The following is a 72,089-nucleotide window of genomic DNA, read 5'->3' as shown; positions in this document are numbered from 1 at the left end:
CTTAAATCTCAGTTTAATACATGTACAAATTAGCATGATTTGTAACATCAGAATAAGTTTGGAGCCAATCATGGTCATTGCATGGTCAGCATTCTATCAAACATTGTTCTTTACTAGAATCAAAGACAGACATGTCTGCTGCTGGGTCTTTGGAGGGTATAAATGCTGCTTGCTAAGAAATCTTACTTCAATTTTCGAATCTCCCCCTCTGTGGTGTTTAATAAGTGATCGGTAAAGATCAGTTGTCTATTGTGATCTGTCTGACTTGCTGTTTCTGTTTTGTTTTTCATTGTGTATAAGTGACAAAACTACTCTCTTGGGGATTAATACAGTTGTCAATAAAAGTACTAAACATGTTTTACAACACTTGATTTCAGTGTTAAATGAAAAGGACAGCCATGATTTCAATCGATCAACCACTCTACATTAATTCCACATATACTACAAATATAAACATATTTCCTCAGAGTGTACATTGGTCTGGTCTCACTGTACATGATTTTCTCTGTAAGATTAAAGTTCATTCTAGTTTTGTTTACTTGTTGTTGGTGATTCAGGTTTATAATATATAGTAAAACATTCTAAACTAAGTAGTAGACTGTATTTATCTCTGATAGCATGAAATCAACAGCTGCTGCTATTTCGAATGTTCATGTGGTGTGTTTTCAGGCAGAAAAGACAAAAAAAAAAAAAAAAAAAAAAACCTGTACAAGCCCAGCCTTGTTTTCCAGAGAGGCACACACACAAACACACAAATACACACACACACCTGTTCGGCAGGTTAGTTTGGGAATAGGTTAGAGCTCTGGAGATGGGATGAGGACTCAGGGTCCTTCACGGATAGAGGCAGGCCGGCGCCACAGGAGGACACGCGAACCAATAGCAGCGTAACACAAACAGCGCACTTCCTGCATCGGCCATCCCAGAGGATGATTGGTGGAGAAGTCTCTGAGGGTTTAGAACCCACCCACCCACTCGCCTCCACCTCCTCTTCCTCTTTCCCGTGGTGAGCTGGAAGCCTCTATAGGAAAAAAAAGAAAAAAAAAAAAAAGAAACGTGGATGGCGTTGGCCGGGTACTTCTGACAGCGAGTGCCTACCTCGGGGGAGGTCAGAAGTCGGCGATTCATACGAGACAAGCTGGCGATGCAGTGTAACCGAAAATGGAAAGCAGATGTTCGTTAATTAGGGGAAATGTGACTGACAAGACTTGAGCGTCGAGGTACACGAGCTCGCCCGCCATCCAGCAGCTGTTGTTACCCGACTTCATTGTCAGTCTCTTACACAAGTCACAGCTTCCCCGCTGAGCCGGGCCCAGACGCCCAGCACCCACAATTATCAATAAGCTTGATTGAATCGAACAGATTTTCTCCTGAATATTTTTGGGTGTTTTTTTTTTGTCTGTGTGTATTTGTGTGAATGAGCAGCTATACTCACACCACCTTCTGGAATGTTTTTTTTTTTTCTTTCCCTTCCTCCTCCCCCCTTTTCCGCTCCTCTTTTTCTTCAATTCTCCCGTCTCAGCTGTGTGAAAATGCTCCAAAAAAAAAACAAACAAAAAAAAAACAACCAAAAAAGATTTCTCATTTGAGGAAAATCATACATTTCTCTTGATCGCTTTCCTGTCAAATAAAAAGTATATTTTCACCACCCGGAACATTGCTCATATACAAATGTTGAAGAAGAGGAAAGCTGCATCTGCATTTCATTGCTGTCACTGTGTCATTGTAGAAGATCTTTTGATTTGCTATTATAAAAAAAAAAATCCTTAAAATCTTGTAAACAAATGCTGGAATACACCCACTTATCAGTCCATGGTCACCATGATGAAATACAGTGTAGACGCTGAGAGTCCTTCAGTGGAGACGTGAAGATTTCAGAGCTTGGCCCTCGAGGAAAAGGGCATCACACTTGTGAGACCTACTGACTGCAGTGCACATTCTTTTGTTACAAGGTAAGTCAGTGGACAAAAGGTTTTCCTTTCTTTAAGAGGGAATTCATAGGATTGTGTGTATGGCCTCCATATCCACCACAAAACACACTCTGTATGTGTGAGTGTTTGTAATAAGCTGGAAAATGTACCCTGGACCACACACACACACACACACACACACACACACGCATATATATATTCACAAACACCTCTGGTCAACAACATAATCCTGTGAAATTGATGAATGGCTAGACATTAGGCCCATTCAAACAACAGATGTTAATTTGCTTCACATGTGCATTATCAGATCATTTGTGTCAGGCAACGGAATATGAATGACACAGATTATCTCAGATTTGGGGCGTCTGCTGGCAAACCCCACTATCCTGGAGGCCTCTAGGTAACACTCCTGATTACTGTGTGTGTATGCGTGCATGTGTCAGAAGGTGCCATTATGTCTGCATATGTGAGGGATGATGTTTCTGCAGAAGGACATGGAAGCCCCTTCGGACCTGGAGAGGAGAACAGTGCCTGATGGGAAACAGAGCCAGGGCGGGCCGGCGCGATGTTATTTATGCAGAGCGAGCTTGCAGGTGACGTAACTCACCCTCTGGTGGCCATGTTGGAGGCCCTCAGCTCTTGGGCAACAGTAGCAGTGAACAGCTGTTGCATCTCTAAACATACAGCTTGCCGGTCCCACTAGAACTGAATAGATGTGGTAAACTCTTGTTTTTGACTCTAAAATGATCATTTCACCATGGATTCATTTGATGCTTTTGTGTTTCATGACTGCTTGTTTGATTGCTAACTAGTATCTGGTATGCTAACCAACACTGTATAGCTGTTATTACATCAAATGTGATTGTTAGTTATTTTAATTCAATAGATGTTCTAATAAATTTAACAGCTACAGCAAATGAAAGAGAGTAGCTCTGGTGAAAACCACTATTAAAGGGGAACTCCACCAATTGTACACATTAAAGTGTGTTTCCAGATGTTGGGGGGTACTACTGCATATGTTAAAAACTAGTATAAAGCCTTTTGTGTCTCCAGGAAGAGCTGTGTGAAATCTAATAAATTGCCTCGAGTGATGTCACTTGAGTCAGCATCAGTTGGGTCTGAGGAGTACAAGTTTGAAAGGTAAAAAAAATCTGGATGTGTGGAGTAAGAAAGTAGGGAGGTCACCAGACCTCTGGTTCCTCATCTCTGCTAGAGGCTAGCAGCTCCAGGCTACATTAGCCGCTATTAGCACAACACACAGTTGAGTGAATCGAGATGAATTGCATTGTGGGTAATGTACGTCCAAGGTTTTGAGATCTTCTACTGCAGCCATTAAAAAAAAAGTCCAGTTTGACAATATTATAGGAATGGAATGCTAAAATGGAATGCAATGCTAAATGTAAAGAGGGACAGAAACAGAAACAAGCTAGTGAAGCTAGTAGAATCTAGTATTAATTGTGGCTTATAGTCATGCTAACACTGTAACAGCATGGCAAAAGCACTTAGAGATGATTTTGAAATGATTTTTGACATTTTTTTCTTTTGAAACAGGATTTCGGGGCAGGATGGGGTCAATCAAATGTATAAACTATACTAAACACAGAGAGTGGATGAGCCAGCATAACCAGCCCACCCCAGCAAAAACCTTATTTCAAATATTGTATCTATTTATCAAAAAAAAAATCACCAGTCAAACATACTGTATAAAATATTACAGCACAAATACATTGTCTTTAAATGTGTGGGCAATTCCCAGCACTTAAATCTTCCCTAGATTTGTCACTTACACAATACTCATCAAAGTGAATTTGAGCATATGTCATTTCCACCATCAAACCGTTACATCATCGCTTCCACTTTTGCTTCGGTCAAAACTGAATCTTGTTTACTCCACACATAGTAGACTTTCCCAGGACTCAGAGTCTTGTACTGCTCAGTTAAATCATGTCTTCACAGCTGTAGTGAATGAAAGCCTGGCAGGAGTTATTTTTATTCTCTTTACCAAACCAAAGCGAAAGAAGAACAACCCTCTCCCGACTCCTACAACAAGCAGTGTCCCCGGAGGGCTACAACCGAGGCAGCAAAACAAAGAGGAAGATTTCAAAAAAACGCTGCGTTGAGAATAACTCAGGAATATGAAAGCACGTCGGACTCCAAAGGTAAAGAGTTGCACTAGCAGCCACCGAGGTGCTGTAATTAGGTCAGGTGAGAGGCAGGGAAAAAGTTTAACTTTGCGGACCTCTTTATTTTCTTCACTCTCTTTCCAATCGTGTTTCTCCTGTACCATCTGCCAACACACCAACACCCAGTCCTTACTTAGTTCTTACATACAGTCTACACCATGCCTTATGCTGGGAACGCACTACATTCTAAAAAGACAAAGCTCCTCAAAGAGCTTTCAGGGTAATCAGGAGACTTTTACAGGGTTTAAAGGTTCATCAAAGAACCTTTTTATTCCATGAGCTTCCTGGTAGAAATAGGTTTCCTTGGCAATGAGGGTCTTTCAGCAAAACAAGCTGTTGCCTCATAAAGTTGATGAGAAGTGTTAGCATAATCATTCATTGGGATTCTGTCATGTATCTGGTCATCAGGTGATCAGATACTGTTGACAAATACTGTACATTATAAACACTTAAAATGTCCCTATATCTGCTTGTAACTACATTATTGTGTTATAAACCATTTACTAAATGTATAGCCCTCATGAAAATTGGATTCATTCTTCGTGCATTGGCACTGAATGTTGGCACATCATCTGCTGCAGATTTATATGAACATAATTACTACTGGCTTTGAGCTGAAAAGAAGACATTTTACTGTAATGATGCTAATCAATGACAGTGTAGAAATATGTATCCTTAGTCATTTTTCAAATTCACACATCTACATTCTGATACTTTACTGTAAACTGTATTCTCATTTTATCATTGTGGTGTTTTTGGCCCCTAGCGTCTCCACTGACTTTATTGTAAACTGGCCTCTTATTGGTTCACATTAGCAGATCATTTCTACTTATCATTGGTCATTGATCAAAATTAACCCTCAACCCTCGGGTATGGAGCCGCCATCTTCCTGGTGCTGCCTGCCATGATGGACTTTTCAAGTGTCCGAAGGTGCTTTCTGTCCTTACAGTTGCCCTTTGGGGGCTAAGTGCAGCATCAGGCATGTGCTTGGCCTCATTATCCCAGACGCAATGGGATCGGACCAGGGAGCAGCTGGATGGCCGTCATATGACTCTCTGTCCGCGCCTCAGCCACCTCTTTAGCCCTTAGAGTGCTATGCGAGGTGTCAGGCCGCCACTGGTCATTTGGAAAGATTCATCCTCAGTGGGGAAGAGCGGGCAGGCAGGCAACAGCGGTGGTTAGGAGGGGTAGGGGGTGTCCACTCTTCACATCCAGGCAGCTGGACACAACACGATGATCGTCATTACATGGTGTGTAAATGCATTTCTTCATCTCAGACACTGTATGTGTGTGTGTGTCTCTCAGCCTTCCTTGACCACCTCCAGGCAGTCCCCCCACCCCTTCCCCGTCTCCAGACAGGCCTGGCTGTAATGGGACTAATTGGGCTGGACGCCACAGAGGGACAGCAGCGTATCCTCTATGACAGGACCCCCCCCCCCCTTACCCATTCAACATTCGCAAAATATGGTAGCAAAATGCTGGCACTTAATTAGCAAAGAGCTCTGACCGATCAGGACAGCTCGTTTACAAACCGGACAGTAATGGTGTCATGTCTGAGACAGCTAATTGCGTGTGTGGATGGTGATGTTATCTCTCCTGACCATCCTACAGCAGGACGGCGGCTGACCTTAATTGCAGTAATTTAGTTAGTAGCCATACTGAATGACTCGCTGGCCGGACCGCGGCCATCCGTCACCCACGTCGCCTGTCCTCCAATCAGAGGGCCGTGCTTGTTTCGCCGCCCAGGGCCAAGACAAGAGGAACTAATGAACATGGCCAGATAAACGCTTTCATTAAGTAATCAAAACAGACTAACAGCCTGAGCATCCATGCAGTGTCCAGATGATCAGGCCTCATGACAGGAACATGGAGGCTTGATCCCTCCAGAGAGGATAAGCTGCACATGCCGGCCAGTCCAGACCAGTAGACAGAAATCCTGTCCACTTTTAGACCTGTGGTCCTTGTGGAGCCTTTTCAAGTCTAACAGACTAAACAGACAGTGTGTTCAAACTGGAGGTGTGAAGCTTTAAAGATTTTAGAGAGAAATGTAGGATCTGTCTTCTTTTCTTCTTTGTTTTTAAATCTGTCTCTATAAACCCCATCTTTACGGATGTGCAATACTAAATCAATTTAACATGCTTTACTTTAACGGCTGGCTCCAAAATATCTTTGACTACGTCGGACTACATCCAAAAGATCTTAAAAAACCTCATCTTGAAATATAAAGTTACAGTAGTCTGCTACAGGGGAGAGTCAGTGGCTGATTTTGCTTCTTCTAATGTGGTGGTGATTTTGGGAGTCACTCGCCAAATTTGGAGATTTTGGAACCAGCAGCTGATGCCCCTTTATTACGGACAGTAGTAGAGAGATGATGACAAATGGAGAGTGAGACACATTGAAGGTCCTCAGCCAGACTCGAAACGGGGATGTTGCCATTCATTGTTGGCATCTGGACTCTTGAGCTATGGGACCACCTTGCAATTTTGAACTTTACACAATGCCAGGCTAGCTGTTTCCACCTGTTTTCAATCTTTATTCTAAGCTAGGCATGATTTCAGCACTATTCTTAATGTACATATATTCATTAGTAAAGAAAGAAAGCATATTTCCCAGTTTGGACCTATTCCTTTAATGGCGGTGAAATAAAATAAACTACATTTTCCCACTTCTTATCCTGTGTCCCTGTGTTAATTGTACAGTTATCTCTTGTTATATGCCAATATGTCCAAAAAATAGTATTTTTTATATCTTTTCTCCTCCTGTAAAATGTTTTCATATGTTTGATGATGGTTACAAGAATGTATCCAATCAAATGTCATTTTTGGTGACCACACTTGACCACTTGTGGGTCACAGCAGCTAGCAAAGCAATATCACAAGGAGAGTTGTGAACATATCAATGGGCACTGAGAGACACGTCGCATCACTGAAGCTACAAACATGCTAACTTCTGTTTCACTGTGACTTTAAGAAGCCACTGTTGCATGTGAATGCGACATTATGTCAGCTAAAGGCCCCTCTATATACTTCCTCTGTGTACCAGTGTTTGAATAGAAAAGTCATGCGTTGATGACTATTTTCAAAGTCAAATGAACATACTACTTGAAAAATAGTAGCTAAGGTACACTGCGAAGACAAGTCCACACACTCAGACCACTTTCAGAAGAAAGAAAGAAAAAAACAACAGTGGACAGTTTTGAATTCCAGAGTTCAGGTTTCTTTCAGAGCCGCTACACAAACAGGATTTTACAGCCTGTGTAAGGTGATATTGGGTCCTTATTTGGAACACAGTAATAAAACTTAATAATGAGTTGAATTCAAAGACACGCTTTCCATTGTGGCGTTTCTTCTGAATGCAATGCCACCCTAACTGCAGCCAATCAGACGAACAAACAAACAAGCCCGGCACGCAGACCAATAACAAGTTATCCATCCTCAATTTTCACTGTCCCTCTTTCATGAGAATGCCTTTCTTCTCCTCTTTTCTTTTCCTCTGGGCAATCTCCCACTACTCATATACATCTGTACAAATTGATTTCCTCTTTACAAGGGAAGATAATGACTGTGGCAACAGAAATACCTGTAAGTGAGGGATAATTACACTGCGAGACACCACCCGCTGAGTCCCTTTCTCCGTGCCTCCCAACAACATGAATTTTAAGCTTCAATAGCACTCACCGCCGTCACACCAATGAGGCCGAGATTTGATTAAAATTATAGCTCTTTCTGCTCCTACTTCATCTATTAAGATAAGCATCTTGTTCAGGACATTTTTATATACATATAAAGAGGGGCCGGTACAATTTAACATTTCTACCCTGCTGTTAGACATGAAAGGGAACACGGTGGGGTCCACTCGTCTGTTAGCTACCTGTACAAAGCTGCCGCCGACAACTGTGGGTAATGCGGTCTTACCTCTCTCTCTCTCTCTCTCTCTCTTTCTCTCTCCCCTATACTCGCCTCCTCGTTCTCAGCTTCTCTCTCTCTCTCTCTCTAACAAAGGGAAAAAAAAGTCAGGCGAGGGGAAAACATTGTTTACTCCCATTTGTCTTGCACATCGAAAACATCAAGCTCACCAAACTGAAGTAAAGCAATGTTAATGCATGAGCGCAGCTTCCGTCGTGAAAATGTCATTGCCCGCCTGCGCGCGAAAAAAAAGCACTGCTGACGCGTTCGAATGCAGCGAAACTGGGTTGTAACATTTCTCCGTGTTATGCTGTAATCTGAGGAGATCAAGTAGATCAATATTGCAGTTTACATACTGTGCTGCACCCTGCACTGTATGGATGCTCCGTGACAAATTGCATCCAGCATTTCATGAAAAAGGAAGTATTGAGGAAATGTGTTAGTGCTCTGTGGTGATGAACTCAGGAAAATAATTATCAACAGTGATGATAATCGCTTTAGAGAGCATTGTCCTGCTCATTGTGGTTGTTATTGCTGAATCTGCGCTGCCTTTGAAAGATTTCAACTGTCTTTTTATTATTATTATTATTATGTTTGATCACTGATTATCACTGTCACTTATTAAGTTCAATTTGTTATTGCACAAATGATGAAATGAATCCGTTCAAACAACACTTGAATCAGTGACAAAAGCCTCAACTCTTACAATGATTATCTCCTCTCATTAGTAACCATTTCTCAAATCTAAATCAAAGGCCTTAGCTTGCTTCTACTTTTTTTTTTTTTTCCCTTTCCCTGAAAGTCATCAAATGAGCGCTGAGAACCAGCCCCAAACTTCCAAACAAACCTTCTCAGGCAAGCGGAAGGAAGAAGGAAAAAAAAAAAAAAAGGAAAAACACATTAGTCAGAAACAAACGAGAAAGGACAAGTTTCCATATTCTGAAGTAAGAACTAAAAGGTATGCAGATGTCGTCTCATCCCTCTCCTTCCCAGGTGACAGGTATGTCAGGGCCCTGAAAGCCCTCGCAGTATAATTACACGCCATCGTATCTCCCCCCAGCAAAGGAGGTGTTGCTCGAACAGGAGCGTCGTGCTATCAGATCTCTGCGATGCAAGGAGGGGAACCCAGGGGAATCGCATCTTTAACAAAGCCCATCTCCTTTTCCTTTAAATATCTCTAAGTGCAACTCCCCCCCCCGCCCCCCCCCACCTCGCCGCCTCCGCTCCCCCTGTCCCCACCCATCCCTCCGAGCCCTTCTCCATTCTCTTGTTTCTCCACCCAAAGATTTCTGAAGTTGTATTGTTTTTTTTTTCTTCTTTTTTTTTTTTTTTCGAGGCGATGGTTTGGAGTCAGGTGAATGGCACCAAAGTCTAATGATGAACATCCTGAGTGTCCCTCGAGTCCCACTTTCTGTTTCTGAGTGACTGGTCTGATGTCTGCGAGGCCTCTTTAATGGGACATCAAACCTGGAGCTGGTAGAGGGAGGAACGTCTCACACACACACACACACACACACACACACACAAACAGAGAAGAAGAGCGGCGCTGATTCTCAAGAAGACGCTCAGGATTGATCAGAGGCCTTGGCGTGCCGCCCATCACCGCCTTCACACACTGTGACACAACAAGATAGATTCTTATTATAAATGTAGTAAAGGACGCTGAGCGGGGGAACACACACACAACTAAACTTCATGTGTTTCCACTTAAAAAATTAAATGTAGGTAGAAAATGAGGCATCTTGAGCCACCACATGTATTATTTACTCCGTACAGATTTAACACAACAAGAAAAAGAGACAGATTTTTGCCCTTTTCATCATATTAGCTTTAAGTATAGTTTAGTTTATTTGACATTCTAGGAAGGGAGACATTAAATCACACAAGTGTCAAGGCTCAGCACTCATTGTGATGCTTGATATAAAGAGAGTAACATCATACTTGACATTATAAACATAGTAATAAAATAAATACCAAAAAATATCACCAGTGGAATCAGTGAGGTCAAATAGCAAACATCAATTCTACAAAAAAAAAATTCATCCAAATTTTTGATGACACTCATATCTGCTAACAACTACATTATAAGCCATTTATGAACTGTTTATGTACTAATTATAAATACTAAATAGGGGGACAGAAGTATTTTTTAGGTAAATAAAGTGATACCATACATTCAGAATAAGTGTGAGTCTGTGTTATTAGGTAACTCTACAGAGAGCTCACATGCAATTTTAAAATGTGTTCATTAGTTACAGAATATGTTGTAATTTCCAAATACTATTCTCCATCATACAGAAATTTAAATGTAAAATTGTCTCATTTGTTGTCAACTACACTTCAGCTCCAATATCCAAAGTAAAAAGTAAAATAGTAAAAAGTGTATTAGTATGTTCATTAACAACTTTTTCAACTGTTCTTTTTCTAACTGAAACATGAATCGACACAGAAGTTGAAGTGACAACCTTACACCTCTATAAGCATGATAGAAAGAAGAGAGAGATCAGCTGTGACATGTTTGGGTCAAAATAACCTGAGGCAGGCAAATACAAGAAATCAAAATGACTTCAAATTCTCATTTGAAACTCCTTCTTATTAATTAACAGCATCTGTACATCAACTTCTCTTCAGTTTACGCCTCTCTGAAGGAATGTTTTTTTTTTGTTAGGTTAAGACATTAATCCTGCAATTTTTAGACGCTTCATCAAGACGACGTTCTTTTCAAAGTCTGTTACTCGTCCTACAGCTCTATTAAAATGAAACTGGTGTCGACTGGAAGCTGCTTTCTTGTACGTTTTAGATTCAGACTTTAGATTTGATATACTGTGTTCTTATCAAAGTTAATGTCGCTTTAAATTTCTAGTTTTTAACCTCAACACAAACACATGCTGTGCAGACAAACATTTCCAAACAAATGCTTTAATTTTAATCTAGAGAAGCAGTTTCATGAAGAAAATGTGTGTGATTGCTGAGCGTACTGATGCTGAGTGGCATGATTGGATGAAACTCACGGACCTTAATATATATTAGCTCAGTTATAGATGCAATGGAAGTGAATGAGGGCTTTAAAACACTTTTTCTATTAGGCTTTAATAAAAATACATTTTAAAAAGTGCACAGCCCATCATAACAGGCCTATTCACAGTTGATCAGTGTACAATAGAGAGCACATTTTATAATATGACAGAGTTTTTGCTATATGCAGTTAAATTAAATACAGTGGGGCTGAACAGGCGATCATAAACCTTTATGCATGTATGTAACTCATAATAACTCATATTCTATATATGATGACTCATCACGTCATCATAACAAGCTGATACAGAGCAGTACAGAGCATTTGAGACACTGGTGAAGTTTGTGCTGTATACAATGCATCTTTACACTTTTCCACAACTCCACAATCATAAAGTTCTGTGGTTATTAATGAGAATCTATTGAGAATTACACAAGATTGATTAAACCTATAGAAGGAGATCTGTTAAGTGTTTTCAAAAATCATATTTGTTGGAAAATAACTCATTATATGTACATTTTATTGAAGGGAAATGCATTAAACACATATTTATATATGAAGGATATAAATACCATCAATTGTTTATTGGCTAATTCTAGTCATCCCAAAGTTTCCAAAGGCACTAAATATGTCAGATTGAATTTTTGGGGAAACATGTATAAAAAATGTCCATTTGATTGGATGGTGAGGCAATAAAAAACATGACTTTAGGGGTTTGAACATTTCATCCTATGTAAACATCATGGAGCGCCAAGAGCTGGGGCAAGCTAGTACAGAATGTACTGTATATACTGTATTACAGGGTAGTGTGGAATAACATGATACAACCTTAAAGCTATTTGAGGGGAATGGAAAAAAAACAAAAAAACATTAGACACAAGAGATAAAATGTAAAGCAACAAAAGGGAACTTTACAATGAAATCTGTCATATTTGTAGAGCATTAAATATTGGCTCATTCCATGCATTGTTTACCTGAGCTTATGTTTTCAGGATCATCCTCCAAAAGGCTGCAGCTAGAGTGTGGAAGGCGTTCTGTAAGGTGTGCGGCGCTAACCTAAGTAGGTCAAACTATCTGCAAAGAACGCAACTCCACAAACTTTCCATCGACGCCATCACAGCGAGGGTGGGGAGGGAGGGGAAGAAAAAACAATTCACTTGTCACAAACTTGACACCTTTCTCCTTTTCCAGAGGAGGAGGAGGAGGGGGAAGTGAGGGAGAAAAGAATGAAGGAAAAAAAAAAAAAAAAAAACTCCAAAGGGTTGTTTCATTGTTCTGAAGTTTCCGTCCCTTTTTGCTTTGCCTATCGTTGCCACTGAAATCAACACTTACCTTGTCAATGACAACCTGGCAAATTGCCAGACATTAAGGGGAAGTGCACAGGGCCTGCATGTGTATATGGATGCAGGGTTTTTATTTGTGTGTGTGTGTGTGTGTGTGTGTGTGTGTGTATGGTGAGAGGTGACTGTGTAATGCCTGGTCCCAAGAGCAAACAGGCAGGATGCTAAAATAGCTTCTCGCTCTGGCTCCAGCTCCAGCACAGGATGGGGTTTTGGTTAAAAGGTTCCCGTTTTTTCCAGCCCTGCGAAAAACCTGTGAAGACAGGAGCAGGTTTCGTCTTTAGGGACCCCATTACGAGGCATTGTGAAATTATCCGTGCTTGATTAAACCTGCTGCGCTCTCAGACAAAACGTTCACTATAATCACAGCTGGAGAGACAAAAAGCTAAATCCTGTATGGAATAATAAGACTGCACTTCTTACGTTTATTTTAATTACAAAAAAGGGACAGTTTGTGTCCATTGAGTGGAGTTATATAGAATGTAAAAAAATGACAAAATAGCCAAAGCCAACCGCTCTTCTTCAAAAAATTTCCTCACATCTCACAGTGTAGCAGTGACACCAATACAAGAAAAGGAGAATCTCACGCCTGTAACAGAGTGTGAGATTCAGATGCAGGCTTTAACCTGAGGACAGGGTTTTTTTTTTTTTTTGCCATCTTTGGGACTCCTCTGATGCTGTTTGAGTTCCACAGACAGAATAGGAAGCTACCAGATTGCACGCTGCTCGGAGGAGGAATAATCACTGCCAGAGCAAATTCATCTGTTTTGCGATAACGGTAAATTTCAGAGAAGTTGTCCGACATCTTGGCTCTGAAATGTTCTCTTATACACTGATAACTGTGGCACTATGGCCATTTGTCTGTTTGCTCAAAAATCTTTCCCCATATGTATGGAAATTTGTAGAAGGGCCGTGCGTTCAGAAATCCACAAACAAGAGTGAAGAGAAAGTATTAAAATGAAAAAGGTGACCTGTAAGTCCATTGTTTCAGTTTTACAGCAAGATCTTGGACTGCATGTGAAGTCTGTTTTTCTCAATCATTTCTGTACATTAGGGTTGAGGGCTAGTAGCTAACCTCTTTAGCATGCTTCATGACCAAGACTGATGATTGGCTGTGTACACATGAAAGCTATACAGGATAAACAACACAAGTCAATCACGTGTTGGGAGCAGCGGCTCAATATATGCACAAAGGTAGCTGCTTGAAACAGACAACACACAAATTCAGCAAAGCATATGATGCTCAGAGAATCAAGCTGAGTGTAGAATTGCTTCATTTTGAAGAAGAAGAAGACCACAGGGCTCTGATCACAGTAACGCATGGCACATTTATATGCTGTAAACCTGGTGAAAACATTTCCAGAGCTGATGTCCCAAGGAGGCACAAATAATGTTACACCAACTTTGTACAGTGTATGTTACTGGTTATCTAAATTCTTAACAGAATTCGTAAAGCTGTACTAATCAATATTTTTCATCAACTGCATGGCTATTTGTAATGTGAATGAGATCACTCATAGTGACAAACCCACAAAGAAAACTCTGCAGTTCCCTTCAGCTTCATGTAGCATTTTAGTGTCTTTCAGCTCATTGTTTTCTTTATTTATGGCCTGCAGCTTCACTGTTTTGGTTCAGTCTTACTGCTCTCATCAACTTCAGTTGGTAACACATTAGCAAAGAGTCATTTTATGGCCTTTTAATCAACTTCAGAAGGTCATAAAATGATGTCAGACATAAGCGTGATGTTCCAACCCCATGGGAAAACAAAGTGGCTCTTTCACTTAACTGAAGTCACTTGTATTAGCAAGCGTTGCATTAGCAAGCATCACTGACTCATTTATCAGCTGTTTGGCTACCAGATGACTAGTAACATCCAATCATATTCATGTAGGTGTACAGCTCAGCCAGTACAACCTGACACTTATATTACTCTACTGTTACGCTTATGCCAACTGCTGCTGCAGTTCCCTCCACCACCCCAACCTCTTCCTTTTGTGCTAAGCTTTTTTTTTTCTTTTCTCTCTTCTCTTAAAACCTATTTAGACAGCATTCGGGCATGAAACCTCGATTCCATTCACGTTGGACTCATACATATGAGAGAGCTGTCTCATTGAATAATGACCAATAATTACGCCGTCCTTCCATATATTTTCTCTCTGTTCTTGGTGAGTCAGTAAAATGACATTTAAACATCGTAATCCTGTTAGCAACAGTTCACCAAAACTGCGTCCAACCCTGGTCAAGAAGGGGGTTGTGAATGAGGGTTGGCTTCACCCACTCAGATAGACCAGATGCAGGTTTGACTTACGTCACTGTACTAGGAATAACATTTAATGTTCCTGTATATGTTTCTTAGGGAGGGAATCAGTTCTCCAAGCAGAATTCTCATTGCTGAACAGATTCTTTGAGATCTCCTTCAAAGAGCAGAGTCTTTTTCGCCAAATCTAACTGAATAACCATTCGCTATAAACAGTCAGTTCCTTGAACTGGACTTGGACTCGACTTGTTTTGTCTTTAATTCAAAAGGCCGTCCAAACTGGACTCCCAAACAGAACTGAAGAGGTGTTTCAGATGAAAGGCAAAATTGCCTCAGTAAATCTACAAGTCCAGTTGCCATTGACCTAAGGATTCAGTTTGCTTTGAACAAATTGTCATCCAAACAAGTCTGAAGGCAAAAGCCTGCCGTCAAAAAGAGAGATGAGGGAATGGTAATGATGGTACAGTCTTACTTAGAGAACATTCATGGTATTGCGCTCGGCTGTACATATGAAAAGTGACGGAAGTAGTTGTGTGAAGAAAGGAAAGTGCGCATGTTTGTTGGATAATCAGTTCCACAAAAATACAAAAATTGTTGGATTCAAATCTCCTAAATTCCAACAGGTGTGATGATAAGGGGTTTCAGACACTTTGCTCTTCTTTAATTTCTTTCCTTTAAAGCACTCGGTTTTAAGTATACTGACCCCCTTAGCACTCCTGAAGACTTATTTTCATTATGTTCTGCCTTCTTGTACTTTGACCAGACTCAGTGGAACCTTGTTCACATATCAATGTAATAAATGTTACATGCCCCCCCTGCCAGTTAACACAGAACTGCCAGGGGTCGCTATACATATATAAAACCACTGATGGGTAAAATTTACCCGTGCACCTGGCTACCACATTTGTAATACTAAAAAAGGTACTCTGTCATTGTATTAATGCATTGTCTTCACAAAGTAATGTCTAAAGTCACAAAATGAATTTGTGTAATCATCAGCTGTATTTTGGTTTTATGATCTAAGTATCTTTAAGAACACTGATTGCTTTGCATGGCCGTCAGTATAAATCAGTCTAAAATGACACTGAAAATAGGTATTAGAAGGAAATATTTGCCTATTTGGTTGGTGCAGGAGTATAATAAAATGACATTCATCATATAGTGAGATAACCCATATTATTTAAATTACCAAGGCAGCCTAAATACCCCAAATAGACAATAATGAGCCATAATCATAAAAATAAACCACCACTGCACTTATGGGTGACTTAATGTTGCAACAAAATCAATAAGACAAAGTCGACCACACAATTTTACCTAATCAATTCTTATAAATTTAGGCATTTCAACAATGTGTGAATAAGAAAACATCACCAAGAAACTTGAGGCTACCATTAAAGCTTTTTTTAAATTTATAACATCAAAATGCAAATATATATTTTTCTTTTGGTGTTCCTCCATGAAAACAGAGTAAGACAACAGGGAAATTAGGCTAAATAGCCTATAAATAGTAAACGGTAACATGGCAAAACAAAAATGAATGAATAATCAATGAACTAAAAATAAGTTTTACAATGAACGTTTGTGAGGCGACTAAATGATCTTCATTTGAACACAAACACGCTTTGAGCAAACATTCAGCACCTTGACTGTGAATTTTCCACAGACAGCTTTCCCGCAATACAGACACTTGGCGAAGGTTTTTTTTGCAGGTCATTCATTCTCCTCTGCTCATTTCATAATTTAATTATTGACGTAGTTGTCAGGTCACACACATTCCAACAAATGCTGTTGCCTAGCAACTTAGAATGTTTAAACATAAACTGCACGGAAATGAATGCATTTAAAATTTGACACGGTGGCGCTTATAGGTATAAATGCCTGTGTTTTTAATCCAGATTCATCTTCACGATTTTTAACAATAGGGGTGCTACATCATTTTTATTATTTTTAAGTTTGGGTAGGTAAATTATTGTATCTGTTGGCTCTAATATTGTTGTTTATAATAAATCTACACAACACATCCTTATCATGAAACAACCACATAGGTCAATTGTACTGTGCCGTCCAGAACGACCCATAGGAGTGTTTTCAAATACAGTATGCTACCTCTATTGGTGCTTTCCAAAACCGTTACAAATCATTGTTAAGAAATAATTATGTTTTATAATGTGGCATCTCTGTGGTTAAAGTCTGCTTAGGTTTAGACACAAAAAACACTTGGTTAGGGTTAGGAAAAGATCATGGTTTGGGTTAAAATGATCACTTGAAACATTGTGTGGGTTAAAATGACTACTTCTTTAAAGTTAGGCAACCTCTGTTGTCGTGGTAACAGTAAACATCACGACAATTATTGTTACGGTTTTTAAAAAACTGGTCCGACTCACAGTTGGAAACATGACGCTCGTGGTTGGAAACGGGAAGTGAACAGTGGTCTCCTGCAGCTAAGTCCACTGTCTGCCATTTATCTCTATAGCCATACACCCAACCCGCCTCCTCGAAATATGGAAATTTGTCAGGTTATATAGACATCATCTGAACTGCATCACTTCTGCGGGTCATAATTACTACGGCCTCTAGATGGTGTCTGTCACTCAAATGTAACCATAGGTTGTTTTTGCTGACAGAATTAATGACCTATACTGTTGTTTTTCTTGTGAGGATGGGCTGAATCTACAGTGTACCAGAGTGGCTACCAGTCTGTATCATATGGCACTTAGCTTTTCTAATTCATTGACAGTTAAGAGAAAGGTGGCATTTGCAAGAACCAGTCCTTCACGATTCAAACCCAGGATATCCTGGCTACATGACAGCCAAAGCAGCCACCACTGGGAGAGCATACCAATCTATTTCTAATGAAAAAACATAAATAAAACATGCAAATTTCTCATCCAGCTGCTCTTGTCAGTTCCGCAGAGCTAAGTCCCGATCAACAAACCCGACACATCCTCCGTCAGCAGTCTCCAAAGGGCCGGAGCCTGCACTTCCCTCGCTCTGCATTCATTTCCATTCTGCCCTCTTTTGCTTTAAATTCCTCACAATTGTGGCCTCTTTTGCATTTGGCCCCTATCTACCACCACCCCCCACCACCACCACCACCACCACCTCCCCTACCCAGGACTTGGAGATGCTGCTGTCCATGTGCTTATTCAGAGAGAAATGGCCTTTTGTCTCTGCTGCTCCCCGTCACAGAAGGTCACGCAGGCTTACCCCCGCCGAATAAAGCCTCGGCCATTGTTATAATTTGCATTGATGCATAGAGAGGAGAGATAGGGGTGGCAGAGGGTGAGGGTGTGTGTGTGTGTTGGTGTGTGTGTGTGTGTATGAGCAGTGGTGTTGAGAGGGGGGGGGGGAGGTCGGTGTACCATGAGGCAGGGCGGGAGGAGGTTATGCAGAGCGAGGGCGTCTTTGCATGGAAATGTGAGCAATGGACGGACACCGTATTTTTTTTCTTCCCTCCTCGACCCCCCTCCCAACACCACCACCACCACCCTACCAACACACACATCCCCAACACCCTCCTCACCCACCCTGGGGGAAATGAAGGCCTCTTCCTCCCAAGGTCAGTGTCAAGGACAGAGCAGGGCCAATTAGTATGCAGATCAGGGGTGTGATGTCGTTTAAGGGTATTGCTCTGATGCAATCACATTAGTTAGGCCAGGGAAGAATTCCCTGTCTGACCTCAATCATATGCGGGGCTGCGGGAGGAAGTGATGGAAGGAAGGGGAAAGAGAGAGAGAGAGGCCTGGATCACCTGCAGCCAGCTTCTCTCTCTATCACCATCTCACCTTCTCTCGCCTCTTATTTCCTTCTTTTTTTTTTTTTTCTCATTCGCTTCACACTTGAACATTCAAAGGCATGCAGAGCTGACATGGTGTCACATTTGACATATGGACAGATGAACTGACAGAGAATGGAGGGTTTAATGGAAATATGAAGTTCCCTTTACATCTCAATGCTGATTTTAATACATACAAGAGTACATGATTGGGCTTTTAAGCAATAATAACCAAAGTTGGCATGATTATTTCTTGTCTTTGAATTTCAAAATAATGTTAAGAGATTTTTTTTTCAGATTAATAGTGTAATAGTAATTCTATTTTGGGAAATACACTTATTTACTTCCTCTCTGAGAGTGGGAGGACTAGATTCATATCAATCTCATGTCTGCGCCTCTGTGGTGAAACAGCTAACCTCAGTCTCTAAAAAAAATATACCTACCAACATCTCCGAAGCTCAAGAATGAACATGTTGTATTTCATCTGTTATTTGAGAGATACTTATTTTACTTGTTGAGAGTTAGATGCGAAGATAGATAGTAATCTCATTCCTATTTGTTGAGTATGGGGGCTAGAGCCAGGAGATGATTATCCTAGCTTCGCATAAGGCTGGGAGCAAGGGGAATAGTCAGCCAGGGTCTCCTTTGCCTACTAACAACAAAGCTCTTAAAGTTCACTAATTAACATTTTGCATCTTGTTTGTTTGATCCGCGCTGAAACAAAATAGTAAAACTGTGTGATTTTAGGGGAAGTTAGGCTACATGCTAGAATGTATTCTTGGTGAACAGCGATGACTTGGTATCTTGTCACAGTGAAGTTGCCAGGTTTGGTACCACCATGACTGTAAAGATACCAACACCCAAACTTCACTGACTGTATATATGAGATGCTGCACAGTATTGCTAGGCAGATTGACAAGTTGTTGTACTAACTCCTTCTCAGTGATTAAAGAAAAACGGCTTATTACCACTTTGGTTCTGTAGCTCTGGCCATTGGTTGTATTGTGGCAACACTGTACATACAATAGTTGTTCCTGAGATATAAAGATAGGTTGTAAACAAACTGACTATTTAGCCTATGGACGTATTATAGGAGCTAGATACCAGATACCCAAGCGTTCCTGTTTGGGCCATAGACTTTACACTGGGATGACATCATGTTGCAGTTGGAGGTGTCCAATCAACCATGAGTGGCCACTGGGACAAAGTGGTGACAGCACTCTCTTAATCTTAACCACGGTTTCCCAGATTAGCAAACACTTAATCTGGAGGCAAAACCAAATGGGAGCACCACATAATGTTGCTAATAATCCCTCAGAGGAAGAAGGAAGGAGTGCACTACAGCGAGTATTGGAGGTCAAAGCTGACCATGTTACCATTCATCTTTGTTTTCTCTTCCAGATACATTTGCCTAACCAGCTGGTTTGTTTACAACCTTTCTGATCATCTCGCTGCTTGTGTTTCTTTTGCTGTAGGACCTATTTTTAGCTGATGTTGCCGCATTATGAGATCTAAGTAATTATGTTGGTGAGTAGAGTTTTATAACTGATAGAACAGATGGCCAGACCCAAGTTGTGATAAACCATAGTCGGTATCTATGTACTCATCTCACGCTTGGAAAGAAAGCAAATAAGTGTATTTCCCACAATGTTGGACTATTCTTTTACATTCCTGAGAAAAAGTTCTTAACAAATACAATAGTTGATATTTTGTTTTGCCATCCAAAGACTCCTGTTGCTGAGTGGACAGCCGCTCGGTCAGAAAAAAAATCCTCCTCTACAAAGTCGGCTCCGGCCTCAGAGGGGAGAATGTAATTTGCCCCCCCTCCCCCCCCCCCACCCCCCCCCCCCCACCACCTCTCTCTCTCTCTCTCTCTCTCTCTTGCTTTTTTGAGAAATCTATGTCTGGGTTGTAAATTTCTTCCAATTCTTCCTCTTTCACTCCCTCTATCTTTCTCCCCCTTGTCTGAATTAATGAGATGGGGTTTGATCAGGGCAGCCAAGTGTTCAGTGGGAAATCTCACAGCCCGCCTTGTGTCCCGTAATAGAATTTGCATCTAATGCATACATAAATCAAACATCTTTCTGGACATTTTCATATGCATAATGTCATTTCATCCTGTTTCTTTCCAAGTGGGGAGCTGTGCTGGGCTGAGGGTGGGGTGGGGGAGGGAGGAGGGGAGAGGAAAGGGTAGTTATATGTAGGTGGCAGTGGGGGGATTGTAGTTGGTGCAGGGAGGTTATTTTGTTTTTATGTTGTTTTTTTTCTCTCTCTCTTGTTCTGTTTCTCTCACTTTTTTGACTTTCTCTTAATGCTTTCAATTTATTTTGCTGACTGCGTAGCCGTGGTGTGAAGCCATGCATTGGAGATCTTTGGGGGTTTTTTGGTTGTCAGATACTTTCATTGAGAGATAAGAAAAAAGAGAGCATACATGTGGATACGTGTGCACGCGCAACACGCCTCCATCTGTGTTTGTAAGTATGCGTGTGTCTGAGGCATGTTGATGGGTGTTCAGAAGCAGTAGTGGAGGCTGCTTCATCACATCTCTACCTTATTCTTGGGGGGCTTTGTTATGTAAATGCAGGAGAAAAACTAGCAGATTCAAAGTGCTTTCTCTTCACAAGGAGGTAGGAGATAAAAAAAAAGCAAGTGACAAGGTGTCTTGATTGTCCTTAGTGCTTTGCTACTACCGCACTAACAAGGCTTGATATTGTAGAAATTCCATTTGCAACCGTCTCAATTTGCATGTCTCGGACAGTGCTTATGTGCACTATTAACTCTTCCTGCTTCCTTGCAAAGCCACCACGGAGGAGGAAAACACATTTGAATGTGGGACAATTAAATATACCTGACCAAATGTGTTTGTATTGTGCGGTGTATTGTCGAGAGTCGAATCTGTATGATTATAATTGACAGTGATATTTGAAAATCCACCACACCCACAAACAAGACAGTGTTTGTATGCATATTTGCATCTTGGAGATGCAGATACCTCACACCTTTGCATTAGGGTGAGGTTTATACAAGACAGCACATCACCTGATATTATATTTACTTCATTCAGTGCATCACTCATTCCCTGCTGATCCTGTTTTTTTTTTCAAATGAAAAGTAATTAAAAGTCTGTTTTTCACATTGGAAAGGAAAATAATAAATCATTTTTATGTCTAAAGAGCCCACAGAGACCAAAGACACACACACACATACTGTACACATGTACAAGTATGCAAATCCATGGACACTCACACCACACACTGTCAGATGAAAACCTCATGACTCTAGTGTTGTTTTTCAATTTTTCAGAGCTGCTTATAATGTGTGATTAATGTTGTGTTACCTTGTGCATTTATTGTATTGTTTATATGATCCTTTTAACTTATGTAAAGCATGTTTGAGTATCCTGAACATTGCTCCATAAATAAAATGTATTATTGTTATTATTATTATTATTATTATTATTATTATTATTATTATAAGTCTCAAATTCTGAATTTATGAACCTTTTTGAAACTGCTCAGATCAATTAAAAAAATTAATTCGAATCAAACCAAAGGCTGTTTTTCATATTTTATGAGACTTGATATTGTGGAGATACAAGATTTATGTCCAACAAAAGCAAACTGCATACTTTCTGGCTTCCCAGCCTGTCTGTGGCTCTCAATCCACTAGCTCATTCATTCCTGACTGAACTACTGAAAATGTAAATTTTTAATAACAACTTAAAATGCCATAATCATTTCCTAAAACAGCTGGGCACTGTAGTTTTTAGCAAATGTTCTCAAACAGTTGGGAACTATTTTTACTGGTGGATTAATTCACATTTGGTGCTCTAGTGAGTATTTCTTGCAGCAGGACAGTGTGTGTAAATATACAACAGTGTGTGTGTGTTCATGGTAATGAAGGAAAATGTCACCCAGTGCAACAGTGTGGCTCATTAATGTTTTTTTAATAGTTTTTGGACAACAATGGAGCACTATGGCCTAGAGGAATAAGATATATCAGACTTTGACTACACTTGTCAGTAGATCAATTCATTGTTGGTTTGGGTCTATGAATCCAACAGGAAGGCAACTGTTAGATTTACATAATCTGATTGTACTTAATGTTTGTTTAGTTGTAATGGAAAATGCCAGAGGTAAAAGAATTACTGTCATGAGGTTGGAAAAGACCATGGCTGCTCAAAGATGGCAGTTAATATCCACCCATCTGAAGTCAACACCAATTAAAGGTCAACTATTGCTTATTTCAAGTCATGTCTCATTAAAATGGCTTCTTATGTTGGACAAACACCTGGAAAAACTACATTTTCAGGTAAGGTTTGAACACCACCTTCAATGTACAACATTTAGTCCACCACACAACACATCTCTGCTCCAAACCCAGCAGCAGACTTTAAGATATAGAAGTTGTGTTTGAGTCAAGAAGACCAAATCTAAAGCCTGTCCAGACTGTGGCCTGACTAAAAACAGGATTTGGACTTATGAGTGCATATGATTTGAAGCCCCAGAGCTGCTGGAGATGAAATACACAAAAGTGCACCAGGTAGAGAAAACACCTTGAAACTTTTATTTATAAAACAGAAAGTTCTGGTCCTTCATTATGATTGGGTGAGTGTCGTTTGAAGCCGTTGTAATATACTCTATATATATATAAACAAACACCTGTAACTGTATTACATCAGTATTACTGTGCTGAGAAATTGTTTCAAAATGTCAGATTTTTTTTGTTAATTTTGATTTACTGGGTGGGCTAAGCCTGGATGAGTGGGGGAATATGACAGAGATGGACAGGATGGAGGAGGAAGATAAAAACAGAAAGGAGATACACTATAATTAATAAGAGACACTGAAGAGCTGGAAAAATCAAGAAATGAAAACTAGTGATCCGAAACAGACTATGTAGTCCATTTGCTGTCTTCAGACCTGATGTGCCGAGAAAGATCTGGCTATTGATTTTAAATCAGTGACCAAAATGTAGCCAAACCAGGCTCTCCATCAGTTTTATTCCACTGTGAAAAACAGGAATGGTGAACCTTATGGTTTTAGCAGTTATGTTGGCTTACGTGCTCAACGGTACATCAATGATCCATCCAGCAGCCAATCCTGGTGACTGTTGAAAGATCCCAAGTTTATCACTAATAACAAAGTTTTCATTGTAGTAGTGAAAACTTTCTGAGAAGGACGTGACAAAACATCCCACCATCAAATGTTAATGGAGGCAGACTTTTAGAAAATGAAGCACTCTCAGGCACCGAATCCAAACACACCTGAGGGTCTTGTCAACAAAGTCTGGTTTGATGTACAGCTCCATATAGGACGTAGAGCTAAAGAGGGCAACTGCCAACTGAAGCCCGAATCCTGTCTATCTATCTACATTTGTCTGAATCCAGGATGAAAACGGCCAGAAATGTGCAACATTGTCATTGATTGTCATCAAAGATGCCAGCAAAAGAAACAAAGAGAGTCTGTAGGGACTGGCCGCTCAACTATTGAGCAGCCAGGGAACTGTGTCCTGTCACTTCATTGGAGAAATAACTCTCGTTACTGCTGCCCAATCCACTGGCCTTATATCTATTTTTTTCACTTCAATTCAATTTTATTTATATAGCACCAAATCACAACAGAAGTTATCTCAGGGCACTTCTCACATAGAGCAGGTCTAGACCGTACTCTTTATTTTACAGAGACCCAACTTTCCCCCATGAACAAGCACTTGGCGACAGCGGGAAGGAAAAACTCCCCTTTAACGGGAAGAAACCTCAAGCAGAACCGGGCTCTAGGTGGGCGGCCATCTGACTTGACCGGTTGAGTTTAGAGAGAGAGAGGGAGGGGGAGAGAGGAGAGAGAGACACAGAGAAGCACAATAACAATAATAACAATAATAATAGAAACAACAATAATATTAGAAATATGACTAATAATAATAATAATAGCAGGCATGGGCATTAACTGGGACAACAGCAGCATGGGGTCTGCAGCCATGGTCCATGGAAGCCAATCTATAACCAGGGGGTCCACGACCATGATCCATAGGAACCTGTGAGATGAGAAAGCACGCCAAGCTAGAAACATGCATTAATGGTGCAGGAGGAGAAAGGAGCTCAGTGCATCATGGGAAGTCCCCTGGCAATCTAGGCCTATAGCAGCATAACTAAGGGTTGGTCCAAGGAAAGCCTTGCCAGCCCTAACTATAAGCTTTACTGAAAAAGAAAGTTTTAAACCTATCTCTATCCAAAGTGGACAAACTACACTGTCGAGCTATGGTAAGTTAACGATGTAACTTTTTCTATTATTACAGTGTAGCTTGGTTACTCTACACTGTAACAAAAAATTATATGGCTGTAGACAACCAAAGAAAATCTTGGTCAACTGAAATTGTACCTACTGTTCAACCAATCCATTGGTTGATGGGGAAAAAGTGGTGTTCACATAATGTAGTAAAGTTAGCACTCTGAGCTAATGCGTGCTAACTATGCTAACAATGTAGCACAGTGTGTGCAACATTTTTTGCTGACACTAGATATCAAACCAAAGACCATACTGTATTAAGTTGCTGTGAGCTGTAAATTCACCATTTTTAAGCAGAAGGAAGCAGATAACATTATCTCAGAGTCTGACAAGCCCTGGCAAAGCCTTTCTGTCTCCGGGCAGCCCTCCTGCTCCTGCCTCCATCTCAGCCTCACCCTGGTCAGTGGCTGTCTCCTTGGCCTGCTGCTGGGTGCACAACAATTCTTTTTTCTGTTTTATGGCGGGTGGCAACCAGTGTTAAAGTGCATTGCCACCACCTACCATGTTGGAGTGTGAGTTATCTACCCCATACCTCCACAAACAAACACAGTGCTATATTTGGGGGTTGGAAGCCCCGGGCGTGGTGCCCATGGTGGGTCTGAGTGTAACAACAGCGACCAAAGAGAATTTGGTCGGACAAGAGCATATCAACCAACCAATCCACCAATTGACAGGGAGACTACAGCCCCGCTGGCAAGTGACAACAACTATAGGGGGAAAGTGAGGTAGACGCATATGTGGTTATAATGTAACTGCAACATGATAGGAACATTTTTTTTTCTTTCTCCTAACATTAGGTATACTAGAGATCCCATGGGGGTGAATTTCCTTGGCGCCATGTTGCCACTGATTTGTAAAGCAGTCAGCACCAAGACAATCTAAACAAACCACTGCTTGTGAAGCACCACTGTACAGAAACTCTGATGCTGGCCTAGAGACAAGAGAATTCATTTCAGTGATGTGACATGAATGTGAATCGTCCCTGCAATCTTACTGGTGCCCGAACTACAACGAGAGAAGACGCTAGAACAATATCTTTGCTTCTGGCACCACGCAATTAAAATGCACCTGTCCAGAATCAAACATCCCTGTACCAGCAGAGAAGAGTGCTAACATAATTGAATACTACTTCAACAATTGCACAATTAATGACGATAGCCAGATAAATGTTAATAATCACTCCAGTCTTTAAGCATGCTTTCCACTGTGTCTTTGTGTTGCTGCGTCTGTGTTGCTTGGCAACCATTCTGCTAAATGTCGCTGAAGAACTACATTGCTTGGCGGAAGAATGATTATTTGTTATCAATACATTATTGCATTTTTTTTGTTTCTGTGTGTTTATTTTATGAAACCTTGCCAGGTATATGTAATAACTGTTTTTATAAAAGCAATAAGCCCTGCGAGGCTGTGGTTCACAGTGATTTTTCAGCTAAGGGGTGTTGTTAGGCTAACAATGCTGCCTAACAAAGCCCACTGTCCAAAATGCTGCTACCAGGCTCTTAACATGATCCAACAGATTGTCACATATTTTGACCTCACTGCACTGGCTTCCTGTTAATTTAAGAATTCATTTTAAAATTTTGGTGCTCACTTATAGAACCCTTCATGGCCAGGCTCCACAGTATAGTATGGACCTTCTGCACCCCACACCATGAGCCAAGCTCTGAGGTCCTCTACCCAGGGTTTTCTAAGTGTACCTCAGACACGTGTCAAGACTCAGGGAGATTGTGCTTTCCAGTCGGCAGCCCCTAAACTTTTAAATACTCTCCCAATAAGCTTGAGGTCCTTGGACACTGTGGACTCTTTTAAAAAGCAGCTAAAAACCCATCTGTTCAGACAGGCATTTATATAGCATGTGGTATTTTATGTTTTAATTTGTCTCTTATGTCTGTTCCCCTTGTATATTTTATCTGGTGTCTGGTGTTTATTTATTTGATTTGATTTGATTCTATTTGATTTTATTTCTTTGAATGCGAAGCACTTTGTGACTCATGTCTGTGAAAGGTGCTGTATAAATAAACTTTGCTTGCTTGCTTGCAAACAGAAGCAATTTTTACAGTGAGGAGTTCTGTTGTTCCCATTTTACAGGGGGATTGTATAACTCAACAATATTCCTATTGGCAGGTGCAATCACTTAATTTTCATGAATTTGGCAGCTGTAGAGTTTTTGCTGTTCGGTTGGTTGGGTTTGCGGTCTAAGAAGGTGGAAGGCATAGGTTTAAGCACAGTTTAGGCTTATCATTTTACAGATTTTCCCTGACATCACTTGTTTCTTTCAAAGGAGCAGTTTACTGGTCATCTTGTGGCAAGAACAGACTAATGAAAAAACTGAGCCATCACTCATCCAGTAGATATTGTGATCCTCACTGTACCTGCTGGAAGTCCTTTTAGGCTTGAATATCATACTTTTATTCAAAGCACCATTATATGAATTTCTCATCCATCTTAATATGTATACTCTCTTTGCCTTTGTGTTCTTTGTTTGGCTTCATGTCATATATGACACCATAACACACACTAACTGCTCTCCAAAGGCTAAACTGGCAGTGGATGAAGTTGCTTCTCTGCGACGTGTTGAATCGAGTCAGGGTGCCAGCTGTAGTTGGTGTGTCACAAGCTGCAGGATCTTCGTGCTGACCTCGACACGGCCCGCCTCCCTGTTCCCTAATGTAATGTGACGAGGATGTGTCCACTCCCATAAATAAAGAATAGAGCTGGCAGCGCCATCTCTGTGTTTACATGGCGATTAGGTGTCGCCTTCCTTTGCTTTGATATTAATTAAAATGTAATGTGTTTTCATTTATTTTGCTCATCTGAGAGGCTGCCTCACAAATCATCAAATAGTAAACAGGAACTCATGAGCTGAGAGAAACAGCTTCACTGTGTGTGTGTGTGTGTGTGTGTGTGTGTGTGTGTGTGTGTGTGTTAGGAGAGAGACCAGGGAAATGTTTCCATTTACAAATTAATATTCTTTTTTTGATAAATGTGATACATTTTTAGATGTTTCTCTCAAGTAGAAATGTTGGTACATAGTTGGTATGTAGGCATATGTTTGTGGCCACTTTAAAGTCAGTGTAAAGCAATAATAAATATGTGTTCTGAGTTTGTCACACCACAGAAAAATGTGTTATTAACCACCCCAAAATCGCCAAGTGTATAAAGTTAGGTTTCAAAATCGTGGAAAAATAAGCAGTATTCTCTGCTCTGAAACACTGGGGGCGTGTCTACGTAATAGAACCACCATTTCGGACCACCCAAAAAATTCTGAACACCGAAATGGTGAAAAACAGTTTAACGCTCTAACTCCACAATTCAGTACTACATAGTTCACAGTTTCAAATGTTTTCAGCAATTATTTTCTAACATTATAATGTGTTTTTAAAAGAAAAATCAAATTTTCCTTCACATGGACTTTAAGAGGTATAATAATTAGAAAACTGATAAATTTGATGCAGTGGAATCAAACACAATAGCGTACTCAGAAGTTATAATATTCAGTTTTTGACAGTTGACACTGTTGGAGAGGCGTTAATTCAACTATGTCTGTTATTGAGGTTGTAGATAGATGGACAGATCAGTGAGCTAAATGCTAATATCAGCATGCTCACAATGACAATGCTAACATGATGATTAACGTAATTAACTAATTAATTGCATTGGAGTCGGTTTAAAGCCCAGAGTTGCTGCTTATGGTCAGCTCCATCTTTTCTGTTTGGAGCCAGGCGCTTTCAAATAAGAAGTGCAAGGTGTTGCCTTTCATGCTCTGGAAACACACCCCGCTACCTTGGATCCAAGCTAATGCTAGCTTACTGGGAGCACTGAGTGCTGCACACTAGGGCTAACGTTAGCTAGCCCAGGCCCAGGCTAGACTGGCAGGTATCATAATCAAGTAACATTAAACTTAGAGAAATATCACAACAATAGATGGACTCAGTGCAAGTCCCAGAGCCAGGGAGAGCAAGCAGGTGAGCCAACTGTCAATCATTGTTACAATAACTAATAATTTCCAAAATGACCACCAGCACACTTACTAGAGGACCTGAATTTAGTGACTGAGACCATAATGACTTGTTGGAGAAAATGATTGACTTAGTATTTCTAGAGAGAAGTTGACAAAATTTCAGTGGAAGTCAGTTGGAGCATCTAGTGGCCATCAGTAGCATTTTAAAGTACTTCCACATTGGCTTCAGCCTCAAACTACAGTAGTTGCCGCCATGTTCCATCTTAGTTTGCTAGTTAGCACTAAACACAAAGTACAACAGAGACCGGTGGGAATGTCATTAGCTTTGCAGGTACTTGGTCCAAAGTACAAACCAAAATATTGGATAAATCAGAATTTTGACCTGATGATGGTGCTAAATGAAAAGTCAGAGGATCACCACGATTTATCCTAAATGGGGACAAGAATATGTGCACCAAATTTCAGGGCAAGCCATTGAATAGTTGTTGAGATATTTCACTCAAAATCACAAATGTAAACCTCAGGTGGTGCTAGAGGAAAAGTCAGGGGAAAGTCATCAGGATTAATTTGTCTGGGAACCATTAATTCATGTACAAAATTTTGTGCAAATCCGTCTGGTAGATGTTAATGGGTTGAGGCTGAACACTACAAGTTTGAAAAAAAAAAAATCAAAAGTGTAGATTTTGAAAGAAGTGAGATTGCCAGACCTCTGTGGCCTGCTCTGCATCTCTACTAGCCTGTGACATGATCTCAGTGTCCTCGGTGGTAGCGATGGCCCTGAATAGGTAGATAGATAGTACAGTACACATATATGTACTGTATTTATTCATTTACAGTATGTATAGCCTACATATATTTACATAAAAATAAATCACTTAACTTAAGGCCCACTTACTAGATTTCTTTGGGAGTTTTCAGCACAATCGGATGGCCATAATCAACAGCTGGAGTTTGCTCAGTTGTCAAGGAGAGTGTGGTTGCTGTTAAACATGACAACCATGACAATTAAGTAAACTCCACCTGCTATTGAATGCCCCACTAAACCATCATTTCCAAGATCAAGAATGAACCTTCAAACGCATTATGTAAATATCCTCCATTTGTCATTTTTTTCTCTTTCCTGTTTTTTCACAATTTGTGTGTTTGATCTTTTTTCTTGTATCTCTGCTTTGTTTTAATGATGATTTATTCTTCCCTCATTTACCTTAATTTTACTGACTTGTGAAGCAAGAAAGTGCTAGATAAATTTAAAACGTTAATTACTGTGTATGTGTTATTAGATTTAAAAACTGTTAAAAATGACTCACAAAAAAAGCACAATCTTTCATGGATTCCTGGTGACTTGATATTTTTAACGGTGTACCGCACACGCCCAAAGTGTGTAAAAATGAATTACTTGAGCTTGATCAAATCTATCAGGCACTACCCAGGCATTTGCACATTGCCTAAACAGATAGATAGAATGCCCTTAAAAATACAGCCCAAAATCTGGGACTTTGCGGTGTCCTAATTGGTGATATTGGAGGCACTCCTTTCTCCCACATTGGGCAGTTCTCATCTGAGAATTTTTACTATCCATGCAGTTAACATCCTTTACACCCTCCATTTGACAATTTAGGCATTTTAGGAGAACTTTGGGTTAACTTGTGTCATGAAACAAATGACCATACATTTTATATTGCAGATTTTAGATGAACTGTTACACTTCACATCACAATGGAAAATAAAACAATGAAATCACACAAACAAAAGCCAAGATGTTGTTTACTGCTCAATTGTGAAATCAAACACAGAACAGAGTAGCCAGTAAATGACTGTGCAGTCAACCTCTTCCAGTTCCAAAGGCATATTTTCTTAAACATATTTAAAAACCACAAACAGTTGGATGAGTCCAACCAAATGGACCATATCTATCTGTTTGTCAATAGCAGACACCTCCACAACTGCCAACAGGCTTTAACAGCATCCAGCAGCTCCATCACCTACAAGTCATCTTCTCCTCATATCCTGCCAGAACCATATGTGAGCCTGACAACTTCACTGGTGGATGTTGGTGTCCTACAACTTTCATCAAGATGTTTTCATCTTTACAGTAGCCATGTGGATGCAATGAGATGAAACCCGAGGCGGAGCAGCTGTAAAGGCAGGTGTTGGCCAACATGGAGGATGCTGCCTATTTGACTGGACATGCCATACTTTCCTTCAGTCAGCTGTTGGAGAACATCTGGGCCTCGCTGGTTGATTCTTTGCGATGACTTGAGTAGTATGTGCTGGACCGCTGTGACATGTTGGACGGGTGCGCGATGACAGAGGCATCTGTGTGATTGGGAGAACAACAAGCCCCGTTAAATATTCCTACAAGCGTTTGTCCAGCACAGGTTTTGAAGGTTGATACTGCAACTGCTGATTGTTGATGCAGTGTTTTGTACTAATAGCCAGATATTTGAATTCATTTTAAAGCTATGTTTGAATTAAATGAGTGCTAATCTAGCACCTGCAGGACATACTGTAAGGGTTTTATGGGTGAGTTTTGTTTAGTTTAGTTTATCAAGATTAATATCCCACTGGCAGACATTACATTATTTCTGTTTTATTTCTAGATACATTTCTCTGTATTGTATACTATATAGGCTATATGCATCTTTTAAATATTTGTGGTCAAATATATTGATATTAAATGGATTTTTTTTTCCAAAAATCCTTGAACTGGAGCCACATGGCCAAAAGTATGTGGACACTCAAACGTTACAACCACACTAGATTGTTGAGCATGTCATTCTGAATACATGGATTCATCTGCTGCTGTAAGGGTTTTTTTTACCAGAGTTTGGAACCTGGCTGCAGGGATTTGCTCCCATTCAGCCACAACAGCATTAGTGAAGCTGGCCGTGAATGTTGCCAAGGAGTCAGAAGCACGCTATTACTTATTAACATAGTGTATGGTTTAGCATCTTTATTAGAGCTAAGGGAATTTTTCGTTTATGTCATGAAGATTGTGGACAGCATCAAAGCTGAGATAGGTGAAGTCAGGTAGGTTTAACTTCTACTTCATGACTGAATAGGATGAAAATCATGTGTTGACTGGCCATGCCCAATTTGGACTGGCCAAAATTGCTGTCTTTAAAACATTACTGTAGTGTGTCTTTCACTAGCACAGAATTTTGGAGGAGAGAAAGAAAGACCAAAAAGTTTTTATCCAGGCAGATCTCCAATCGAACAGGCTACATATAATGTAATGTGAGGGATAAAAATATCGTGGATAAAATCTTTTATCAAAGTATATGAACATCTGATATTGTAAATATTGTGGAAATTCAGTGGAGACATTTTTTGAATAAGATAACAAAATAGCAAATCCTGTAAATCCAATATTGACATAAAACTGTTTTGCTTATTGCATCATGTGCATACATGCACAAATACAGAATTAAAGGTATCCATCTTGGTACAAATAGTATAGTAAACTCTAACTCTCTTTCTGTTGTATGATCCTCTGTCATCTGATGTTATATATCGTCAGATTGCCTAATCTTATGCAAGAGCGGCAGCACATTACGGCTTCCTGTCTTCCGACTTGTTTAAGCAGAAAGATGAGAGATATGAGTCATCAGTAGGTATGCAGTTATCAGTAATATTACAAGAAATCACCAGTAACAGTATTCCATAATAGTTCCCGTCAAGGCAGAATCACGTGGCCTGTAAAGCAGCATTTAAACCATTATGCAATACTTAATTACATGAGAGAATCACAGAAATGTTTTTCTTCACTGTCTTCTTCAAGGAAGCATTCGAGAAAAACAGTTGAGGCCATATCTGGTTATCAGTCAGTCCACTGTATGGGTCTAGAAGTGCAGACAAAAAAGCATGTATTTCATCATACTTGTAGACTTGATGAATTGTGGATTTGGACCAGCCGAGGCCCTCAGAACTCCACATGTATGTGCCCGTTAAGTCCATTAGTCTGTAAGTGTCGGTCCTCCACACCTACATTTAGATTAAGTCAATGAACGTACCTGAGCAAAGAGCAGCCATGTATGTAAATTTCCTTTGTGTTGCCTTGCGTTTATGTCCTGATGATGATGAATATACAGTAAACATACACTGAAGTGCCCATTACATCTCCTATTGTATTATATAACATTATACACTAATCAGCTAGTGCTTGGATATTTACAGATATGCAGGTTGGACAAAGACAAGGTTTCAAGAGACAATATTGCTCCCTTTTCATTAGACAAAACACCTATTGGAGAAATAAGATAAAGCTTCAGCTTTTAGTGCTTCTCCCCTGATGACAAAGCACGTATCAGAATATGCAGGTAAATTTATCGGGGGCAGCCAGTCGTACAGTCGTCACCCCCGTCGTGTAATGAAGTGAATATACAAGCCGAGTGGTCAGAGAGGCCCGGGCTAGTTAATGACAGCCGATATCTCCGAGCCGAGGTACGAGGAAGGCTTGAAATATTTGCTCAGGAGACTCGCCAGGGGTTTCAATCTCACCACAAATCCATTTATATGTTTGCCCGCTGATTTATGGCCTTATTTTAACTGTCTTCTACATGCAAATTCGCGGCGACCGCTAAAGAAATATACATAATGTGATTCTCAGGGTCATCCCTCCAGCCTGTCAAGTTGAGGAGGTAGGTGGTATGTGTGGAAGCGGGGTTCGGGGAATGGAGGGGGGTGTGGGGGTCGAAGGGATTCAGGGAATTATACTTTCCAGGGGGGGTGAAGGCGCAAGGTGGCCGTGCACGTGGTCCAGCTGCCTGGCCCTCATCTGAATAAAGCACCCATTAGGCCTCAGGCAGATATTCATCATCCCCATCCTCACCACTATCATTACCCACACATACAGACTCCCACCAGTCATAAGGTGTGTGATCCATTGGTGCTGATAGTAAAGCATCAGGGAGACTGTAATTTAATTAAATTTGAAAATGTGCGACGGTTTCTATAAATGTATACTTATCCGAAGCTTAGCGCGGCTAATAAGTAACTATTTGATTATCTCTATTTCTGTTCGATGTAATTAGGAGTCTATCATGTCTAATTTAGAATGAAATTGATTGCAGCTTAAATGCCTGATCCAGACATTTCTCCTTGTCCAGCTGCACACTGGAGGTCTTCCTGTCCCCCCTTGTCTCACACAGGAGATACTGATTTGAAAATGATTCCAGGGCAGGCAATTATTATCATATATTCTGACACGTGAAGAACAACTTTATTAAAGATATCTGTCATGGTGGGTCTCTCCACCAGTCTCTCTGCATGGACATGACAAAGTTTCATCAATTAAGGTGCAGCAATTGCATTAGCCAGGGTATTAGACTGCCTTTACATTTTCTCTCACATTATTTCACACATTTTTCATGTGGCGGTATATGTTAATAAGGACGCTCCAGCGGGGCTACTGTCGCTCTGGTGAAAAGTGCTGAAAGTCTGTCTTCAACATGTCATCTCCCTCTGCAGATGGAAGAGTGGACAGCTGCTATTTAGCACGTGGCACTTGGAGATGTGTTACCTAGATACAATATTAAACTTGATTAAAAACACAATACCTTTTGCATACATCTGTGAATCTGAATTCTTGGTTTCAGCTACAAAAGAATGACTTTTTCTTCTGTTAAACTATTGTATCATAACTTAAATCCACCTTAACTGTATCAACACACCCTCGACAGTATAGCTCTAAAATTCAGGCTGGCAAAAACAACCTATAGTTATGTTTACACCATCTAGCGGCTGTAGTAATGCACTCCGGCTTTCCAAAATTGGTACAAATCACAAACCACGACATAAAAAAAAAATGTCCCGACTTGCGATTGGAAACATGACACTCGCGGCAAACAGTGGTCTCCTTCAGCAAAGTCCACTTTTTGCCTTCTAGCTATCTAGCAATCCACCCAACCCGCCTCCTCCTAACAAGGCAAATATCATCTTATCAAGTCACCTCATACTGACATCATCTGAACTGTGTCACTTCCCCGGGTCATAATTACTACAGCCGCTAGATGGTGTAAACGTAACTAAAGGTCCTTTTTACTGGCCTGAATTTTAGATCTATACTGCTGTTTTTCTTGTGAGGACGGGCTGAACTGTATATGCCACTGTATTCCTATGGACAGTGATGAGGATAAAGGATTGCTTAAACATTACTTACTTCTTGTGGTTAATAGTACTGTGTCTTGTTGTGTCAAAGCTTAAATTTTGGTCACTTTCTCAGCATTGTGTTGTGCTTGTCATATCGCTTTTGAAAACAAATGCAAAAAGTGGAAAATAAGTTAAAAACACAATCTAGCAAGTTTGAATGAGAGTAAGTCTGATTTCCACACTGTACTGTACCCAAATAGTGGAAATAAGTTAATTTATGTACATACTGTCCTGAAGTACAATTTGAGGTACTTCATCTTTACTTGAGTATTTGTATTTGATGCTACTTTATTATTAAGTATATTTTAACTATGCATAGCATAGCATAGCATAAGCATATGTTTCTGACAATACTTCTGTACTTCAGATTTTGAATGCAGGACTTTCCCCTGTAATGTTAACACATCTACTGTGGTATCACTTTTACTAAGGGTAACTAAAAATGTGTCTTCTACCACTGCTTTCAGGTAAAGCAGGTAAAGATCTAAGCCTGGATGGAGGCACGTGCATGGATTCCCAAGTTTTACAAGGACCTTCTCAATAACAGTATTTCATTAGAAGCAACAAAGACGACGGTAAATGATGCATGGGGCCAGTGGGCCAGAGATTTGTCACTGAAAACAACTGATTTCTGTGGCTGGAAATGTGGAGCATTTGTGGAGCAGTGAGACTGAACCAAAACTTTAAAGTTGCATGGGGGGGGGGGAAGTAAAACAATGAGCTGAGAGCTAAAAGCTCATTCCATTGCTCATTACACAAAAAAGTTGAAGAGAGTTGAAAAAGAGTTGGTGATAATTCAAAGTGGTTTGGTCACTATGAGCAGCACCTTTTACATCATACAAAGCAATTTGACCCACTGTTCATAAAAAAATATTAAAGTGCAGCTTTAAGTAAAAATTTGGAATTTAGGCCTCTTATGTGACATATTTTTACATGATGGTTTTATTACTTACTTTAAGGATATGAATACTTCAACCACTGCTGCACCCTTACACTATACTATAAAGTAATGTTTGGTACAAGAAAAAGAGGAAAAGAAGAAAAATAATTGAATTGAAAAGAAATAGAAACAGAAAACTGTATATAGTTTACAGTTTGGACTGTATAATGTAACTAATTACTGTACTGAAAGTAAGGAAGCACATTATTTAAACCATTTCAACAAACATTTTTATGGTATTTTATGGGTCATTTATACAGTATAAACTCAATATATTTGTAATATAGGATCTTGGAATTGCAGTTTAATCCTCAGTATCTGAAGAGGATTTTTCTTTTGTTTATAAGTACAAATAGATTTCTCTATCCATTGCTTTATCCAGCCAAGCCAAGTCATCCAGATATGGCTCATTTACATGCAAAATCTCAAAGCAAATCTCTGTTTTTAGCCCATTCCCATTCCCTTTGAGAAATTAACCATTCTATTCACTGCATAAATTTTCAGGTTTTGCCCGTGCGACACTCAGGGGTGTTGAATTTTTTATAGCAAAAAACGGTCTAATAATTGTTGAACAGATGTAAGTGTTGGAGAGTGGGCTCCGTCAGAGCTCATAAAATGGAATTAGCATGTTAACCCTGGCTATGCCTGGGAATGGAGAGGGAGGGGCAATGGCAGCATGGAGAAAAAGCGGAGGGAGATGTAGTGACTGAAATGGACTCCTTGGCTGGGATTAATAAGGCGGACTGGTGCGCTGGGTGGCCTAGGAGGCGAGCAGTCATGGGAGCCAGGAATTGGAATGGGATCTACATGATATCCCATAAGCGCTGAACATACATGTGCTCTGTATGTATGATAATATTCATCCTTTTCTCCATGCATGTAATGATCTCAGCCTTCCCTGTCACCCACGAGTATCACGGCTAGATTTTGGTGAAAGAAGACCTTCAGAGGAAGTATGTGACACTAGTTCTAACAGGCAAAAAAAGATGACAAAAAATAGAAAACGACAAGACTAATACTGTCATGGTAGATATTGGTCTCCTCTAACATGTACATGAGTAGCCCTGATTTAAGAACATCTTGCAGAATCTGGACATTTCAGTCTCTCAGCAGCTCATGAAATCTATTATGGGAATAATCTGCAAGATACAAACTTCTCAGATTGTAAGTAATCTCAGCAGCAGCAAGGAAACCAAAATATATGGTTTCATCATACCAAGAAAGGTCTCTTCCATTGTAGTCAATACAGACAAAATAATCAAAGATGATGAGGATATCTTTATCACTCACTGACTGTAGTGGTCTCACAACCCAACAGCCTGATAGAAGCATCGATAGTGGATGGTTCTGCAATATTCAATGTTTTTAAAATTGTCACTTTCTAAAAATTCTGTGCATGGCAACATATGGTGTTAAGTTTAAGGAAAGATCTTGGTTATGGCAAATAAACTAAGTTAATGTTGGGGTTAGGTAACGTAAACACGTGGTTGAGGTTGGGGGAAAAGTCATACAGTCAATAAAAAGTCAAATGTTAATTGCAAACTCCAGCTCCTGCACCAAAGTGCTATGTTACATCCATTATAATGGAGGACACCTTTTGGTCAGACTAAATGTTGTTTGTTACTTTGCACCTGCCTGACATAATTTTTTCCAACCTTACAAGTCAATCTAGACCTTTCTTGATCAGACTAATTATGTTTAGCTATCCATATTATTTAACACATGCCTGATATGAGATTTTCCATCTTAAAAGTTGCTATGAAGATTGTCTACTAGCCATTGAGTTTGTATTTTACATTCACAGCAAATTTCACGAGCTGCTGAATGACTAAAACGTCTGGGTTTTAAGTGATGGCCATTCAGAACTGTCATATGCAGAATGATGGTCCTAGATCAGTTTAGCAGATCACGCAACTTTAAATGCATGTCTTGCAACACCATGGTACCCAAAGAACCCCGAAGTACAAAACCACATTCAAAAACAACTGACTAACTGATCAGTGAGATCAAAGTTAACTCTAAGACTTTGGGCATTTCACTTTCTTTCACCCTCGTGTCGAGATGTACTGCGGGAGATATGTTATTTTCTGTTTTTCACAGCATCTGTGCTGGTCGCTGGTACTTAAATAAACAAGTGTCTGTGGCTTGAAAATGGATGGTGTTTACAGCCTTTTGAAGTGGATACTGCTGAGTCTCTGGCGTGTAACTGGCATCACTCGACTTGTTTGATCTGGTCCATCTTGCAGTCCCCGGCTGGCTGAATAATTTAACACTGACCCACGCTAGAGCGGACGGGCCTGAAGTTTGACCTCAAGATTTGTTTTAACTGCGAGGGCTCAAAGTAAATGCTGCGCAGCTCCCGGCATGGCATGGAAACTTGTGTGTCTCTCATGTTTATGTCATGCTGAACATAACCCCCTTTTCAACCCTCTTGCCTCCTCTCACTTGCCCCACAATCTCAGATTCTTGATCTCCTCTGCTGGCCTGTTGTCGGTCTCCTGACGCCTTTCATGCATCATATTTTGCTGCATTTGTTTGATTTCACCTCATTGTTGGGCTAATTGAACATCTTTTGCTAACAGCTCTGGCCTCGCCAAAGGAATACTTCTCCAAATTGATCACATCCATTCACATTCCCACGTACTTCTTCTTCTCTGAACAATTACAGCACCATTTATTCCAGGCCACTGAAAGGCCTCCTGTACCTTGATGAAGCCCTTTAATAAAAGCCCATTAATACTTTGCATAGTCATATGATATAAATTCACTAGCTGTTAATTACATGTGCCTGTGAATAATTTACAGTCTGAAAATAAATTGATAGTACAGCGGTCCGTCGGAGCTGCACAGAGAGACAGGAGGCCTCTTTGATGCAAATGGTGTGTGTGTTGTGTTTGCGCCTCCCACAGAATACACAATCACCTCTGATGAGGCTAATCATCCCCCTTGTGCTGCTGTATTAGAAGAGGGCCATCAAGAGCTAACTGATCCACTGTAACCCGTGTATGCAGCTGCGTAGTGACATCATATCAATATTTAAAATCTTTCTGATGCATGTATTCCGGCTTGTCCGACTTCATTAAGGCCATTCCTCATCCCTCAGGCTGGGACACGTTCCCTCCGGAGCACTAAGATGAAGGCTGGGAAGAGATGCCACCGCTCCTTGCAAGATTCTCATGTCTGTGCTCCCCTGCTAATATCTGTGTCCATTATGAGGAAGAGAGCACCACAAAGTGTACATGTCCTGGGTATAACTGAAGCTTTAACAAACACATGCAAAAACACATGCATGGTACTCCTTTGCAATGGCGTTCACACTGAGGACATGTGTCTGTTCATCTGTCTTCATACTTAAGACCTATTTTTGGACGTAACTTATATTACAACTACCTCGGTTATAACTAAACAGACTTATTTTGTGAAAGAAACAAATTGAGCCATATTACATGTTGTGGATGTTATTCAAGTTTAAGATTATACCATAGTCTAATACTAATACTAATACTAAATACTAATTTCTGATTGGCTGGTAATAAAAATTTTTGGGACAAACTAGAGATAACTTTAAAACTGGCTGTTGAATTGCAAACAGGTAAATTATTACACTTTATATTTTGAATTTTTAGTCCATGAAGGGTTTACAATTATTTATGTACGTATGTTCTTTCATCATAAGGAGTTATACAGCAGCATGTCAGCATAAAGGTGATTTCTTAGGCACTTAATTGTTTCTCCTTATAGCAAGTCAGAAAAGTTAAATCTGCATTTTTTAAAAATTTTTTTAATGTTTGGCCACCTGGAAGTGTAAACACAACATTATCACTTTATAAAGTTGTTATAGCAAATATGTTATGATGTCAGCAAACAGTTGCCTATATTGACATATCCAGCAGACACTGAACAACATTAGCATTTATTCATTTAGAGTCATCCAATGAGTCCAAAGAGTCCAATGTTTGCTCGTCTTTTAGCTTTGTTTTGGTCTTTACCTGCTAAATACTAGGTAGTGTACAGTGAGATTTATCAGAGCTGAAAATAGATGCCTCATGCTGGTGAAAATGAGAATGATTAGAATTGTTTGCTAGCAAGTCAAAATATTGAGCTAAAAGCAGCTAAAAAGCTCTGCAGAACCGTAGAGTTCTTTGATGATTAACAAACTTGCATCTTCTGCATTTCAAATGACTGATTTCACATTACATGTAGAAATTTTATATGCAATTTTGATAAGTGCAGCTATCTGGCTTATGTTATTATCATGGTTAAATTATAACTATTACTATAAGTAACTATAAAGTGTAAATTTGAAGCCTGGTCATCAGGGTTTAAAGTAAATCTATCCATGTGATTTTCTTTACTGCTGTCTCATTAAACAGGACATATTCTGCACATTTTCAGGTCTATATTTATATTCTGGGGCTTACTGGAATATCTTTGCATGATCGACAGTTTAAAAAACTCCTTATTTATCTTATACTGACCCTTTATGCAGCCCCTCAGTTCAGCCTCTGTCTGAAACAGGCCTTTTTAGCTTCTGTCCCTTTAAAGCCCCCCTCCCAATGAGCTCTCTGTTCTGATTGGCCAGCTTCCAGAAGCTGTCCCTCTGCAGATTTCTGGCAGTTCTAGGAACACGTTTAACAAACAGTAGTAGTAGGATTTCACTTCAAAATGTCAACTTCTCAAATATATCTGTACATGTTTAAGCCCTGATTCGAAATATGAGTGTGGACAACGTGAACAACACATTGGAAAAACTTAGCAACAACTTTAGCAACAAAGGCTATGGAATGGATGGCCATTTGTGGGTGTGCAAGAACAATCTGACATCATCATGAGCATGAAGTAGAGGTAACGTTGCAAATGAAGCGCTCAGTGTAGGTTGAAGCCCTGGCTTTTGATATGCAGGGAACATTTTTACAGAAAATCACAAAAAGTCCCCTTTACAACGTCAAATACTGTTTCCAGCCTTGTTTCTTCACCTACACATACACATACAATATGTGTGCCTTAGCTTTCTAAGCTATTATGCTTGCTTTATCACACTTCAAACACACCAGCCACGCAAAATGGCAAAGTTCCCCCTGTCCAAATTATGTCTGACAGTAATACACCTTAGGTCTTATCCTTGCACATTAGAATAATTATTTTGTGTTTTACTTTACTGTTCACTCTGAGTGATAGCTCATGCCAGGCTTTGAGACTTGCTCCATTAGCTGGTCGGAAGCGGACAGAAATGAAACAAAAGCCTTGAATGAAAAAAAGAGCAAAAAAAAGTGCTTGGCTTGGCACTTATTGTGGGAGCTGTGTTGAGTTTTATGCAACACTTACAATCCACTGGCGGACTAACAGCTCCCATTAAATCCATCTACAGTCCTCCATTCAGGTGCTAATTGATACCAAGGCCTGGGTTTGTCAAGGAAATTATTAGTATGCGCTTAAAATGGCTAGTGATGGCCTTTGAGGGAAACTGAAACAGCAGGGGGATATTTCACTTTTAAAGGCATGGCACTGTTAATAATAGGTAAAAAAATGATCACTGTATTACGTTGGCAAAAGATGACATCAATATGGGGATTTTCAATTTCACCATTTATTAGAATCCCAGCTTTAAAAGAAGGGGATATTGTGTAGTTAATTTGAAAAGCATTAGGGTCTGTGTATGTGCTGGTAATTAACGCTACACACACACACAAATGACTTCATGATCCGATCTGAGATTCCATGACACCTCAGCTCCAGCTCTCCATTCCTTAAGTGCTCCAGCTACGTTCCATTGAACACGGCTAAAATGGTCTCTTATTAGCTTCTATTCTCTTCTGGCTATAAAAGGCAAAATAAAAGTATAAATGGCTTGTAAATTTAACCACAGTATCATTTTCACTTTTCAATAATTGTATAAATGGGACGTGATGAACATCAGGTCTTTTAACACAATGGGATACATTTTATACAAGATGTTACAAAGCAAAGAGTGTCTTCCAACTCACAGTGGAAATGTGAATGCTGTCACTCCATTTATAGCCAGTTCATGTTAGTGGGGTTTAGCAATTGTAAATCTATCAGTTATGTCAATCTACTGCCATCTACGCAATGAGTATGAAGTGAAACATACAGTATGACAATAATGCTAAGAGCAAAGAATATGTGGACACCCCTGTCCAAATACATTTTGTGTACTTTTGGTCTGGATGGTTTTTGTCTGTCTTGGATTGTCCGTTTAGTTACAATGAAAGGAAATAACCTGTCTCTTCAATCTGCATACAAATAACTTTCAAATTGCGTGCAATGCATATGCTAAAGTCCAATTTTGCATGCAGGTGATACACCAATCCTTCCCAGGGAAGTGACGTCAATATAATGCAATTTTCTTTTATTTCATAAGGTGATTTTTGGCTTGTTAGTTAGATAGTTAGTTGAGAAAAAGTTGCAAGAACAGCAGGAGAGTTCGAGACCACCAACAGGACATCCTCAATGTCACAACGGGCATTTTAACCATAGATTTTAACTGTCATGTCGGGCATTTTAGCCGCAGATTTTTAGCGTCACTTCAGGACATTTTTACTGTATTTTACTGTTTTAACCCAAACCGTGATTTTTCCCTAACCCTAACCAAATGGTTTTTGTGCCTAAATCTAACCAACAGCATTAAATGAGATGATTAAATGGTTAAAAATGTGATGTTAAATTGACGTATCACCTGTACACAAAATTGAACTTTGGTGTATGCACTGCATGCAATTTGAAAGTGTTAAGTATATTTGAGATTCGAGTTTTCCTCATTTGGTTTGGAAGAACTTCATTGGCCTGCAAAGAGCCCTGGCCTCAAATCCTTCAAACACCTTTGGGATGAACTGGAACACAGACTGCTAGCCAGGTCGTATCACCCAACATCAGTTGCACAAAGCTGTTACGGCTGAATGGGAGCAAATCCCTGCAGCCAGGTTCCAAAATCTGGTGGAAAGACTGAAACCAGAAGAGTGGAGGTTAAAAAATGTATAGTTTTTGTGGGAGTTACGTGCTGTAACTATTTCTTGACGAACAACACTCAGGTACATTGACTGTTTGAAGACTGACTGCAGGCTTTTCATAAAAATCTGGTTGTCTGGTTTGGTATCAACCACCACTTGGTATCAGCCATGAGAGCGTCTCCAAGTCCTAGCAAAGAAAATGAACAGACTAAAATTCAAAATGTCAAAGTAATCCTTTAATACACTTTGACTTCATGCAGTAGGCTATGTGTTTGTGTTTCTTCTTCTACTCTCTTTCTATAGCTGCTGTGAAGCATTTGTCCTACGGTGGAAATGGTCAAAAAAAGTCATTTGAGTGAAAGATGAGGAGTAGCAGGGCTAATCACCGCCTGGAATAGCGGCTGGTTTATAAGCCAACTGATAGGGGAGGCGAGTGAATGGGTGATAGAGAGGTAAGAAGGGAGGGAGAGAGGGATGAGGACCAGGGATGATACCCACATGAAATAGAGCAAAGCCCGTCACAATGCACTAAGAGGCGAGTCAGCACAGCTGCCATCCGCATTTTGTTTAGGATTTGTTTTTTTTTTTCCACCACACGGCGTCTTTTTTTTTTTTTTTTCCTTTCACTCCCTGAAACATATAAAGCACACTCCCACCTGGACCTCATTCACCAGCCAAAGGCATTTATCTATGAGTCTTCACACACATTTGCATCAGAATTACCTCCAGAGGTACTGATGTTAAACTCTCAAACCACTGATTCTGCGGATCACTTAAGCCCCAAGCTTATCTGGGTTATTATAATTTTTTGGAAGGATTTATAAAATCATATTTCACGAGGGAACGTTGAACCACAGACCATTCCCAAGGTGTTATTTCCAACATGCACGCATACACACTGACACACTCGCACACACACACACACCCTTGTTTACCTATTTGGTGGCTTGGCATTGTGGAATGAAGCACGTATCTTTCTGCAAATCCGCTTTGGCTCCGTTTATGGATACTTCCCGTAAATTGCCTCGTTGCAGATCAGGCTCAAAGTTTAGAAAGTTGATCAGTAATTCAACTTTAATTTGCAACGTAGTAACCAAAAACTGAGGTGAACTAATGAAATAGGTCACATAGGCACATAGGACATTTTATTTCAACAAATATGCTTGTTGTGTGATACAGGAAAAACGTATGTGTGAGTTGATATAGTGATGATATAAACCTGAAGATAAATATTTTCATACATGACATGAAATTTCAAATAATTTGACATGTACAATGCACTCAAATCTACAAGAAAAAAAAAAAGCATACATACATTCTGTACTCACTTACTGTAACCCAGAGAAAAGGGACATTTCAGTCTACAGGAAGTGAATAAATGAGATTAGAGAAGTTTTGCGTCACCTTCTCCCACAACCCCCAAACCATGAAGAAGATAAGGAAGCAGGTGCCTCAGTTTGTATTCAGGAAGTTCATATCGTGAATAGGACTTGTTGGCTTGTGGTGACACGGGGAGAAGAAAAAAAAAAAAAAAAACCTCCTTGTAAGCAAGTGTTCCATTTTTCACTTGCCTTGGTGGTTACAATTACCTGTACCAGCACTTCACTTGCGAATTGTGAAGCATTTTCCCATTCTGTACAGATAGGTTCTTACAATCTGATAGATGAATGCTCACACTGTACACTATTGTCTAAGTCCACAATTTGAACTTCCATTCAACTCGGCGCATCAAGGAAAGGGAAGAGGCACTTAAACTGGATGTCTTTTCAAAAAGCACACAATTCTTAATGGCCATCATATGTTTTTCCCGCCTTTTGTGAGGCATCTCGTGTCATTTTCACTTAAGTGTGGATTGCCTATTTGTCTTTTCAGAGTCGGGCAATTTATATCCCTCCAGCTTTTATGCAAACTCACCAAAACTGAGCTTTTTTCTTTCTGAATTGGACATTTTTATGGTTATAATTTAGCCACTTTAAAAGATAGATAAGTTGCCCTGGAGGACTTCCAGGCTCTTTTGTATTCTGTTGTAATGTCCAGGAAAAAAGGAGTGTTGGTGCCCTTGTGGGTAACATGTTGCTAACATGATGTCAGACAGAGCAAGAATAATTTCTTCCCCTCTTCTTTTTGTCCTCTCTAGAAAAATGTCAGCATCAGTTGTTTGTTCAAAAGCCTAATACAACGTGTTTTTTTTTTCATGTTTATCTGACAGGAACCTCTAGTGGCCGTGAGATTGATGACTCTTGGCTGACAGGAGCAAAGGTTAAAGTAGTGTGATGTTGATATAAAGCCTCAAAACTTTGAGGTGGACGGATGGGTCAATGGAGCATGCATTTTAATACGAGAGACTGCTTTCATTTCCTGTTTCCTAACAACAGTCAACAGTGGTTTGTTTTAAACATGATGGCAAAGGTTCATTATCCATAACAAAGTAATTATATTAACTAGGAATGTACCAATCTGAAAACACAAGTTTGGGTTGCTTTTAAAGGCAATGAGAAAGGGTGTATTTGCTCCTGTTTTATAGGAAACACTAGCAGCCAGAAGATCAGTCAGGTTGTAAATCAGCCAACAGTTCAGCCTGATTATTTAAACCACTTTATTTGGAGGTAAAACCAAAAGAGAGCGTGCCTGAGATGTCTATAATAATCCCTCATTGCAGGAAAAATGTGCGAGAAGGTCAGAGTTGCTGTGTGAGTCAGAATGTATGTGTTCTTGTGATGTTGTAGTGTTCTCAGACTTCAGCAATTAACTTGCTGAGTACAATGTTACTATTGAGCAAAACTACAAAACTAAGATCCAGGTTGTAATTTCTCTCTTGCATGAGATCAGTCAAGTTTGACCTTGCCTCAGTTACTCGAAACAACCCTGGTATTGACTGTCATCAAGAATCCAACCTGTGATTTACGCTCTATTTTGTTTTAGGTTTAATTCCCTTTGTGGATGTTCACATCACTGTAAACATCGATAATACATTAATCCTGCCGCATGTGGGCCTCTGTGGCACCCTAACCCCTAACCCCCCACTGTTGGACTACCTGAGTCAACTAAATCTACTATTTGTAATTGACCAAAAATGACAGCTAAGTGAATAAAAAATGACTTCTTCTCCGTCAAAACTCAAAGGGAGCAGTCGTTGTATTTCATCACTTCCACCCTGAGCACCTCATCTGTGTGGGCTGATTTGTCACCAGGCTAACTTCACCGACACGTATGACACATTGGAGGTGAGCCCACCCTCCCCGCTTTGACACCTACTACCCCAGCCCCATCCTATCCCATCCTCCTCTGCTCTCCCGCACAATTAAAAATGCATCAGGGAACGGATTAGATGCACGATCCCCAGCTCTACTGATCCGGAGTGTGAAGCTGTCACGAAAAGGGATTGGGGGGGTTGAAGAGATAGACTGGGGATGGAAAGAGGAAGAGGGATGGATACGTGGGCAGCCCCCCCTCCCAAGTCCTTTTCTTCCACCCCCCCCTCCATCAGCACAGACTCCTCCTCCCTTGGCACACACTCAGTCACCTCTTTTATTTACTGCTCCTCCCTCAGCGGACTCATCCCTCACCTGTCCGATGGCTTGAGCAGCCTTTCCTACCTCCTCCCTTCCTGGCTGTCCCCCTGTCTTCCCTCCATTCTTTCATCCTCTCCCTCACTCTTTCTCTTTTCCCCCCATCCCCTCACTCTTTCTCCTTTCTGTCTTTCACCTCATCTACCACAGATCTGTTCTCATGTAATCCATCTTTACTCCTTCGCTATACTTGCCAGTGGGTCATACGGAGGGAGAACATGGACCCTGAATCTTTTTGTTGAAGCAGTCAGAGAGTTTACAGTAATCCCAAACAATCCAAAAACAACAAGGAGAGAAAAACAAAAGAACATGTGTGGAGCTTTATGATATTAGACTGTAGGTCAAACTGGGGTTTGGCCACTCATAGAACATTTGATTCTTCTGTAAGTGGGATTCTTGTCTGAAAATGAAGCTTACTCTTTATTGTATCCAGTAAATGAAAGGGTTATTAAAAAAAAAAAAAGTATAATACTGAATACTGAAACAAGTAATGCAATTGACTAACATGCCCAAAGTTAGAGTGTCTGTTAAAACCAGCACATCCTTATAAAAAACAACAGTATAGATCTAAATCAGGCTAGCGCTGTAGTAATGCACACCGGATTACCAAAACCATTACAAATTACTGTTAAAAAAAATAATGATGTTCAATGGTGTGACAACACTGTAGTTAAGGTCTGGTTAGGTTTAGGCACAAAAACCACTTGGTTAGGGTTAAGGATTAGGTTTAGTTACGCAACTTTCATTATCATGGCAACAGTAAAAACTACGATGTTATGGTTTTTTTTTAAAAATGTCCCGCTTCACGGTTGAAAAGCTGACACTTGTGGTTGGGAACAGGAAGCAAACAGTGGTCTGCAGCAAGGTCCACCATCTAGCCATCCACCCTCCTCATGACAAGGCAAAAACCATCTTATCAAGTCACCTTATACTGACATCAGGTGAACTGCGCCACTTCCCCGGGTCATAATTACTACGGCTGTTATGTGGAATAAATGTAACTATAGGTCATATTTGTTGGCCTGCAGTTTAGACCTACGGGTGTTCTTCCTGTGAGGACTAGTGGGTTAAAACTGGCATCAACCATTATGTCATAAAACCCCTATGTGTTGAATTTTGTGGGCTTATAGAAGGTTATTTTGATACCACAGGATTTTCCTTTCATTTCATTTTTACCAACAAAGATTGATGCAGTTGATGTGTCTGTTTGGACACTACAAGTAGGAGTCACCAAAGTCACGTATCGTCAGTCCTGCACATGGGGGGTTTAATGTTTGTACATTATACAGTGCATAAGGCCTTCTGCAGGGATTTAGAGGACAAAACTACCTAAACTTTATGTGTGACTTCTTCTTGTAGTAAATTCTTTTTGTAGTAAAAATCGCTTCTGGCAATCAATTATAATTTAAATTTAAATTATAATTATAATATATAATGTATTATTTTTACTGTAGGTGTATAAGACCACCAGAGCTAACTCAGATTCTCACAATTGGTTAAAGTTCAACTCCAGCTCTGTTATTGATGTGATAGCAAACAATCAATTTTTAGCAACAGCTCGAGCAATACTGGGTTTTAAAAAAAAAAGAAGATATTTTTAAAATCAAACGAAAAAGAACACAAACACACAATTGATTATACAGATTTGTTGTTTTTTAATTTTTTTTCCCCGATTGTGACCAAGATACTGTATGCATTGTACTGAATGGGGCATTTACAATTGAAAATCAATTTGTCAGAGCTCTGTGGTATATAATAGTGACACTCAAACCACATTTAGCATTTCCGTACTGCAGTTTCTTATTACTTATCAGCTGACTGATACTGATATATCTACAGGAAGCTAATATATTGGTCTAGTTCTATTGTATGTGTTAAGTTTAATTTATATTTAATCTGATAAAAACAATCTTAGCCTTGCTGTAAACAAAGAAAATAATGGTATCTTACTTAACTAGCTTATGACATTAGCTAAAGTAACTAACTTGTGAAAAGCCTAAAAACAATAAAAAAGTTGCTGCCATCACTTCCTTCAAAATAAAAGTAAAGCAATAGGGTTCACATTTTTAAACCTACAGTGTGTCCTGTGTGATTCACCAGCTACTGGACTGAATGTGAGTATAGATTTTTTTTTTTTCTTTTTAAAGTGAGGAAGTCAAGGGTTAATACTGAATGCAGGTCATATTGAACTCACCACATGTGAAGCATTTAAGATCAAGATATAGTTTAATGATGAATGCCAAACAGTATTTAAATAAATAAGTGTCAGCGCTGCTCCATCCAGTCATCCTGGAGTTGCGGTGTGGCCTGCTGACCTGCTGGCAGGCTTTTCACACCGGCCAGTCTGATCAATGCCTTCTCACCTAATCGGCTGCAGGCCATTCCCAGTTGTCAGCTCCTGTCTGAGGTGATGAGCCAGAAAGGACCTCTCTGACTGTCAGCTCTGCTCCAGGTCTCCTGGCTCTCCTTCATGTCATGAAGCTTCATCCTGCTCTCACCACTCCTCCTCAGCATTCCCTCAGCGCTGAGTTGAGATGAAATTGTAAATGAGTTTTTCCAAAGTGAGAAGACCTAAAACTCTCCTTTTAAAGTAGTTGAACATTTTGTGAAATATGCTTATTTGCTCCATTTCCAAGTGTTAAGTACAAACTAGCTTAGCGTAAAGGATGAAAGCAGGGGAAAACAGCTAACCTGACTGTCAAAAGTTAAAAAAAATATGACTACCAACACCTCCAAATCTCACTAAAGAGTAACTCAACACCAGGTTGAAAACAGTGTTTCACTGCCTTCTCCAGCTGAAAGTTTGGAAACTGTTCTGTCTGACTTTTACCTCTGACCTCAGCCAGCAGCACTGATGGGTGTGGGTGGAGGTTGGATGTCAGAAGTGTGCTTTGGGCCTGTAACTATACATGCAAGAAAAGTTAAACCTGCTCTGTACTTGCAAGCATATTCTTCTAAAATGTTGAACTGTTCCTTTAAGATCTGGTAACTAAATAATAATAATATTATAATACATTATTTTTTACAGAATGCTTTTCAAGGTACTAAAAGACACAATATACAGAAGAAGAAAATAAATCTATATATAAAACACACTAAAAGTACACTGAGTAGCAGGGGACATCAAATCAACCATTACATCACCTCTAAAAAGGTCAGTTTGAAGTAGTTTTTATATATTATCATATCATCTTATAAAGTTGTTCTGGCTAAAGTCTTGGCAAACAGTTGCCTATCTACACATCTAGCAGACACAAAGCATTAATACTCATTTATATTTAACAATTAACATTTTCCAATAATCACTCTCTTGCTCTGTTTTGGTCTGCACCAACTCCTGAGAAATGCTCAATGTGCCGCTAAGTTCACCAGCTAGTGTCTAACTGTGTCTGTCTGCTGTTTGGTGCTGAGCAGGTGGTGTACAGCGGTGATGAGAGTGCTGAGAATGAGTTTTAAAACCAAAATAATGAGCTGAAAGATATTAAAATGGTCCATTTAGCTGAGAGGGTGTCAGTAGGAACGACTCCTTTCACATTATATGATATTATATGATTAGAGCAGCTTTACGGTTGAAAGGGAGACAATTATAAAAGTACAACTTCCCCCCCTGTATGAAAGTATTTGTAATGATTTGGGAACTGATTGGAATTATAAAACACTTCAACCCACCTACATCCTCTCCATACCGTTACTTCCACACACACTGTTTCAACTCACGGGAAAACCCAGATGATTCCTTTCACTTTAGGCTCATGTCATTCACATTCTAAGACTCACTTCATGAAACTTTTGCTTTTTCACATTCATGCTTACAGTTTAGCGTTTAGTATTTCATCATCTCCATCAGTTTCACCGTCTAAATGTTGAGGCATATCTGGCAGGAAAAAAAAAAAAACCCCACAGGTTAACACCCCGAGTGGGAAAATATTCAACCCATGCAGGGGAAAAAAAAAAAGGAGCGTTCACTTCTATCCTGATGTAATGCTGGATGACGCTGCTGCAGATTCTACTTCCTTACTAGCTTCAAGAGAGGGGGGCAGTTGTCCAGCCGTTCTTTTTAGGGGCTAGATGTTAGCTTCACCTTTTTCCACCAACAATTTATCCCGATTGAGAGTCGAAGTGAGCCCGACCAATGAGCGAGAGGGTGACTCCACCCCCCTCCTACACTCTACTCCTCCACCCCCTTTGACATTCACTCTGCGCTCCAACTCCATCAGGTCCCAGCTCTGAGAAAATTTGCATCTCTTTGAATGTGACGCTTGGAAAAAAAAAAAAAAAAAAAAAAGAGTAGGGAAGAAGGAAGAGGAGAAAAAAGGAAGATGGGGAGGGCAGCAGAGGAGGAAGGAGGGAGGAGAGGGAGGAGGGGAGAAGAAAGAGGGGAAGGGGAGGGTGGGGGGGGGGGGGGACCTAGGCACTAGATTAAATTTTGCCGTCTAGAAAATGAGAAAAAAGGGCCCCCTCTATCTCCGGGAGTCTACTGGGGAGATCTTTATTCTGATTCTTGTTAGAATTGTTTATCACTGTGACAGAGCAGGCCGGGGTGGAGATAAAGGCAGTGCTCCATCACAGCGTTGACAGTGGTAGGACATGCGCTGGAATGAAAGGAGCCAGGGAAATATTATTAATAGATGCTGACTTGATTTGCCTCGATTGCACGTCAAGAAGTGGGGGCCAGGGCTTGATTGCAGCCCTATGAAGTTCTGTCCAAAAGGGAAGCTATTTTTCATTAAGTGATAGAAGTCTCCCCTCTCTCTCTGTCTCTTCTTCTTCTTTTTTTTTTTTTTTTCTTCCTGCTGCTACTCTCCCCTTATGCGTTGCTTTCCAAGGAGCTGATAACTTATGCAGTTTATTCTAAGCATGCTGATTTGTGTCAGTGCAGCAGAGAGGATGAGGAGAGGATGGAGGGATGGAGAGGAGATGGGGTAGGTGTGGAGGGGTGGGTGGGGTGGTGGGGGGGGGGAATGGGGACTTATCTCACCTTTCACAATATAGCCGGTCTTGCTGGTATAATACTAGTTTTTGGTAAAAGGTAAAACCCGGTTCTCACAATTGGCCTATCGCCTCCATCTATACACCCATGCAGAGCTGCAGCGCCCGCAATCCACTGCTGAGGCGCCTGCAAAACTCCCCTCCATCCCTCCTCTCTCTCTCTCTCTCTCCCTCTCTCTCTCTCTCTCTCTCCTGACAACAGATAAAAAAGAAGTATATAAAATGTGATTACACAGGCAACATGTTCATAGGCACTGATACGCCGAGGCGCACTTTATTTTTAGAGTGTTGCATTACTAATGGATATACAGGAAGATGAGGATTTACACCCGCCCACGTACAATGCAGGCAGATATGAGCGAGCCGAGTCTATGCATCACATTTATGTGAAAAGCATAAAACAAGAAGCACCCCCCCCCCCCCCCCCCCCCCCCCCCCCACCAACACCACCCTCCCCCCCCCTCCCTTTTCCATCACCCAAAAAAAAAAAAAAAAAAAGAAGCAAAGAAAAGAAAGAAATTGATTCACAGAGGAGGGAAATGCAGCTTTTTTTTTTTTTTTTTTTTTTTTGTCGTGTACAAACTTCTGAGGCAGAATTTAGGAGGTACAGTGGAAGTCTGGTTTTATTCTTTGGTTAAGAGAGTCTATGAGTGTGTGTGTGTGTGTGTGTGTGTTTTAAGATTCGTCAAACAAGACAATTGGAGGGGGATCCGGAGGACGACCACAAAAGAAGAAGACACCTTTAACCTGCTTCTGCTGGACCGCAGGGCCGAACGAAGAGTGTGTGTGTGTTCTGCTCTCTCTCTCTCTCTCTCTCTCTCTCTCTGTGTGTGTGTGTGTGTGTGTGTGTGTGTGTGTGTGTGTGTGTGTGTGTGTGTGTGTGTGTGTGTGTGTGTGTAGCAGAGACAGATGGAGGAGCCTAAAGCAGGGTGAGTGTCTCCGAGATTTTTTTTTTTTTTTTTTTTTTCAACTTTGGAGTTATCGATGTAAGAAAGAGAGAGAAGAAAAAAAAAAAAACCCTCCACACCTCTATTCCTCCCTGTTTGCCCACATCTCTCTCTTCTCTTTCTCTACCTCCTGCTTCTCTCGTTTGTAATTAAGTCCGCTGTAGTTAATTTATGCACCGATATCTCCAGTTGCTGGCATTCTTGTGAAAATCCTCAAAACATTGTGAGGCTTTCTTTAATTGGATTCTATTGGCAGCACACTGTTTCACGCTAACATTTACCGTATGAAATTTTTAGATTGGCAAATATTTCCTCAAGGGTATTATATCAGTTTTTCCCTCATACATATGACATTTGCTGATATTTTCAGGTCATTTTCAACAATGGATGCTTATCAGAGATGATCTTTTTTTTTTTTTTTTTTTTATCTGTACATTAAATTTCCTGCAGGTAAATATGAGAGAAGAAGATGTATGTGGATGAAAGTGATGAAGAAAAAGCTAAATGTCAGAATGTTCTGTGTTGACTTTTAAAGCGTTCTCTCACACCGACAGAACCGTAAAACTGCTAATAATAATTGTGATCGGTTTCCAAGCTCGAAACGCCTCTGTGTCTCTATCTGTGTGTGTATGTAGGAGAGCGGGATTTCATTTAGCCCATTTAAATCTGAACTAATTCACTAAGAGCTCAAATGGGCTTGTTCTGTTAACTGGGGTCAACAGTTTCAAATGAGCTATTAAACGACTGCTGGAAGTGACAAATCTTGGAGTGCTATTTGAGAGCCTCTTTAGGCGCGACTTTCTCTCCCCTGCACCCTAATAACTTCTCCAGATATGTGAGAATACTATTAATTACGCCACTTAATGCCGCCGTGCCACACCCCGCGCTCCGAGGAGCTTGACTTATTTCCTCTTCCGATCCTCTGAAGTAGGTGGCGACTTACATTCCGAGGAACAATGGGCGAATATTCATCAAACGTCTCATTCGATTTTTCCCGGTATCATTTCCTTTTTTTTTTCTCCCTCTCTCTCTCTCTCTCCACCACACCCCCCCCCCTCATCTCGGATCCCTCACGCTAAAATATGTCTCGCTAAATTGCTGCAGACACATCTGCATATTTGGTTTTCTGTAAAATATTTGATTGCTCCTTCCATTAACTGTGACAGTGTGTGTTAAGGCTTTGTGGCATATAGGATATCTCTTTCTCTCAGTAGTGAGGAAAATGAATAATTGAACTGCCTTTGCTATGAGGAAAGAAAGGAAAAGAAAGAGGAAGATATATCAATTATCTTGGATTGTCAGCCAGAGAATTCAATGCTGAAAAAATGCTAAAAAAAAAAAAAAAAAAGGGGAGAAAGAGTGTTTATTAGCCTTACATCATCAGCTAAAACAAAGCAAACACAATATTTTATTGTGTATTGTGCTGCAGCCACGTCTCCCCTCCGGAACAGCTGTTAATCTGCCATGCAGTCAGATGCTGCAGGTAGGCGTGTGTGTGTGTGCAGCCATTTTCCTGTCTCACAAGTCTGTAGTTTGAGGTCAGCTGAGCAAAAAAAAAACTCAACAAAACCCTTGATTGTTTCTCCCGTAACTGGTGAGCCTCAAAAAGCTGATGAGGGGAATGTGTGTGTGTGTGTGTTTGTTGTGGTTCCTCCAGCATGGTCAATTTGTATCGCAAGCGCTATTAAGAGAATTTACCCCCGAGAAGCTCCCATTTGATTGTGAAATGGCTAAATTGTGTGAGGAGTGTTTCCAGCATCTGGTTATTAGGTGGCTGTATTCATTATGTGTTATTGTTGCCTCCCCTCTGTGATCAAAAGTGGAATCTGGGTGTAATTCTATTAGCGAGCACAGAGGATATTCAGAGGAGGGAGCGGCAACGCTGTAAATGCAAGGAGGAAGGAAAGCGTTCAACTTACCTGAAAAAGTCTCCTGTAACCTCCGCTTTACTTTTCTGGATTCAGGATCTGCCCTAAAAAGTAAAAACACAGTGGCTAGATGTTAATTAGATATTTGATTTACCATATAAAACATATAAAAACATTAACATGTCTTGGAAATTATGGATTTGTGTGTGTGTGTGTGTGTGTCTATCCACTGCTTCTAATCCATGTCTTTATGCAATTAAAAGACAGCCAACTATTAGCTAAAGCAAGGTAAATATCAATTTTAACGCACTGACATATTGGTATTTCAGTTTATGATCAAACATAAATTAAGCTTTATCTAAATATGATCATGTTGGTGTGAAAACAGTTCATCTAGTCTTGCTTAAAGGTAATAAGCTAAGCAGCTTAGCAAATTAGTTTCTGATTCTAGTTGAATTGATGCAATGTGCTGCTGTTAAATCATACATTTAGTTATGTAATTTATTATATTGATTTCAAAATAAATACGAGCCTACTGGATACAAGAGAAAGGCACAAAACAATAAGAGACACATGAACTTTCAACTCTAAATAACATATTATTTGAGTGTGAAAGTTCACTTTTGACCTTCGGAAATAAAATCATCTTAATTCAAGTAATCTTTTTATTTTAAAGCTCTGGAAAAACCTTGAAGTTTATGAGTTTAAAGTTTTATAAGTTTAAGATTATTTTGTCAAAAATTCAGTTTAAAAAAAGCTGAAAGAACATTTTAGTTGTTTTTGGAATCATGTGTAGTTGGTGTCCAGAGGTCTAAATGTCGTCATACATGTGTCATGAAAATATCTTCCTACACAGATAATCTCACACACATAAATAAAGGTAACTGGAAATGTTACATCAACTTTGCATGTGTGGTACTGGGACTGTCCCTGTTACATAACATTTAAAGATCTGACCTCTCAGGACTCCTTTTTCTGCAAACATTTCTGTTTCCACTGCTGCCCATAGTCTCTAGAAAGTGAAAAGTAATCATGCTGTGCCATTTCATCTAATATGTGTCATAAAAGCATTATGTGTGAGTGAGGGGTTAACGAAACTGAACTCGAGTCTGTCAGAAGTTCAAGTAAGGGTGACATCACGGCCGCATTTGTGAAAAAATAGATAATTTCCTCAGTATCAAAATGTCTTAACTTGCATCTGTAACAAGGAAGTAAAAAAAAAAAAGACTTTCACTTATGCATGAGCAGAGAGCCCAGACAGAGGCGGGCACACTCATAACGATAGCTTCCCGCCTTAATAATAGCTGATGAAAGGTCAGCAGTGTAGAAAACAAGGTGCAAAATTCCCGCAAATGTCACACCGGGCCCCTCTGCTTTCAACTGGGACACATTACTGGGGTGTATATTGGTTTCTTATGGTGGCCTTTTTTTTTTGTACCATTCCGAGCAAGAGAGAAACAGAAACAGGCGACCTTGTGGGTTTGTGTGATTGTTGCCGTCCTGAGAAAACCCCACTCAAGAAAAAAAAAAAAAAGAAAAACAGAAGAAAAGAAGGCGAGGAGGTGGAGGAGGAGGAGGAGGAGGAGGAGGAGGAGGAGGAGGAGGGCTTGTTTTTCTGGTTGTTATCTCCTCACTCGGCTGCAACTGCCTCGTCGCGCTACACAAACACCTGCCGGCCTTCCGCAACACCAAGAGAAAAGTCACTTCTGCCATGCGATAACCCGGCCTCGTCTGCGCGGCGGGAAAAGACACCTTGTGGACGTGGTTAAGACGCTATGACACCTCTCTTTCCCTGCTTCGCTCAACCACTCACTCCATTTTGGCTTGTTTACTCACTATTTATGATTTTTTTTTTTTCTCTTCCCTTCTCTGCACACACGCTTTTCTTTCCTCCGCTGCCTTTGATCTGGGCGTTCAGAAGTGTTTTTTGAAACGTTCCTCTTTTGTTCCCCCCCCCCCGCCCCCCCTCGCTCGGTCCCGTCTTTTCTCCCTCCCCGAGCAGCGTCTTCAGAGGAGTAGATGCGTCCAATTCTGTCACATTTCTCTGTCGTCTTTGTGTGTGTGTGTGTGTGTGTTTGTGCTGGAGTGTCTCTGTGTGTGTCTACTGTATGTGGGCCCTCTGCGAAACCGGCAGAGGAATCGACTACACAATAGCCTTGTGACTTTACAATAGCTGCCGTGGCGTTATCTTGACAGCGGAGGAGAGGCCCCTTTTGTCTGTGGCGAGCGTCGTTCGGCAGAGGGATGTGTCCAACAGCACGGCCTCCCTGTGAAGGACTTCGCCCACCGTAGAAGGTGGTGGATGAATGCTTGCGTTCTCTTTGACCACCCTTGGAAAATATGAGCCGGTTAATAGCAGAGGAAGGGGAAGGGGACGTCGAGGGCCCTTTCCGTTTATCCTTGAACTCTCTCGATCAAGCTTTTCAGACCACGAGGTCGATAAGAGAGAGTCCTTACAGCAAATGCTGTCGAATTCCATGAAGTGTTGCATCTTTGACAATAGACACGGCCTTGGATTGACCAGGGTTGGACGTTACCATCTGGCAAGCTACCGACTAAAAGGGGCCCCAGAGATTTATTATGATGTTTAGATATAAAACATATAAGAATATGTCACTATTCTAACTCATATAACCTTAAATAACTTATAAAAGGCCACTGAAGTGTTTCTTTTATCATTGGCACTACAGATTCCTTAACTAGACGAGACACGGCGAACGCTGCACACCACTCACTTGTTGTTAAAGAAGCTGAAAGTCTGCTGTTTAAGCCTCGAGGTGACACAATTCAACACAACATTGAACACCAAAACAGAGTTTCACACTGAGTGTTCCTATAGAAAAAAAAAAAACAAGACAAAGTAAAGCATTAATTGTAACAAACCCAGAGATAATCTCCTCTTCTGTTGCTGTTTACATTTTCCTGTTGCATTGATAAGATAAAGAGCATAATACAATAAAAGAAAACCGCATTCAAGAGACAGGAAGACTAGTAGCCTGCTTTGAAAAGAGAGAGGAAGAGAAGCTGCAGATCCAGTATAGAATTACTCCAGTACAAGTCAAAGTCCTGCCTCAAAGTTTGACTTGTGTTATATTATGTTACATGTTATGAGGTTGATGAGAGAAGTGAGACTGAATCAGAACAGTAAAGTTTGAAGGCCGTAAAACCAAAACAATGAGCTGAAAAAGAGATCTCTGTAGAGCTGAGAGAAACTGTAAAGTCGGTGATAATTCTCTGTGGGTTTGTCACTACCAGCGGTACAAACAGTCATTTAATTTATCGTTAATATAAAGATGTGATTAGCGCGGCTTTAAAGACTATAAATACCTGCGTGAAACTTTTTTTTTTCATCAGCTTCAGTCCAAATTAATTTATACTTAAGTTGCCACAACATGCATTAGCCTCCTGAAAGCAGAATCACCAACATACCACCAACGAGGGTGTACAGCTAAATGAAGGTAATGAAGCCAGACAAGGATAAAAATCAGGGATGCAGCTGTTACGTGCAGAATGTCGTCTGTAAAGACAGAATTTGAAAATGCCTTCACACGGGTTGAATTGTTAGTATAAACTGGATTTTCAGGGTAGTTCCTGTCTTTAAAACATCCATCATACAGCACAACTATTCAAAAACCATCACAGCTTTGATGAAATGCACAGATGTCTAAGTGGAACGTGTGTGTATTATATCTACTCTTTTTCCCGCCTTCGTTTTGGATGATTTATCTCTATTGTGAGTCACTGAACAAGGTGATATTTTAAGTTCATCACTCGTCTCACATGAGTTCTAGTTTTGCAGTTTTTGCAGTGCTCGGTAGCCTCAAAGAGACATGAAAAGTATACAGAAGAGTTTATGATCCAAACAAGAAAACATTTCACTCTCATAATCCAAATTCAGAAGCTCCTATAAGATAATAAAATCAGAAGAAGTGGTCAGATAAAGATGAAGAACCGCCCCCCCCCAAAAAAAAAATCACACCAATCACTCTCACCTCTTGCTCCGACTGGATTTACTCTGTATAATCTCAGCGGTCAGCTCATGAGAGCCATTGTCCCCTTAAGTGGATAAACCGGTGTGGATTGGATTTTTAATGGCATTAGCGGGCCAAGAAGCAATGATCAGTAAGAGGATTGTGACAAACACAGACCTCTGAGGGACACAAGATAAAATTCAGGGATTGTAACACCTCCGGTGATTGCATGCCCGGGTCTCTGTGACTTCCAGCGTCAAAACATTTCCAGTTAAGTGTGAATCCTGTCTGAATGACCCCCATATGATGCGGAGGCAGCGCAGCAGCCAGTCCAGGCCTCTCCTCTGTCACCTTTTCTCCTTTTTCCTCGGGGCTGTCAATCAATGCCACGGCCGGTTAGAGGCAGCCTGAACCTTGGGTCTGACTGGTTTAAAGGTTCTGCTGATTGATGCAGCAGCTTAGCTGGATTATAGGGTCAGAGAAAAGGAGTCTAATCCACCACTTCCTCTCCCAGTCAAAATAATACATGTGGAAATGACTCGGAGCAGCACTGACATTGTAATGTGAGAGATTGAGTTGTGAGGAGAGGTGAGGGGAGGTACCTGGTGTGTCCACTAGGGGAGCCCTTCTCTATAAAAACCAGTCCTGTGTGACAGTGTTTGGAAGAAGACTGCAAGGCTTCATCTCTCAGCCTCCTCACTGCTGACATGTTTCATATTGTGACATGAAATAAATGATTTGCACATGTATTTATCAATCCGAGTTATTTGCAACTTATAAAGAATATCAAACACATATGCATGTGTAGTACTTTTAAATTATTCTGCTTTCTTCATCTTAATTATTTACTACTGATCACAACTCTTCTTCTTCTTTTGCCTTCTAGCTTTCTCATTTTTTGCATTTATCTTGGAGTGACAAGTCCATGTTTTGTTGCACTCAAAAATGACATATAATTGATTTTTTTTTTTTTCCCCAGAAAAAAATAGTAAAAATGTATTCATTATGAATGTAGCTTTCACAAGGAGAGCTTATGGATTTTTGCACCCAAAAAAGTCACATAAAGTACATACTGTCTGAGTCAAATCCAGCTCATTCTGATGTTTGGAAACACCTAAATGACATTCTTTTAAGCTGATGGATTTTCCTAAACAAAATGTATTATAAAATGTTCTATTTTCTACAGCAGGTACACAAGTTCATATAGCAGCTCCTCAGGGTCAGACTTGACCCCTGAGTGTATCTTCTTTTCATTGAGACAGTGAGGGCAGAGTTGAAAGGGGAATCTTAACACTATCATAAGACATACCTGTGTTCCTACTATATTACTACATTTCCTCCTGGAGACTGTAGACGTGTCACTGAGGAATCTCAAAACAGTGAAAGAGGAATATATTGAACAGAGGTCATAGGGTGTCTTGACATATCTATGGGTTTAAATGGATTAGTCAATTACTCCATCCATAGAAACATAATTGGCAACTATTTTGATAAAACTGCAGAATTTGTAACAGTTTTCTTCCTTTTCTTCGTTTTATGTGATCGTCAATTAAATATATTTGACTTTTGGACTCTATGTTGGCTGAGACCGCTCAACACATTGAACATAAGAAAAAACACGCATGTGTGTTTGCTTGTCTTTTCTTGAGGTGCGGTGCACCTTTTTTTTCAGGGTCAAACAATCAGTTAATCTGGAAAAAAAAAATCTGCAGATTAATTGATGAATGAAAATAATAATTTGTTGCAGTCCTAACTGAGGGGTGTTAGAGGTGTTTCTAATATTTTGTCCATTATATGAGTGAGGGAAGAAACACCTCTCCATGTAACACAGTAGAATTAAACAGCAGCCTCTAAAATAAGCATTAAGTTGAATCTGAAACAGTTTCAACAAAAAACTGAACATCAGAACCTTCAAAGGAAACATTTCTTGAATTCTGTCATTGGCAATAAACTGAAAGAGTGTATATGTAAGCATGTGCTGTTTTATAATGTAGCAATGAGAGACTGATTGATAGTTACAGCGGTTATGATACATCCAACAGTACTTGCTTTCTTCACATTCTGTAAAATCCATTCAAATCATGAGTGTTACTGTATGTTCTGTTGTCTCTGCAGTATGATATGACTGTGAATGTTTTCCCACATATAAAGTGCTGTAAAATCCGAGACACACTCTCCCTGCTCTCTGAAACATTCATTAAGGACTAGTCTCCAATTTATTCATGATTGATAAAGACTGATGAATGCTAATAAAGATGTGTGATTGCAAATACGGCATAGAGACGAACTATAAAGTGATGCTTAATCTGGGGGCAGAGTATGAACAGTAGAGGGTTAGAACCATCTCTGATAGGCCTTTTTACAGTACGCTCTTCATGATGTGTTAAAGTGAATAATCTACAACTACAACACTGCAGATCCCCACAGAGAGACAGCGCAGCCTTACTGCTATTTTTGACACGCCGATAGAGACGTTGATCGGCTTGAAACGATCACCGACCCGGAGTGATTGACACCACAACACTGCCGGCTGATCAAGTAAAGCCACAAAGGTTAGTGACTGGATGTAAAACTCAATACACTATTGATTAACAATTACTGGGCGCTGCATATATAACCAGGGTTACATTTAAATTACGGAGCAGAGGGTAATTTTTTGCCTCGCATTCTAATTTGCAGTCATTAGATGAGTTTTCTCTCTGTACGACGCACTCACTCACACACACACACACACGCATGCACTCTCCTTTGTGTGCCACCCGTTACTACTGTAGGTGTGCAGAAATGATACAAACAAATGAAGCAAATACAAACAAGAATCCATCCACTGGAGCATTAAATGATAGTTAAAGTAAAATGCTGCTTGACAGGCGGAGGGGAGAGAAGAAAAATATTTTTTTTATTGCATTCTCTCTGACTCTCGCTGACAAAAGAGGGCAGTATGATGACATTGACAAAGTAAGCAAAGTTTTACTTTGACACACACACCCCGCGCATTGTGTGTGTATGTGTGCGTGTGTGTGTGTGTGTGTAGAGAGAGAGAGAGCGAGAGAGAGAAAGACCTTCTAATGTGTATGTGTGTGGTATTCAGGGAGGCGTGTGTGTGCAGCATCATGCCTTTGCCAATGTGCTCAATGTATGCAATTACTCATTCATGTGGATGTGTGTGAACGTGTGCACATGCCCAAATATATACCACCCCCCCCCCCTCCCTCCCAAACACACACACACACACACACACACATACTTCACCAGCAGTTGTGGAACACATTAAGACCCTCCTTACAGCATTATGAAAACACAGAAGAATATGTGTGTGTGTGTGTGTGTGTGTGTGTGCAGCAGGGGGTGGATATTTCACCTTCATCATACTGTACATGAGACCAGAAAAATCCAAAACTGATTTGTGCCCCTAATTTTCCAACTTGCCTCTAAGCAAAAAAAATATTAAGTGCATGTTTTAGAGTGGGGGGAAAAACTGCATGACTTTCCTTTTCATGTGTGCACCATTAAATGCTTTTCATCCTATACCCCCCCCCCCCCCCCCCCCCTTCAAAAAGAAAATAAAAAAAGCAAATCATTATAAAGCCTAAATGTGTAGCCAACAGGTGTAAATTCACAGTCTAGACTAAAAAAAAAATCATCATACACTTAAGTTACAGTATGAAAATATAACAGGAAACAAAGAGTGAAATATGCATTCTACATGTTGTAATTACATCATAAGTGCTGGAAAGCCTTTGACCAGCGTAACCCTGGTTAGCATTCAACAAACACTTGTCTCTGGGATGAAAGACTCATTGAAAGCCAGCCTGCTAATGATAGTATACTCAAACAATCAGGGCAGAGCACACATTGGCCCCCGTCTCGCATAACGACAAACGCCAGTCCTAAATACGATGGCATCACTGCTGAGTGTTGGAACCGGCTCCTGGTGTGCGGCGCCAACTGGGCTCGCCGCTGCCAAGCATTCTTCAGATTTCATTAGGTAATAGTTCATTCATTACCGAGGCTGGAACCGGGGCTGCAGCCGCCATTAAACCCTAATCACACAGGATGCACACACACGAGGAGAGCGCACGTGGATACACATGCGGCAAACACATATGCACAGAAACATAATGGTCATAAAGATGTGGTTTGTACTGCAGGCATGCTTTCCTCATGTAGACATACACACACTCTAAGCTTAAACTTATAATTTGGCTAAAACCGCCCCCAGGCCACTGGGACCCTCACTGGGTCTCTTCACCCTCCAATGATCACACTTGCTGGGGGCCACTTTCCTCTGCACCCCCCCCCGCTTCTCTACTGGCCATGTGTGAAGGCCTAAACAGCTGGGCCCTGGATTCCCCGCTTTTGTATGAGTGTGTGTCTGTGTCTGTGCATGTGTGTGTGTGTGTGTGTGTGCGCAGTTGTGGGTGTGCATATGCCTGCATGCATGACTGAAGGTATTTTTTTGCATTTGCGGCCAAAAGGATGCATTGTAAACCCACAGTCCACAAGTACTCATCGCTGATGTCTGGCTCAGTCTGAAGGCCGGACTTATAGTAAGAGCTCTGACAGATAAATGTGTTGACTTACTTGTAATATTAAGAATTATCTACTGAAACAGCATATTGACAAGAATTTCTCATCCTTAGAGTTAGGTCCCCATGAGTGGTCACTTAGTATATAGAGACAGACTGACTAATTGATATTTATGTGATATATTTAAAGCACCAGAAGACATTCAGAAAGTATTCTTCTAAAATAATATAATAAGAAACAATCAACATTAATTTTAATACAAAACAATCCTCAGTTAAATTTATATTGATGAGGTTATAAGGACTTCAACACTCATGAAGTCAGCTAATCTGCTTCACCAGGACCTTATGGGTGTGGTTCGATTGGTGGTATCTCCATGGTAACATAAGAAACTGCCAAACTGTGATTCAGATTCATACGCTGCTAAATTAAAATGGGTGCATAGACATAAGTGACATCACCTTTTTTCTAACTGACACTCGCCCACTTCAGACCAGTGAGAACAGCCAGACTTCGGATGAAAGTGTGTTCATGTGGGACTGCGCTGCTTATAGTAAGAAGCTGATTGAGATTTCAGGGGCCTTGAAAATCCAGAGAAATACAGTAGGTTTGATGTCTTAATGGGAAGGAAAATAATTCCAAAAACTTAGCGTATAAGGAGAAAAAAGTAAAGGAAAAAAAGAGCCGTAAAGATGGTGTCATGGGCCAGAAAAGGTTGAGAGACATAAATTTTCCACTGCAAACAAATGTTATTTTTTAAGTGGGTTAGCAGCTCTTTAAGGCAGCATTAAAGGCACTATATTTTGCAGTTTAATATCCCTGAAGCTGTGGAGGAAAATCATATCCTCACCTTTCTGATATTTATGTTTCATGCTAACAAATTAAATTAATAGTAATTTATAGTGGGCACATTTACTGGGTAAGTATCAACTGGTACAGTCCTGGACAAACACTTAAAGGTGCAGTGTGTAGAATTTAGTGGCATCTAGTGGAACGGACATGGCAGAAATGGAATATAATATTCATATGTATATTTTGATTAGTGTATAATCACCTGAAATTAAGAATCATTGTGTTTTCACTACCTTAGAATGAGCCCATTATATCAACATAGGGAGCAGGTCCTCTTCCGCGGAGCCCGCCATGTTGCACCGCCATGTTTCTACAGTAGCCCAGAACGGACAAATCAAACACTGGCTCTAGAGAGGACCTCTCGCATTTTTGGCAAATTTCACGGCCACCGTAGGTTCTCCTACACACTTGGAAGGGGAGGGTGAGGGGAGGGGTATTCATTTGGATGCAATCTGCAACCTCACAGCTAGGTGCCGCTAAATCCTACACACTGGTCCTTTAAACACTGCACTAATCAATATTTTCATATGAACAATGTGAAAGGGGTCACTTGTAGTGACAAATACACAGAAAATTATCCCCAACTGCAGTTCCCCTTGCCTCTGTGGAGCATTTTAGCATCATTTAGCTTATTGTTTTGGTTGTACAACGTGCTTTACTGTTTTGATTCACTCTCACTGCTCTCATCAGTGAGCAGGCAGCTGTTTTTGGCGCAAACACTTGGTGATAAACATGATGTACACTATCTGCTCAGCACCAAACAGTAGACTGTAAGCAACTAGCTCGTGCTAAAGAGTGTGCTAAATATTTATTTTTGCTAGGAGTTAGATGAGACCTAAACAAAGCTAGAAGGAGTACACTCACCAGTTGGACAGCAACACAACTACAAAGGAATGCCAATGTCTCTTCCTGTCTGTTGGACGTGTGAACGGGTAATACATGGCTAACACGTTAGCTATATCAGCTTTGCAAAGCCATTATGTATCAATCATGTGCAATTTTTAGCCTGAAAAAATTTCATTCTCCTCACAGCTCAATCATTAGTGCAGCTTTAATATTAATGTATTCATTATGTCACAATGAGCCATCTCTAATTTCCACGCAGCTCATAAGGACTAAAATGTCATTATTTAGTCAGCTGGTCCACAGTGAGCTGTCCCAGCCTTATTCTACTGGCACTAGAGGGACTGCTATCTGCTAACCTCTCTTTAACCTGAGACCTAATACCCAGGGAGCCACTGCTGCATACCTGCGGCCTCAGGAACCCTGTGTTTTACTCATCATTTGGCCAAGATTACAGTTGGAATTTAAATACATCTCTGAATGGTTAATTTCCCATTAAATTCAGGGGGTGGAGGTGGTGTGTGAGCGCTGTTTGAATAGGGCCGAGTGTGACCGTGGAATCGCCATGGCGTCTTAAATGGATTCAGTACAGGAGCCCCCCGGGTTTCCCCCGAGAGAGCCCCGAGTAATACATCATATTGCTCTTAAAATAGCTATTAACCACAGCGAGAAGAGAGACAGAGAGGAAGGGAGGGTAGGAGGGAGGGGAAATTAAGCAATGTTCACAGAGTCATTCTCATACAATAACTCACCATTAACCTAAGCACTAAAAGGCTTGCTGTCTCTCTCTGTTATGTGTGCCTTTAATTGATTCTCCTATTCCCTTTGCGGGCCGGTGAAGGAAAAGAGAAGAGAATGAGGGGGAAATTTGCAGATGAGGAGCGATTCTTCCTCCTTGTCAGAGTGTTTTAACTGGCTCCAGTGTCTGTATATGAGCGGAGTGGATAGCAGATATGTAGCCTAATCCCTCTCAAGTTGAGAGCATCCGAAACCTATTCACAAACTTTATGTCCTGTGTATCTCCAATTAAAAAGGCCCTGCCAGATAAGTATGGTAATGAGAGAATCCTAGGAAAATTAGATACGCGGCACTAATCTGTGGCTGTAAAGGAGGTTGAAGGGAAAGAATTAAGATTAGGATTTAATCCACCCAATATCCATTACTGCTGCTCAAACTGCCCCATCCGCCAGCTAAGGTGAAACAAAAAACAAACAACTCTGTGATGAGGTTTGCTCAAGACGCGTGATTGAAATCCCACCCTTCAAATTAACATACATATATGCAAATGAGCTCTTAATTAATTGCAAAACATATTTTTGATTAAATACTCCAAACGTCATGATTCTAATCTTGACCGGGGAAAGGAAAAAAAAAAAGTTTTTAATTAATTTTGCCAGTTAAACCTCATCAACACTTTGAATGGAGTGTAATTAGGAGGCCGCCCTCTCTTCTTATTTCTCAACGGCGAAATCAAAAATCAGCCATTGTTATCACATTTGTAATGCAACCAGTGTGTGAGATGAGGCCGCTATAAATGAGCGGGGTCTTGATTTTCATACGCAAACTAAAATAATGCTGCTAATTGGCAGATATTCTAATATTGATTAAATTAGATGGAAAACACTCCTTTCATTAAGGCACTATGATACAGCCTAATTCTGATCATCTTCTCTGTGTCTTTGGGATTACCAATTAAATAGGCTTTGTGGAAGTTTTTCAAGACGAGAGAGAGGGCTAAATGAAATTACGCCTATAGTTTGTGAGAGTGGAAGCGTGCCCGCCGTCTCCCTCCACACTGTTTACCAAGGACTGTGTTTGTGTGGGAAGTCATGGTTAATGATGTATTCATCCGTTCTTACTGTGGAACTCCAAGCCCAACTCAACGTGTATTGTGCTCAATTACGTGAAGAGGGAGAGCTGATAATGAAAACTAACATGAAGCCCCTGAGTGGATCAAGATGTGTGGGTGTGTGTGTGGGGAGGAGAGGGAGAGAGAGAGAGAGAGTGGAGTGTGTGTGCTAGCTGGCATAACTGTATCCCTTCTCTTTCATCATGCCCAGGCAGAAGCCACAACTCTTTGCAGTTTCTCAAATGAACCTTTCAAAGCCTCCAAAAACTTTCAGCCTCCCTCCCCGTGCTGCTCCACCAAAGCAGCCGTCCACTTAACAGTGTAAGGAGGCTTACTGGGGGATAAGACCCTGCGAGGTGCTTGAGGTGAGATAACCAATTACCCATGATCACTTTTGACTCTTCTAATCTCCCCGCTGTATCGGCAGGATTTAGACACGGCAGCACCTGTGAAACCCGGCCATCTCCAATCTGCTGCCGTCCGCCTTTGTTATTCTAATGTCAGCCACTTGACTCATGCACTTCAGTCAAAGGGGATAAGCACCTGCTGGGTGTAGAGGGGTTCTTAGGGAGGGGGAGGCGACCCTGTGACCTTCCAAAACAGACAGAGTTGATTGATAAGTGGGATTTGGTTGGAGACTCTCTGAGTTTCATCAGGTCGTTCTCTCCGAGGAGCCGATGATGAAGCGCCGCTGTCTGGAAACAGAGCGACACACATGGTGGTTATGAAAGCCACATGTGGCCGTGGTGTCACTGCAGCAGAAGTTGTTTTTCAAAGTGCATGACGAAGTGCGCTGGTTCACAGCTCGGATCGGTCGCAAGTCCAACAGATTTTTCAACTCGGGTATCCAAAGTTACGAGGACAGAACTTTATAGGCCAAACCAGTGTTTAAAAACGTAATCAAGACAGAGCACTTGATGATTTTCTTTGTCATCATCTGCCCGGTGGATGACAGGCAGAGACTTTAAAACTATTTGTCGCAAACAAACATGCTGATCCAATCAGGTTGGGCTTTGAGGCGGAGGTCTCCAAGCCACAATTGACACTGATTCATCATTTCTCAGCTCAGCTTCACTTTATTTATTGATCTAAACTTTTCACTCCTGCTGTCAATCATGATGCCTGAGGTCAATGAGGTCAGCAGATGCACTTGATTTTGTAAATGCGAGCAGGTCTTGGGAAATTGTGGCAAAACTCTGTGGCAAGAAAAGTTATGACTTTTGCAACTCAGCATCTTTTCTCCTTGTTGTCCTTTCTGCAGAACACTGCGTGGGTGAAACGATCTTTGTGTTTGTCATTAAATAAAAAGCATTTCTCTGATGATGTAACATTTTATATTTTACATATTTTATGGTCTTGAATCATATCATTTATTTATGTCCAATCAGACATAATCACATGCAATTTAATGTAGTATTTTAGAGCCCGGGACAATTTAGCTTATCAGATATATATTGGTATTGACATCTCTGTTGGCCAAGTAACAAGAAATGTCAGTACAGAAATGCCAAAGTTACATTTGAGGTCATTTAGAAACTGCTGCCATTACATAGTTTGTCAGCCAGAGAGCACTGACAAGTTTATTTTTCTATCTAAATAAAGCATCCTGCTCTGTACATATCTTGGTCATAATTATTTCCATCACCTATCAAAAGTGTGTGTGTGTAACATGGGCACCACTTTCTAATATGGCAGTTTATAAAAGGTTTATAAGTTGTCATTAATAGGTTTACTTATGCAAAAACAATGTTCGAATGCTTATAGACCTTAATAAGCCTCCCAAGCCTGGGTGTGAAAGATCCCTCAGACTGATTGGCCCATATGACCACTTACCTTCAGGGAAATGGCTGCAAATAATAAAGTAAAGCATTATGACAATAATGAAGTTGTCATAATATTTATTTATGACAACATTGTTACTAAATAGAATGGTTCAACAACAGTAAAAGGTATTTTTCACATCCTGGCAACCCAGAAGTTGTTCTGATTAACTATTAATAAAGTCATTAGTTACAGCTCATTAACTCTTTACAAATGGTACATTATTTATATTATTAGAAAGTGGTGCCATTATGGGTTTATGTTAAAAAATAAAAATAAAAAAAACAAATATCAATGTCAGTATCACCCTCAAAAATCCAGTATCAGACTGGCTCTAATTGATTCATATTTACAATTGTGACAGCAGAGAAAAAAAAAAAAAAAAAAAGTATTCCATTTCCTCCCACAGTAGCTCAATTCTATGATAACATCAACACAATGTGAATGTAGTGTGAGCCTCAAGTAACCAGGAAACACATTGTCATTTCAAGCTATCATAAGTGCAGGAATTCAATGCACTTGATGTTATGTTTAAAGTGAGCAGATGTAACTTTAGCTGAACAACAACAACAAATGTGGAAATAATGTGTTATTGCTTCTTTTAAAAGTTAAAAAAAAAAATCTTGTTTGAAAGTGTTTAAAGTGGGTAAGTGTGCATACAGGTTGCACCTGGCTGCCCTGTGAGCTGAGTGTTCAGAGCTTAACATATTCACACAATGGCATGATGAAAGGTACATTAAGAGAATCAAAGAGGCACTAATGTACAGTATCTTCTGTGGGACCAGTTTGTCTTGCCAGCCTGGCTCCTCACCAACCTTTAAGAAATGTCAAGTGGCTCGTGCAAATGAGGGATACTTTCACATCTTAAAGTCTCTCCTGCACTTTAGGGCATTCAGGAGCCTCATGAGAATACCAGAGGTTTCTGGGAGGCCACCGGGTACGACAGAGGGCTTCATCTACTGATGGAAGTGAACATTTCCAAGATCTGGCTCTGGATTTATGGAGAGAACTGTCAGACATGCTGCTAGAAAGGCCATCTGTTGGCCAGACTAGATGGTGGATTTAGTATCATCAGCCAATGTGACAGACATGATTCTAAACCTAATGGTCAGTTGTCAAAGCAGAAAAAAAATCACATGTACAGTCACATGTACCATTTTGCTGGTGTATCTTTTTCTTAAATTTCACAGAAATTAGGACATTCTTTAAAGCTTCACAAAGATATATTTTTTTATGTAGGTCAAAAAATATGAAGAAGTCACCAAGTGGAGTGGAAACAGAGAAAATCTTTACTAATTGAGTCCCTAGATTCATCCTTTACTACTTAAACTAAATGAAGTTCCTGAGCTGGGTTTGGATGTCCACAAAAAGTCATGAGAATTGAGAGCAACGGCAGTAAATGATTCATTTCCAGAGAATGCTGGAATCATCAGCGGTAGGTCTCTGGCCTGTCTTGTACTTTTGGTTTTCTTTGGTGTTAGGCGTCACAGACTGGTGGGATTGGTGGACAAGAAATCTTGCAGGATTTCTGGATATTAAAGTTTTTATTGTTCAAATAGTTGCTGCCATTTAGAGCTGTGAATGTGTGAGGTTGTGCAGCTTTAAAAGAGCAGTGCCCTTGAATCCTATTGTCTCATTAAATGTAACTTTTTTGTTGATATTAAACACTGTGTTCAATTCAGGTTCCCACTGAAATGCATTTAGTGTAATCTGGAGGTCTAACAAACATGTTGGATACATTTTCTGCCTTGTAGAAAGAGAGTTTGTTTGTATCAGCCTGCAGTCTTCTTCATATCTTTTATTATTTGCACAGTACTTTATTTTATGGCACATTACTGCCATCAGCTTTAGATATGCATTGGTAGTCTGTACTGTGCAGAACTGTATATCATGTCAACCCTGTGCTCATGCAAGTGCATTGTTTAAAAACAATATCCAGACCCAGCTCAACAAAATATTGGCCTATGGATCCACCAATGGTCAAAAAAACATTAATTTAAAGGATAATGACATTTTGGCCAGCATTTCTGGGAATAACAATCACATTACACACTAAAGTCATTGAGATGTAGGGAAATGGCAACATCTCTACAATGAAGTTTGTTCAGCAACAAGTCCTCATACCTAAACAACACAATAGGTCACTCCAAAACAACCTGTATTACCATTACAAACACAATTCATATGAACATCTTCTAATCAGCCACTCGTATGGCTATATATATATACATATATATATATATATATATATATAGGAGGAACACGAGAAAATCGAAAAATACCAAGGGCTGAAAGAGGAGCTAGAAAAGATGTGGGGAGTAAAGGCAACAGTGGTGCCAGTGGTAATTGGAGCACTGGGGGCTGTGACCCACAAACTGGGAAAGTGGCTCCAGCAGATTCCGGGTACAACATCTGAGGTCTCTGTCCAGAAGAGCGCAGTCCTAAGAACAGCTAAGATACTGCGCAGAACCCTCAAACTCCCAGGCCTCTGGTAGAGGACCCGAGCTTGAGGAAGACACACCACCCCTCCCCATGGGAGGGGGGTGAGAGGGAGATTTTTTATTTTTTTTATATATAATATAATAATAATAATTGTAGTATATTTAGGGTGTAGGGTATTTAATGTTATTTATAATTAAAAACAAACAGGTTAGATAGACTACATTGAAAATACAGGCCTCAAAATACAACCTCAATGCAACAAAAATGAGTAAACATGTGACCACTGAAACAAAGATGATTACAACTGTGACTTCCAATTCAGACTAATTGCCTTAAAGAACCCGTGAAGACCACAACTTTCTCAATTTTGGCCTGGGTTGTGTCTCATGCAACATGGATCCACACGGTAAGGAATTGCATGAACAAATAAGAAACCAGATTGTGAGACTTCATAAAGATGGGAGAGGGTACAAGATCATAAGTAGGCTACTGAACAGAAGCCAAAACACAGTTGTAGCAGTGGTAAGGAGGTACAGGAGGACCCATACTACCAATAACAGAAGGCACAATCGCTTTCTCGAAAAGTGACGGCTCAGACAGTGCAAAGGGCATTGCATGAAGTCAACCTCTACGGACAAGGTCCAAGAAGAAAACCATGGCTCACAAAATGGCACAAAGCTGCAAGATTAAACTTTGCCAAAGAACATGAAAAGAAGCCTGATGAATATTGGCAGTACATTCTTTGGTCAGATGAAACCAAAATAAATTAGTTTGGATCAGATGGGGTCCAGCATGTTTGGTGTGGACCTGGCTAGAACTACCACAGTGACTGCATAGTGCCGACCGTGAAACACGGATGTGGGAGTGTGCTGATATGGGCCAGCATGAGTCCAAAAGGTGTAGGGGAGATGACATGTACAGATGGCACTATAAATGCAAGTTTGTATACCCAAATATTGAATGACAAGATGACTCCCAGTCTCAAGAGGGCTGGCAGGAGAGGAATTTTCTAACATGACAATGATCACAAACACACTGCAAAAGTCACACAAGAGTTTTTAAAAAAGAAAAAAGTGAAAACTATGACCTGGCCAAGTATGTCCCCTGACTTGAATCCAACAGAACACCTTTGAAGTATTTTAAAGTGGAAGTTAGAGCAACAAAACCCCTCCAGCAAAGAACAGCTGAAAAGAATTATCTGTGAAGAATGACAGAACATCTCTCCACAGATTTGGGCAAGACTGGTATCATCCATGCCCAGGAGGATCAATCTGTCATCAAAAACAAAGGCGGGCATATAAAAGAATGGTGTGCTGGACTTAACTGACCAGCGTGTACTCAGTTTTGTTATATACCATACTTTTGACTTTGATGGTAGTCATTATTAGCACAACCAACCAAGAGATTGATTGTGAGGGAACAGTTTAGCTAGACTGTCTAAACCACCTTATTTGGAGGTAAAGCGGTGTGTGCTCATGGATTGTTGCAATGATCCATCATACAACTACAGCAAGGATGCTAGGTAAAAGTTGAACCACGTAGTCAGTCTGTAAACTCTAAGTGTGTTTTGTCTTTGTTTTCTCTTCTAAATATGTTATTTAGCTAGGTTTTATCAGACTCTGGTTTGAGCTTAACTCCTGTAGCTTGGTGTGCTTTACATACTGTGATGCAAATGAGCTAAATCAAAAGTTGCTA

General features: G+C 40.4%; 1 long non-coding RNA gene across 2 annotated transcripts; it reads right to left on the bottom strand.

The window, feature by feature from the left end:
• Nucleotides 1–30,406: 30,406 nt before the first annotated feature.
• LOC121880994 lies at nucleotides 30,407–40,251 on the bottom strand. 2 transcript variants are annotated; one of them, XR_006091681.1, is made up of 2 exons: nucleotides 40,227–40,251; nucleotides 30,407–30,974 (listed from the first exon to the last, which is right to left on the bottom strand). It is a non-coding gene; the product is annotated as an uncharacterized LOC121880994 (long non-coding RNA). The 2 variants fall into 2 exon arrangements; XR_006091682.1 differs by lacking the exon at nucleotides 40,227–40,251 and adding an exon at nucleotides 32,672–33,282.
• Between the last annotated feature and the right edge of the window lie 31,838 nt (nucleotides 40,252–72,089).

Source organism: Thunnus maccoyii, chromosome 16, assembly GCF_910596095.1.
Source record: "Thunnus maccoyii chromosome 16, fThuMac1.1, whole genome shotgun sequence".
Lineage (NCBI taxonomy): Eukaryota > Metazoa > Chordata > Actinopteri > Scombriformes > Scombridae > Thunnus > Thunnus maccoyii.
The sequence above is the reverse complement of the archived record's forward strand: the minus strand, read 5'-3'. Positions and strand labels throughout refer to the sequence as shown.